A 69,333-nucleotide genomic window follows, 5' to 3' on the forward strand; every position below is an offset into this window, starting at 1 on the left:
TCTCCTTGCGTCCTCTCCTCAAGCACTCGGCTTGCGATTAGATTGTTGGTCTTGTTGCGTGATGCCAATGAAGCAGCGAACGGACCTTCCATCCTGCCGGGTGACCGGGGGCCGTTTTCGATAAGATCACTATTTATTAGCCCTGCAATCACAAAAAGATGACGAAGAAGAAGTCAAAGAAGTGAGCGCAGTAAAAGGGGTGACATCTTGACTTTTATGCGGCGCCCGGAGCATCTCTCTGGGGGCCGAACATTCCGCGAAGAACATTCCAACTCGTGATCTGATTGGCCTCCGAGCTCAGCACTTTCACGGTTTCACGGTGGACTTCCGCGAGTCTTACCCGTGTCCATGTAAGAGCGTTTTTGAGGACCACTCTTGAGGACTTGCCAAAGGCCCTCCCTCTCCTTGCCAACCTTTCGACAGGCTCCTATATTGTGTGTGTGAATGTATAGTTTATCCAGCATGCAAAATGTCCAAGTGACACCAACAGCTGCAAGCAAATTCCTTCAGTGTTTTAACATACTCGTTTTGTGAGGTCGGGGGGGTTACGACCCCCATATGGGTGTGTGTGTGTGTGTGTGTGTGTGTGTGTGTGTGTGTGTGTGTGTGTGTGTGTGTGTGTGTGGAGGGGGCCAGTAACTTAAAGCACCAGATGTTTTTTGGGGCTAAATAAGAGCATTGTTAGGAGAGGGAAAACATTTTTCAACATTTTCGAAAAGGTTTTGTCTTGCAGATTTTGTAGGGGCTGTTTTGTATACATGTTCATAAAATAGGTTGAAAATCAAAGTATGAATAAAAGGAAAAAAATGGCACTGGCCGGGTTGAATAAATGTGAACAGTGGGAATATAAAAGGTCTCCTCTCACATTTGTCCGCCCATCTGTCCAATGCGTCAAGGGGCAACTTGGCCTGTGCCCTTTCCTAACCAGCAGATGGCAGTGTGGTTGACAAAAGAAAAACTTTTTTTGTTTGCGTTGTTTTTTTTTTTTTATTGTTAATGTTGAAAAAATTAAATGACACACAAAAATATTTTTCTTATGTTTAAAGTAAAGGAAATTTTAAAAAAAAAACTGTTTAGTTGACTATTTAATTGGGCGTACAACATTTTTTGCCAAGCAACAAATATCTGTGTTTTTGTCTTAAAATCAACATTGTATTTTCTCCCATGGGAGTCACGCCCACTCAGATGGGGAGTTTCCTTTTCTCCAATTGGAAAAAAAAAAGTCCATATTTTGATTTGTGTGAAAGTATCACACACACACACACACACACACACACACACACACACACACACACACACACACACACACACACACACACACACTGCCACATCTCTCTGTCCTTTCTCTGTTGTCTGGGGGCAGTAAAGCCCTCTCCCAGAAGTTACAGAGGAAACCGCCTCGTGGCTTTGTAACCGGCCAGTGTCAAATTCTTTTCTTGTGCTTTCCAATTCTGCCTCGCAACAAGTAGCAATGTTGATCGTTGAATGTGAACAATGAAATGTTTTGAGCAGGTCAGTCAGTTGGACTGATCGCAGGGCTCGTGGCAAAATTGGAACCCTGACCCTGAGAACGGCGAGGCAGACGTGCTAACCGCTAGGCCCACTGTAACTGCCGTGCGCGAAATCCTTTTCTTGTGCTTTCCTAGCAAGGAGCAGCCTCTTACCAAATGTGGTTTTGTGTATTGTCTTTTGCGGTTTGGGACCCTTAAATTTTATTGAAAGTGGAAGTAAGTTGAGTTTGCTCGCTTTTCACTTGAACTGCCATTTGCAATGCACAGATTTTGGTGCGAGGCTCTCTTTCGAAAGGCGTACGCACATTCCCTGGAAAGTTGTCGTGAGGACATGTGTGTTCCTCGACTGTTCAGTACAGTACATTACGTAACGGCTTCAGGGCGGCGCGGGCAGCTGCTTTGCCTCGTGTGTGTGTGTGTGTGTGTGTGTGTGTGTGTGTGTGTGTAGGGACTTTTAATGAGGGGGGAAAAATAGGGACCGGGAGGCTTTAGCGCGACATTGTGTGAACGTGAAATTGTGCGTAGGATTTGTACGAATGATATTCCAACGATTTCCATATCCTCGTGACCTCATTGAAACGTGACTGGTTTGTACGAGTTTGTTTTTTTTTTTTTTTTGCATGAGACTGTAACTTCAAACTCTAATCTTTGAAAACTTTTCACCTCAACTTTCGTCCGGCAGTGCCTTGAGACGCACAATTTTTAGCTTCCAAGCCGCAACGAGTTTCAGGGCAGACACCGAACGTTCTGCCCGTTAAATTCCAGCTAATTCCGCCGCATTGAATTGAGTCACGGCCCGAGGGTCAATATTTGACTGAGATTTGCATGTGTGGGTGAGGCAACATTCCTGTCGGTGCAACGCTTATCTGACATCTGCTACCTGCTGTGGGGGAAGGACCTGAGAAACGGCAGCTCGCCAAGGGAAGCGCCCTGCTAACGTCTTAGCATCGACGATAACAGAGCGCTGCCTTGACTAGCCAGCTGAATTCCATCCTCAACTCATCTGTATCTCAATTCAACTTTCCCCATGAAAATGAACTGAAATGGGTTCAAGCCGTTCCAGCCCCCCCCCCAACCCCCAATTTACTTTTTTTTGCAGCAGCAGCACTCTATATAGTCCTCAATTTCAACGTACAGCAATACCTTGATAACATAGAATGTAAAGATTGAACCAATTTGCATCATCATCATCCTCATCATGATTTCATGCTTGAATTCAATGGGCCTGCGCCGCTCCTTCCGGTGTGTGCGCCTGTGCTACAAAGGCGCACTAGAACACAAACATGCGGAGGAAAGAAGTAGATCTGATGCGGGAACGCAGTCATTTGCTCCGATGCTCAGCATGTTCAAATATGTCTTGTTAAAAGGTCGACTACTGCACTAGCAATGCCAGCGTCATTAGCTCGTCTATGACATTTCACATTGCGCGTTATCATTTAGCTAACAGGGTTAGGGAGTGCGCAAAAAATTATTATTCCCTCCCCCCCCGGACACTTGTGTGGTCCGGTCCTAGCAGGGGTATCGCGAAGCGTTCCGAGATCGGCCGGGAGAGCAGATCGCTCGAACGCGTCTCGCGTCCTCCTCCAGGTGAGACGTGACCGACTACACTTGACATTGAACCGAAATATAAAGCTCAAGATCGCTTTGCGGGCTGCGGCGGCCACAGGAGGGGAAAATGAAAGTGTGCGTTGAGTCATCAACGTGTATGTACTGTGTGCATGTGTTTAGCAGCGTAAAAGGAAGTATTGACACCTTCGATGGAGCGGTTAGGGGCCTCCCGGCCACCTCGCTGCAACGGAAGCATCTGTCACTCGCTCGGTACAATCACGACAGAATGCGCATTGAAATGAGCGCAGGAGGGATTTCAAATGACTGCATGTGTTCATGCCGTTGGTGTTTGTCGACGATAAGTCGTAAAAGGAAAGGTCACCATCTGCACAGAGAATCAAAGTGAAGTGTCAGCAGCCTACCTCATCTGTTCATCTTTATTACCTCCGCCAAGGAGATTAGAGAGGATTTTAGTTCGTGTCAGGTTTGGTCATTTATCTGTTCTTTTGCAACGATCTGTCTGGATTCTTTTGTATAGTTGCTGCCTATATAAAGTAAGAAAGGCTACGATTATACATTATCATATACAATTATTCTTATTCTTAGATTATGTTAGCGTTATAATATTTTCATTTGGATGTTATATGACACTTAAACGAGATAGGATGCACAGACTGAAACCGTTTTTGCATCACTTCAATGGACATTGCGCTATTTTGTTTGGTGTGCATGCTTTAGCCCCTTGGGGGCAGTATAAGAAATGTAGAGACACACACACACACACACACACACACACACACACACACACACACACAGAAAGGTTTCACAGCTGACTCAATCAACTGTAATAATTTATTTGTCCTTCTTTGTCAAGGATAAATGTTATATGGCTGTATTGTCTGTCTCCATGTTTTGCACCACCATTTGTATGTGTTTACCTGTTGCTTAAAAGGTTACAATACCACCACACTGATGCTCTTTGTTAACACGCCGATGGCATTTTGCATCATCTGTTTTGGCAACAGCCTTCAACCGGGAGTGACCATAAAAAGCTTGCTGCCCCTTTTTTTTTTTTTTGTGGGGGGGGGGGGGGGGGGTGTTGTGCCTGAGAGGCGAGTCTTTCCCTATTCACACGGAACACAGTTGACATTTGTGTTTGTCATCAACCAAATGCGACGGAGCAGCTCGAGCAGGGCAATAAACTCCACTTCTTGTCGGATGGTTGTCATGGCGCGTTCTCTCTCCGACTGTAGTTTTTCTTTTCCTCTTCTTTTTCTTTGATGTTGTTTACAAAAACTCAAGCATCACCGTTTCCTGCTACAGCTTTTGTCCGCTTTACAGCTGTCACTCCAACGACCTGAGTGACGCCCACGTGTCGCGGTTAACCGGCAAACGTCCTCGCGCTTCCTGCACTGTGTCAATATTAACACACGCACGCACATATACAAAGTTTACACACCAAGACAAAGCGTACATTTGCCTTCTTTTGCCAAAGATGGAAACAGTTTTGAGTGTGTAGAAAATGCGCTATATAAAACAAGAGTGGTAATGCATGGTGACCTAGTGGTTAGCGTGTCACAGTGGAGAGGTTCTCGGTTCGAATCCGATTTGTTGTCTGTGCTCGTTTTCCTCCAGTTTCCTTCAACAATGTGCATGTGTGCTTCATCTGAAAACGGATGGACCAAGCGGCTTTTGAGCCATTGGTGACGAGCCTGACGACCACACAGCCTGACGTTCTTGGTTCAAATCTCAACTGGACTTGTCTTGGTGTACCTTGGACTCCTCTGACGTTTCCAATACATGTATGCTAGCTTTGCGGAAAACTCAAAGTTGAACGTCGGTGTCAATGTTTGTACAGTAGTGGCTGTTGTTCTTTGCAGATGATAAAGAATAGATCCCTGTCAGTATTATTGTATTCTCTTACTTCACGTGTTGCTCCAATGTTTGCGTTCAGATACCCGTTGCCGGTTGTAACACTGCGACGTTGATGCGATTCGTCAACCTACCGATGGCATTTTGCATCGTTTGTTAGCATTAAGCAAAGCGACCTTTACGAAGGCAAAGCTGTCACTGCCGACATACAGTGCCCGCATCTCAACATTTTAGTCCGATGACAGCTTGCATTTGGAAAAAACTTCTTTTAGCATATAGTCCACAGTAGCTCTCCTTACTTTTTACGAATAAAATTAGTTTCTCCCATTTGGAGTTTCATCTGCCTATTCCTTGAGTGGCCTTTGTTTCCTTTATTTTCCTCCTCCTTCAGACAGAGCCGCAAGCTGCGTTCCCGATTGGCTAAGAGCAGAGCTTCCTTTCAGGCCATTGGCCAGCGGGGCAAACAGTCAAACACGGCCCCTCACGTGCTGCGGCATGCATACGTTGCCAACATACAGATGCACACATGCTCTACTATATGTGTATGCACTGCATGAACTCTCTTTCAATACGTGTGTGTGTGTGTATGAGTGTGAGATTCCTGGAAATGGGGAGTTCACTAAGATGTGAGACTGACGGACTGACAGCTGTTTTGCATTGGTTGTGATAATTTGCTTGCAACTGCATCACATTTTATTCCAACTGTCGACGCCTTGCCAAGAGCATCTTTTTAGCCAAAACGTTTTTTTTTCTCATGTTCTTTTCGCTTAAAGTTTCTTTCCGGCTTTTTCATGATCAAGAGTCTTGTATTTTTTTTTTTTTTTTGCATTCAATTTTATTCCATTTTCCCTTAAAAGCAGTCAATTGAAATGTACTTTTTATTTGTAATCCTTTCGATTCGTCTTTTTTAATTAATTGCTAAAAATAAAAAATGTCGACATAATTGGTTAGATAACAGTTGCGTTTGAGAGTATTTTCTATTAACAAGTAATGCAATTTGAAAATGACATAACGTACAATACAATGTTAAAAATGAGAATGAACACAATTGCAATTATTTTAAAATAATTATATATTTTATATAAATTTAAACTTTGGTTAATTTTTTTTTCTTTCATTTGACATCGTCGCTGAAATGTCAAATTTTGAGGAAAATGATCCATTTACTCCACTATGTGAAATGCAAACAAAAACAAAAACCTGAAGCACTGAATGTTTTACGAAGGAGGTGTGTATGCAAAAAAAAGCGATTTGTACTTTTTTTTTTTTAAGTATTTTTAACTGTGCAAGTTTTGAGGGAAATTAAAAAAAAAAATCTCTTCCCTTTCAGAATAAAGCTTACTTTTTGGGTTAGATTGTATGAGCGTATAGGTTGACATTCTGCCGTGCGAATGCCTTGTGATTAGTGAAGTCGGGCTCCCCAAAAGGAGGTGATGGGCGGGGGGCGGGGGTTGACTGGGACAAACCTATTATGATCTTCTTGTGTGGAAGACCCCCACCACCTTCACCTCTGCTGTCATGGCTCATTGTGGCCCCCAAAATAATGGCCGGCGTTTGATCATGTGTGCAAGCGGCGATTACCAGTCAGGACACTTTCAAGGTCCCCGCTCAAAACAAGTCGGGATGATAATCAAGAGTGAGCGCAGTTCCTCGCAGCACTTTGGGGGCCCCCCTCTCATATTATACAGGCTGTAAAGACCACCCTACCCGAACCCCCAGCCACTCTTTTTCTATAGCACACTTTTTGAAAGGCGCTGGTGGGTATGAGTGGCAGTTGGATGCATTCGGGGAAAAAAAATATGGCTGTTTCTTGGTCAATTATTGAGTATGAGTGCATGTGGCCCACATGTATTAAGTTTGATCCCAGGAGCTCCATCTGTCCATTGTTCTCAGATTCTCGCGTTCTTCTTCAGTTACAATGGAACGATGCGCCACGACATTGATCGCCACCGCATCTGGATTCCTTTTCAAGTCTGAGAAGGTCCACCCTGTTCACATGTGTGGGGAAGTATCCAAGTACAAATACTTTGTCACTGTAAATCAGGCGCCACCGAGCCCACACAAATGTGAGAAACGTGCTAACCAGTCAGCCGCCGTGCCGCCTCCGAGTTTTTTTTTTTTTTTTTAAACATCTAAAGTTTGATGCTGTTTGTATTCATTTCAGTGGGAAAAGCTGTTCTGAGATTCGAGCCGCTTGAGTGGTCACAGAACAAATGGATCTTGAATCTCAGTGTAATTGTAATGGAGTAAATGTAGCTTGTTACGAGCCACCTCGATGGTGCGCCGCTTTGCATTTTACACAGTAAACGTTTTCCAAAATGGTCTCTTTAAGCCCCCCGTTTCACATGTTTGTTGTCATGTAAATGCTAGTGGTTGAAAATGCTAAGCGGCCACTAGAACATTCAAAACTCTGACTCCACACCGCCTCTTTCCGATTGGCTGAAGCTAATGACATTTAACGCATGACGCCGAAGATTAGTGCCACAATTCCGCATTGAATTCCAAACGGGGTCCCGGCAGGAGGTAACGGGGCTCTCAAAGTACAAGACTCCTTTGTTTCTTGGAAGTGGAACCTTCAAAGACCTTTGACCCGCTGAGGATTTCGGGATCATTAATTGGTGACCCCCACTCCACTGTCCACCCCCGCAACGGCCAAGTCACCTTTGTGCTCCCTCATTTGCAACCCCCGAAACCCCCTGGAGGGGGGGATTAAGGCAGGACAGTGAACTGGCTCAGGATGGTGTCCCCACTAGATTAGGAGTCACTCCGGTTTCATCCATGAATGGTTGCACTTCGGGGGGTTGTCATCAATACCTGTACTCCACCGCTGTGGAGCCGCATTCAAGCTGCTTGGACTTCCTGCCCCCACCCGACCCCACCTTTCACACCTCCATTTCTCAACGCCGTGTCTGACCCGATCTTTGTCACTGTGGTGGCCGGTGAGGGACCCGCAAGAGATCACCAGGAGGAACTTTTTTAAAGGGGAGCACATTTGCAAGTCACATGCATTGATAATTGCGCCTTCTCGCTATCTGTCTGTCTGTCGATTCTAATAAGAAATTTCAGTCAGCAATTTTCATGAGATACAGATGCAAAAGTGAGAATCCCCCGACACATTCTAACCTTTCTGTTGCTGCGACTGTGGAGTAAAATATGTGTTGGCGAAGCTTATACAGTTGTTTTTCTGCTTTGCTGTCTTGAGCTTCTTTCACACAGAGATGCCACCAAATTTACCGCAGTTACAGTATGCTGTTTCAACATCTGCCTTTCATACAGAAGTGGATCATTTAATGACGTCAAGTTCATTCACTTTGTTAAATATCAAACCTTTACACTTGAACTGGCAGCCTGAAAGGCGGTGAGGGCATTAGCATCTTTTGCATGGAGATGCCACAAAATTGACAAAGAATTTATCCACCAGTGCCTTTCATACACAACCCAACAAGGGCAGGATGTCAAATCAGAGCGATAAGAGAAAATCCGGAATTTAGCCATGCTTCCACTACCATTTAATAATCTGCTCTGAAATACACTTGTCACGTATCCATTTGCCTATATTTGTCCAAAGAAATGCCATACATGTGTTACGGAGGTCATAAAAAAATTTACTGTCAAGCCTTTCACGTCTATATGAGACAGCTGCAACGTGTGTGGTTGTGTCCAATCATTTAAAAGCAAAGTAACACATCTTGTCTTCGCCAGTTCATCTGTCGCCACCACTCGCCTCGACATGAAGGAGTCCTCTGTCCACACACACATGCTCACTATCTATCTATCTCGAATCTAGCTAGCTAGCTAGATTCGAGATAGCTAGATTATACAAAGGCTAGATTCTAGCGAGCTAGCTCGCTTGATTCGAATTAGCTAGCTAGATGTGAGCTAGCTAGCTAGATAAATCACTTTAGCCTTTGTATAATCTGTCTATTTTTCTATACATGCAATCAGAACTCAAAAAGTCATTTTTATGCTAATTCGGTAATGTGTCACCTCAGTGTGTGTGTGTTTTTTATGCGTTTGCGTCGTGTGCGCACAGTTGCGCACTGTTATTTGTGTGTACATGAGTGTCATGTCGCACATGAATAGACTTGATTCATTAGGAGAGTCCACTGTCAAATGTTTCAAACTTTTGTTCATACTTTTAACGTGTGTGTCGCAGCTGTGCGCTCATCAGCAGCTCACCATTGTGGCTGTTCCCATTTGTTGCTGTCATAAGATAGCGTACTAGAGACCATGTTTGATTTTACATTGTCCAAATTTCCGCTTTTCTGCAGGAAATCTCCCACTTATGTAGTCCACCATGAAAGGAGACTTTGTGTTTTTCAAAATAAAACATTTACAAAACTCGACATTTTTCGCTGATTTTCTCACGAACAAACCCGTGAGTGACTGAATCATAATTAACATGTTTCTGCACTGTCTATTTGGAATAATGTGCTGTTTTTGAGTATAGCAATGGAAATCAAAATATGTTTTTTTTAAAGCCAGATTGCCAGTTTTTTACAGACAAATAATTGATCTTAAAATAATCATTGGTTGTAGCCCTAGTGTCATTTAAAAACTGATTAAACACACACCCACACACACACACACACACACACACACACACACACACACACACACACACACACACACACACACACACACACACACACACGCACACACACTGTAGTTAGCAGTACAGCATATTGAAACGTGCCGAAATCATGTACATCCATTATTTTTGTTTCAGTACCAAATTAACTAAGAGTAGTAGCGTTACTCAAGCCGTTTGTAACTTTCAATTCCACAGAAAAGAAGGCGACTTTCACATACATCAGCCCCCGACCACACTGTCAAAGGTGACGTTGTTTTTCCAATAAGTGCAATTTCAGACGCCTTTTCAGCCATTTGCGTTTTTCAAGCGTCACTTTGAATTCGGAAAGCAAGCAAACACGAAGCCGTTGGGAGGCTGCCGGCGTGTTTGTTGCCGCCGACGTGTGAATGGTCACGGCGTGGACGCAGGGGCCAGGCGCGACTTTGCTTTGATATGCAACAACCACTTCAACATCAACAAAGGCGCACGTGTGGAGTCGAGACATTCAAGCGAGCCTTCAACGACGCTTTTCACAAAAGCCAACAATTTATAAATGGAGGTTATGATTTACAGCGTAAAGCAAAAGTCTACACACCCCTGTTGAAAAGGGATTTTTTTTTAAAAAGACATATAAAAGTCACAGTGCATTTGAAAACTCCATCGATGTGACCTATAACCTTGACAAGTCGATTGATCCCCAAAAAGTTACAAAGTTAAACAAATACTAAAGGAAAAAAAGTATCACAAAACAGTCAAAAGTGTTCCCTGCTTTTGTAAGTGTTAAATATAAATTAGGTCCAAATATCAGTTTAACCACTGAATTGGTTATTGGAATTGGAATTTGGGCGGCACGGTACGCGACTGATCACCACGTCCGCCTCACTGATCATCACTCATAGTGAAGAGGTCCGGGGTTTGATTCCGGCTCTCCTTACCCACATGCGAGGGCATCAGTACTATGACCGCCATTATTTTTTTTCCACTTTACTCAAGCTCGTCTTCACGGAGATGTGCTCGACCCCATTTTGTCACGCACACACTTTCACTTGTGGCTCTGCGTTCCCATCGACACGCTGGCACAGAAGACGGGGGCGGGGTCTTTTCGGGGGGAGCTTTCTTTCAAACTGTATGAAGACAACAGCAAACACAGCTGGTAAGGTTTTCCCCCAAACAAGATGGCCCATCGTCATGGGGGAGGGATGACAAGTTTTCATGCAGGGGGTAGGGCGAAGGTAGTGAGGGTTGAAGGCGCCCGGGGTGGTTGGGGGTTTAATGACTTTTACAGCCATCTCGGTGGAGGAGGAGGTGGAAGAAGAGCAGGGCGGGGGTTGGGGGGGGGGCAAATCCAGACAGTGGCTCACAGCAGTGACACAATCATTGCAAATTTGATTCACCAACTTGAAAGACGAACCCGAGGTTAAAACCCTACTTTTAAAACCTAACCCTCGTTTAAAACTCCACTTTTAAACCTAATTGTGGTTCCTTTGAAAGCCTAAACCTAAATGTAAACCCCACTTTGAAAGCTATTTGGAAACTCAAATTGAAAAACCTAACCTTAGTTTGAAAGCCCAAGCCTAGTTTTTAATCCTACTTTGATAAGATAAGATAAGAAAACCTTTATTAGTCTCGCAATGGAGAAATTGAAACCCTAAACCTAGTTGAAAGCTGGAGTGTGAAACTCTAATCCTAGTTTTAAGACCATACTTGAAACCTTAACCCTGGTTAGAAACTCAAATATAGCACAATAACCCTGGTTGGAAACCCTAACCCTAGTTTGAACCCCTAATTTGGAGCCCCAACCCTAATTTCAAACCTTACTTTGAAACCCTAATCCGAATTTGAAACCCTGTTTCAAAACCTCAACCCTAGTTTCAAACCTTAGTTTGAAATCATAACCCAAATCTGAAACTGTTTTAAAACCCCAACCTGAGTTTAAATTCCTACTTTGAAACCATAACACTTGTTTAAAACCCTAACCCTATTTGAAAACCCTCCTTTGAAACCCAAACCCTTGTTTGAAACTCAAATTTAGAACCTAAACCATAGTTGGAAACTCGAATTTAGAACCCTAACCCTAGTTTGAACCCTACCTTGAAATTGTAACGCTATTTTAAAACCCTACTTTGAAACCCAAACCCGAGTTGGAAATTCAAATTTAGAACACTAATCCTAGTTTAAAACCCTACTTAGAAACCCTGACACAGGTTTAAACCCATACTTTGAAACCTTAACCCTATTTTGAAACCATAGCTGAGTTTAAAACCTTACTTTAAAAGCATAACCGTAGTTTAAAACCTTAATTTGAAACCCTAACCTAGTTTAAAAATCTAATTTAGAACCCTAACTTTAGATTTAAAACCTACTTTAAACCCGAAATAGTTTAAAGCTGGACTGTGAAACCCTAACCCTAGTGTTAAAACTTTACTTGAAACCCTAACCCCAGTTAGAAACTCAAATATAAAACCCTAACTCAAATTTGAAACCCTGTTTTAAAACCCCAACTCTAGTTTAAAACCCTACTTTGGAACTCTAACCTTAGTTTCAAACCTTATTTTAAAACCCCAACACTAATTGAAAACCATCCTTTGAAACCCTAACCCATGTCTAAAATCCTAATTTAAAAGCCTTTCCCACTCTTGGAACCTTAACCTTTTTTTTAAATCCCTAATTTAAAACCTCAACCCTGTCTTAAAGCCCTAACCTTGGCTTGAAACGTCACTTCGAAACCCGAGCCATGGCTTCTTGTTTTCATTCAGGTGAGTTTCACTTGTTTGATGACGCGAGCAAGTGGAAAGGCGGCGGCCGTCAGTTGGCGGTGAGTGTGAGCAATTTGCTCATTCATTCAGTCCTTGCCCGCTCAGATGAGAGGTGAAACGGCGCCGTCCGTTCAACGGATGCAAATGAGGGGCAGCACCTGACGGGCAAAGTGGGGAACTTCGGAGGCAGCAAAATTCCCCTCTCATGTCACTCTTATTTTCAAGAGACGAATCAAGACGGCTCACTTTCAGCATTTGATCAAAACAACCAAAAAAAAAGAAGAAACCACCTCCCCCCAACAAACAAAAAATAAATCAAACAGCCAACTTTGTTTGTTAGTTTTGTTCAAAGTGTGTTTTCAAAGGTCAAAGTCTGCCCCCATGTTCAAAGTGTGTTTGTGGTGTTTTGCTGACTCCGAGTTATCAGTGACCGCCTGCAAAAAAGACCCCTCCCCCCCTTTTTTTACAGCATTTGATCCGTTCACTTGCTTGTTATCTTAACACACCTGACGCTCACCTTGACCTACATTACAACGCAGGCAAACATGTCCATAGCGACACGTTTGCACAACACGATTGTCATGGCAGCAGGCGGGACCTTCACTCCACCCCCAACCTGAGACAAAGCTGGCAAATCTTACGCGTGAGTTTTTTTATGTGCAACTGAGAGAGGAAAAAGGTAACGAGCGCTGATTGAATTGATGGGGAACATTTTAACGATGATAGTTTTCCTCTCCAGAAATCTTTTGTCCTGCGCACTTCATGAACAAGCTTACAGTGAACAGATTTTGCTGTACTACTGTCAAGAAGGTGCGTTATGTCAAATAAATAAATAAAACCACAAAAGTATGCTTGAAATAGTTTTAGCCCAAAGTATTACTCAAAAGATGCTAGGCCAAGTTTACTTTTTGACCTTTTTTACGATGACATCATTCTAAAATAAGTCAGGATGTGATGGAAATGAAATCTTTTTAAGCCAAATTTTCACCAAATAAGGTCGTCATAGTGAAAATGTTTTGACCTTTTTGAGAATCGTCAAACATGTTGCAGTCAAGCGTTACCTCCACAATAAATGGATTAAAAAAAAAATCCAAAATTGTGAGACTCGAGTGAAAAATAGGGGAATCGAGTCTTCATTTTATGATGAACGGATCAAAATGTAGAATAAAGTTAAAATTCTATCGCGATAAATTTTCAAAACTAGGTGAAAAAACATCGAGAATCACGAGCCCATTTTATGACGAAAAACCTGAAGGGTGGGCGGGGGTAATAAAACAAAAAAAGTCAAAATGTGACAAAAAAAAAAGGCAGAAGAATGTCATTTTGCAAGACTTTTTTAAAAAATGAGAACAAAGGCGAAACACTACAAAAAATTGCAATGTGGTACCACAAAACATGACGGCCTTAAGTCATAAGTCAACTCGTTTTACGTCAACGTGTAATAATAAAATCTTTAAAAAAATAAAAAAATCTGGGTACACCACAACAGCCTTACTTTTGAGAATTCCTTTATCATATTCATACATTCCTGAGGGAAAAAAATGCACAATACAATTTAAAAAAAATAATAATCATATTTGTGTGTAGACACTCCAAGCGGACATTTCCCCAACTCTCGTTCTTGAATTTCATGAATATTAAAAAAAAAAAAAAAAGTGCTGGTGAAAAAAAAAAAGAACATCTTTCAATACTCAAAAAATTCAAAACGGAAAAACAAACCCCCAGAGGGAGGGGGAAAAAAACCCCTAAAATAATTTAGGATAGAACAACAAAATGTACATAAAAAAAGCCCAAAATCTGTACAGTATTTTAGACACCGACAATGAGGAGGAGCTCGACACGGGCTGGGAAGGGGTTGAGGCGGAGGTAGCTTTTCAAACTCATCCCTGCCGTCCTTTTTTTTTTCTTTTTCTCCAACGACTAACTTCATGGGAAGATGACGCTGCTGTAGTCCCGACCAAAAGTCGTCCTGCGCATTGAGGATGCGCCAATCAACCAGAGAGGGCAAAAGCTGCTACTTCCTGTTGCTGCAACAGGTCACCAACACCCAGACAAAGGGGCAGGTGGGGGGCGGGCGGCGGGGCAGTGGTCCTGGCAACATCTCAGCGAGCAGAACGTGCCGTTTCAACAAAGATGATGGAAGCTTGAGCATCAGTGTTGTTGTCAGAAAGCCCTCCCCCCCCCAAAAAAAAAAATCAAAAACTTTGGTGACGTTATGGCACTGGTGTCAAACTTGAGGCCACGGGGCCCCACCCAAACAAAAAGTACCGACATATGGCTTTCTTTCTTCAAAATTGCCATTTTTTTAGAAGATTTGTGGCAAAACGGTTATTTTTCAACACTTTAACAGATAGCACAAGCATTTTTTCGCTCCACCATATACGGTACGTTCTTAACAAATTGAAAAATTGTTGTACAGTGGACCCCCCCCCAAATTTATTATATTACAATGGTTTGATAAAAAATGAATAAAACGGTGATCGTCTTAACAAAAAAAGTGAGCATGCTCAGGTAAAAAAAAAAAAAAAAAAAAAAGGGATGCAAAGAATAGGAGCATGGGGTAAGAATGCAAACGAGAGGGGGATTTTGCGAATAACAAATGGTGCCTTTGCATTTACCAAACGGCGACTATGTGGGTCCACTGTGAACTTCCCAGATTTGGCTGTTGTCACTATTTCCCCACTCTGAAACATTGATCAATCAAAAATGAGTTTGACATACTCAAAAGGCATCAGATGCTGATTTAAAACTACAACAACAAAAAACACATTAAAAAGGAAGAAGTTCTGGGAACCTGCAAAAAGACCTAAAGGCCATCAAAATGCCGATCGGCGGAGGGATTGCTGGTTGCTATGGCTACAAGACATCCTGAATACACAACTCGCAACAAGCACGCAATTTTGGCCTTTACAGCTGAAAGTTTAGGATGAAGACAAAATGGGAAATGGGAGGGGGGCGGGGGGTAGAAGCCCCCACCTCCCTCCCCTTTGCACCCAACAGTATTTTCTCCGCCTTTCTGTGACCCCCCCAGCCTCACTCTTTTTATTTTGCTTCACTCTGACATCTCACGGCCAAAATTGCGACTTTTTGTGAGTCGTGCATGTTCAAGTTTCATCAACAAGAACTGACCTCGCTTGCGTGTGCGTGTATTCAAACAGTCAGCAGTCAAGGCATCGCAATGTGTGTGTGTGTGTGTGTGTGTGTGTGTGTATATATGTGCGTGCGTGTGTGTGTGTGTGTGTGTGTGTGTGTGTGTGCGAGCGCCCGTGAGCATAAAGTCTACTGAGAAGTCCATCTTTGTGCGTACTTGTCAAAACGTCCTCCTGGTTCCTGAAAGCAAAATGTCATTTCTTTTGTACCAAAAAAAAAAAAATCTCTCCTTGCCTTTTTGTGTTTTTTTTTTTCTCTTTTCACGAGCGTGCAGGCGTCCGCAGGTGCTGCAGTCGCGCTTTGAGCTCCCCCTGCTTGGCGCGCAATTTGTCCCGGCGGACCTGCAGCCGGCTGGCGGCGTCCTCCAGGCCGTGGATGCAGTCTCGGGCCTTTTTCAGGATGACCACCTTGGACGCCTTGTCGTTGCGCGACAGCTCGGGGATGTTGTCGCGGAGGCGCATGAAGCAGTTCTTCAGCTCGTTGCGCCGCTGCCGCTCCATCACGTTGTGTGTGCGCCGCCGCTCCTCCTCGTCCTCCGTCTCGGCCGGGTGCCGCCACGACGCTTGCTGGTGGCGAGCGGACGACGAGGACCAGGCGTGATGGGCGCCGCCGCGGGAGCGCTTGGTGGACGAGGAAGGAGGCGGGGAGGCCGGGCGCGGCGCGGCGTAGTTATGCTGCAGCTGGATCTCAAAGTGGTGGCGCCGGAGAGCGCGACGCTCCTCATCTTCGTCTTCGTCGCACCGCTTCTGCCGGCAGGAAGACGGCGGGCTGGAGGGGCAGCGCCCCACCGTCACCACGTCGATCTCTTCCTCTGTCAGACCACAAGCGCAGACTATTAGCGCACCATTTCGGCGTGACCGACTGCAAGCGGGGCGAGTGGCCCAGAAATGTGTTGTATTATCACACACACACACATATATATATATATATATATATATATATATATACACACACACACACACACACACACACACACACACACACACACACACACGTACATATATCCACATACACACCATACATTTGCAGTAGCTTTGAGGTAAAAACTAGTTTTGTCTTCATTTTATTGTTTTACATCTGTACTTTTTAAAATTAAGTTAATTAAAACATTTAAAAACAATGGCATGAATCAAAATGATTTAAAAAGTATTATTTTAGGACCCCCCCCCCATGCATAGTCATGAGTCAAATGGATATCGAACAAAACAGTTCACCACTTCCTGTGTGGTTAACGGTCAGCAATGCCAAGACTGCATGAGTCATTACGCGCATGCATGTACGAGCGCGCACACATACGCGCGTGCACACAGAGCTGTCAGTGAGCAAGCAAGACCCCGCCCACACCGCCTTTTAAAAAAAACAATTATGCTGGCAAGCGCGCACGTGTGTGTGTGTGTGCGCGCGCAGACTTGAAAGAGTTGAGAGAGACGTTTGGTCTCACCGGAGTCGCTGGACGAGTACACGGACACGTCGCCTCCGGCGGAATAGTAGTCGGACGTGGCCTCGGCCGTCTCGCGGCCCTCCATCAGGTTCTGGCAGTCCAGCGTGGAGCCGGCGAGCCCCTCGAAGATGCTGGTGTCCATGTCAGACAGGAGCGGGCTGGAGCCCAGGACGGACGGCGCCAGCTTCTCCACCGGGCTCTTGTCCGACGCCAGGCAGCGCCACAGGCCGTCCTCGTCGCTTTCCTCCTCCAACGCGGGGGAGCCGGGCCGCCCCCCTCCCCCTCCGTCGCTCCCGCCGCCACCCTCCTTGTCATGGATGAAGTTCCAGTTCCAGTTGAGGTGCATGTCGTAGTCCTCCAGCAGGATGTCCGACACGTAGCTCAGCTGGTCGCCGCTGGAGAGGGGCTTGGCCCCACCGGTGGCGCCTGCCTTCATGGGGGGTGACTGTGGGGGAGTGGGCAGTGACTGGAGGTCCTTCATCAATATTTGGCAGAACTCTTCATCGAAAAGCAGTGGCTCTGAATAGAGCCAGTCCTGTGACTGGGCAAAGCTTTGCAACATCTTCCAACTGCAGACAAAAGAAAAAAGAAAAATCACGGTTACAATCTTCAAATCCAGACAAGCAGGTTACTCCCAGAGTGAAAGTGAACTCGCCCAATAAAAGTGAGTTCCACTCTAAGTGGGCTGCCTTTTATCCATGTTTACATCACTGGGGCTCCACCCACTCCTTTCAAGGCTGCTAAACCCCGAAAAAAAAAGCCCACACCCTTTTCGCCCCACGTCACTGCAACAGCTGGAGGAGATGTGCAAAGGGGGGAGGGGGGGTCAACAGCAACACCTCCTTTGTACAATTTCCAAATAATAGCTTCAAGGAGGTTAACAAATCACAACTCTCACTTTACACAGTACAAACACGCGTGATGTAGAGGACACAGACGCACTGAAGCCACCGGCGTGCGTCTGCAGGGCGTGGAGGTCATAGTCACAGTCACATACTGCGTGGATGTGTTGCATGCTCGCCGTGGACAACAAAGCCATACCGTTTGCTGCATGCATTTTACACACAAACACACACCCACACAGTATGGATAAGCATCCGGGCGAATGGAGGTTAGGGAATTCTTTTAACGCCCTTGTGCGCGCAGGGTGGAAACAGACTCCACGCGTGGAATTCCTTTTTTTTTTCCAGTTTCAACAAAAACACACCCACGCCGATTTACCCTCCAAGACGTACCACGAAGACATACCACGCATATTTAGCACAGAGTGAGGCAGTTTCTGAGCAATGAAAAAGCTCGTGAAAAACATGCGCATTTCCTAATGGGGGTTCGGCTCCTCCGCAGTAAGCTAACGAACGCCCTAGTGCAGCGTCAAATGAGAGCCACGTGTGCGAGTCTTGAGCAATTTAAAAGAGTTTTTACCACAAACATTGACGCCGAATTTCTTTCACACACATTATACAAACAAGGACGGTGAAAAAAATGCCCAAAATAGTGTGGTTTTTGAGACACCGAGTAGCTTGTGAAAATGTGCGCATTTCCAAATGACGGTTTTGGTTACCGACGACACCCAGCGGCGTCTTTACGCGACGCATCTCTGAAAGCAACCCGGTGACTGCAACCATTTAAAAGCCACGCTCGGCACACGCCGAAGCGTGGGAACTCTACCTCCGCAGCTTTTCCCTCGAGCTATGGCGGTTGTCGTCGGTTACACTTCAAGCCTAGTCGTCATAAAGACACGAAAGAGGCGTTCTTACCGGCAGTTGGGATTTCAAAGAAAATGTTGGATTTGAACTAAGTGGAAGAACCACATCCACGGAGGTCAAAGTCCACCCACGTAAAGCAAGTAGCCGACGGGGACGACGACTCCTTAGCGGCGAAGAGAAACTGCTGTCTTGTTAAGTTGGACGGCAAACAGGGCAGCATGGTGTGCCGTGACCTTTTTCGGTCGACCGGCTGGATGCGAGCACACTGAGTGGGTGTGGCCGGCGCGGCAGCAGAGTTTTTATCGGCGCGGCTCGCCGGTGTCCCTCCGCGATAAAAAAAACGCGCCAAAACGTCACCTAATGCGTACCGGCCCGGGACCGATTTTTGAATCATTGATGTGAATCGGCCTTTACATCGGTTCCGGACGGGAAATTGGCGGTTGGAGGCGGCACCGTGAAATCTCTTGCGCGAAGGGGGTCTAGATCACCATTCCGGCGTAGGGATACTGGCGCAAGCTGTGATTCAAGGAAAAGGATGGCGGTAAAGTGAGCACATTCACACACGTGGACCGACTTGAGAAGCCGGCTGTCTGTCTGCCTGTCTGCCTCCCTGCCTGTCTGTCTCTTTAATCGTTGTTTAAAGTGGCAGTACTTGAATCCTAATTGCGACACTGCATGGAAATATTCAAAGTACATTTGACTTAAAAAAATAAATAAATAAATAAATAAATAAATAAATAAATAAAGGATTGTTTTTATTTTCAATTGGAAAAAGTTACAAATGTCATAGGTTTCAAAAATATTTCTGTATATTAAAAACTAAACTCTAAAATGAAAATGTCTGTAACGTATCACACAAAGTACATTTAATATGTGTGTGTGTGTGTGGGAGTGTGTGTGTACACTGTATATATGTGCATATATATATATATATATATATATGGTATATACAGTAAACTTCCTTATAGTCAGTGTGAAATCTGGTCCTGTTTATTTGAGCACCACTTGCAGGTATTGAAAAAAACCACACACACAGATATTAATCATTTTTCTCTTTGGGGTGACAGGTGAGCTGCAAGCCCATCCCAGTGAGCTACACTCTGGACTGGTCGCCAGCCAAGCAAACATTCACACTCATAATCACATTTATGGCCAATTTAGAGTCTTCAATTTAGAGTCTTGCTACATTGGCTTTGTCATTTGTCAATGAACTGATCAAAACTGTAATTCAATGACCACTTTTATCGGAGTATTACACTAGGTTAGAAGTCAAAGTAGGTTGCACGATTTTGTCCAAAATGATGATGACGATTATTAAATCACAATTATTCATCATGTTAGGGAAAAGATTTATTTTGACTGCACTTCATTCCAACATACAACGTGTGTCAACAGTTTTCAGTGCAAAATGAAAGTTTAATCTTCATCTGTTGTCATTTTAGAATATTTTTTTGTGGGGGAAAAATAAAATGTATCCAAGAATGTGAGAAAGTGCTTGATAAGATGCCAGCCACATTTTATTCTCATTCACTGCCATCCCTCCGAGCGAGTTTGCATTTTGGGACGTCTGCAGTCGTCAATGGCAGCGAATGTTAAACGAACAGACAGTATCACAATCAGGGGTGATTTAATCGGACCAGACAAAATTGCGACCGTGTTGCAAGTCAATTAATTGTGTAGTCCTACATCAACTTACAAAGTAGTCTTTTTCTTGACTTTTATTCAATCATTGCACCGTCTCTTGAACTCTTTGTCATTCCTGACGAGCACCTGTTCAAATTATTAGTATTATTTTTTTTTTTGGGGTGATGTGACTTTATTCTGGTTCCGTCCTCCTGAATGACTGAAAATAAGTCCACCTTTGTCCTGATTTTCTCCACTTTGCTCTACTTTTTTCTCTCTCTCTCCGCAGTGCCCCGCAGCAACACGTTACAGCAGCATGGGATGTGTGAAAGAGGTGAAGTGTGTCCGAGTTGGCATGGATCAAGCTCGCGGACCGCAGCCCTCCTTCTTGGTCCTCTTCCTCCGCCTCCTTACATAACTGATGGGGTTGGGGGCGGGGCTAGGGGGGTGTGGTGTGGGGGGGGGGAACTCTGTCGTACACGTGTGGCCCGTCCAGCCAATCGGGGCTGGCGCGGCACAGCGGCACGTGAGTACTCGGCATGCTCCGAGGAATGCTGCAAGGAGGCGCCAAGGCTTCCGTTTCCAGTAGCTGAGACCCTAAATACTGTATACTCAAATACATATTTTGACTTTTGCTGCACAGAAACACATCTCCAAACTAACATGTAAAAAAAAAAAAAAGTAAAACCCTGTTATGGGTAAAAAACATGAATAAATAATGCTTTTTTTTTTAGTAGGAAAAATAATTATTAACATCAAACATTCAGTGTATTATAAGATTGTCCTGTATTCCTTTTTTTAGGAAATAGATCATTAAAAAAATAAAAAATAAGGACAAATAAAAGTTGTGCATGTTTTCCCGCATGCAAAATTATTTGATTTAATGTAAAAAAAAAAAAATCATGATAATTTATATTTAGTTATAATTTAAAGTTATTTCAAGTACATGTGGCCAGTTTTCTATTTGCTGGGGTTGCCTCATATAAAATTGCTTTTCTTCTTCATTTGTTATCATGGAGCTTATTTTTAAAGATGATTTATGTTAGTTGAAATGTAACTTCATCTTTTAAAAAAAAATTTAGTTTCTTCAGTTTTATTTCAAGATACATTTATCTGAATGTATTTTTAACATTGACGTTTAGTTAGAACTGTATGTCATTTGATTGCTATTAAAATCAAAGACACTGCCCGTTGTGTTTCATCTTCTAATTTTAATATGATGCATTCCGAAGAGTGTTGAGTTATACTTGGTATTTTTACTATACATTTTTCAAATAAAAGACTTTTTTATTTTTTAAAAGATGCTTTTAAACTTTGCATGTGTGTCCTCGCCCGCACACAACGTGCTCATTTCATCGTGTACTCCATGCGTGTGCTTTGTGTGTTGCATGCAAAGCTCACAACAGACATAATCGGAGAAGATAAGTATATCGACGCCGTAATTGCAGCCTTGCAGGGAGTCTGGCGCATGGAAGCTAATTCTGAAGGGGTTGCAAAAGCATTTTTTACATCTCCCTAAATGGCAGCAAATTGCAACGTGATCATTCCAATTAAAGATGGTGCTCCAGATTTGTGATGTGGGAGGGGCTTACAGAAGAGGGGGCGGGGGGACGGGGCATTCTGGAACACAAAGAAGGGAGGCGTCCCAGTGCAGAAGTGGGTTAATGTGCCACCTACAGGACAATGGCAGATTGACTGAGTGGCTTGCTGATTCATTCATTCGGGGACAGCTGCCGTAATGCGCCGGCTTGTTCCGAGTCAGTTGCGCCTCCGATGAATCTGCGCTCACACATGAAATCCATTTGCTTTCGACTCAACATAACTCCGCATGACACAACGCGTCCTTTGTTCACGACAGATTGTGCTGGGAGGTCACCGAGTTTAAGTACAAGACTGGGTTGACCCTAGACTTGGGGTAAGGGTTAGAATTTGCAGTTCGTGCTCCAGGTGGAGTTAAAATTCAGTTCGTTGTCGTTGGTGCCGGAGGTCGCTTACAATGATTAGGGGGTTAAGGGTCAGATCCATGTCATTTTAGGTTGTTTTGACATGGGTTAGCGTTCAAGTCCCTGTAAAGTGAAAAGAAATGTCTTCAAAAGTTGACCCAGCCCCATCAAGTGTTAACAAGCCTGCAAAATTTGAATGACCCCCCCCCCACCCCCAAAAAAGAAATGAGGTGCCTGCCCCGTGCCACGCAGGAACGCCTAGCTCACCGGTCCGCTAAATTGGCAAAACACGCACGAAGAACCTTACGTTTGCATTACCACCAAAATCTGACGGCATTCGCGCTTCGCCGCAGATGTGCTGTCAACGAAAATAAAGCCCATTATCTGTAAAATTCTGAACTACATTATTAACTGCCAGTCCCTGCACATATTTTCTGCAATTATCTTCAAACATCTGGAATGTATTTTGAAAAAAAAAAAAATCTCAGGCTTTCTGTTATCAGATTTTTAACGCTGGGGTTTTGGCCGTGGTGTGAGGGAGCGTGAGGGGTTCGTCTTCGACCCAGATCATAAACAGCAGAGTTGAGGTCAGATTCAGAGTTAGTTTTGGGGTCAGAGATGTGGTTAGGGTTACACCCAGGTCATAAATCTTTATTATTGGGGTCAGGTTTTGGGTTGGCATTCTTAGTTAGGCAAAGGGGCGTGGCTCCGCCCACGTCGTCCGAATGCGGAGCTGGCAAAGTCACAGGTCAGCTTTCTTTTTTTTTTCTTCCTTGTTTAAAACACAGTCTGTGTTACGGTCAGGATGAATTCGTTAGGATCGGGTTTGGACCCAGTTCACAGTAGGTCGGATTAAGTTTAGAGTGAGTACCAGGTAATGGTCGGTCCAGCTTCATCCTTCACTCACATTACAGATCCCATTGAAGGAGTTCCGGGAACTGGCCTGATGAACTCTGTGTAACAGGACACAGAAGTGAGTAGGGTGGGATTACAGCCATAAAGCATGTATGTATGTATGTATGTATGTCGAACCGGTGGCTTTCCTCTGCCTTGTGTTCATATATGATTCCACTGGAGTCAATTTGGGTCACCGAATGTTTTTTTTTTTTAATTTTCCGACCCCTGTGCATAAAATGACAAGAGACTGGTGATTTACTCAGACGGTCTCGCTGGCTTTCCTGGGATCCTAAACAATATAAATAGTTTGCGTGCTAGTCGACGTTAGCAACATTAGCTTAATCCGACAAAGGACAGCGGTTTCAAACGTCACCCGGTGAGTGCAACCCTTGCCCCAAATCACCCAGGCGATCTTCCTGCAAACCATTCGTAACCATAGCGCCACACATCTGCCGTAACGCGGAGTTTTACGTGTGACGTCACCACGCAATCACTCTCCACAGTACGCACAGCAGCACGTCATAAATGCGCGCAAACAATGACAAAATAAAAGAAAATATACGTGAAACCACGGCAGCATTATTTGAAGTGTTTTGGTGATATGAACAGTGTTTTGTAACCTGTTACGTCTGCATATGTGCGACCGTTACTCGGGCCAACGGTGATCTCGACCTTATTAGGATTTTCCCGTCTGCCTGCTTCATGCTTTAATTAGACCGCAGGCTCGCACTTGGCTCGCGAGCAGAAACTTAAGAGCAGGAGAATGACTGGTCAACTACGCCAGTGGGAATAGATGGACTTCAATTGAATGAAAAGGAGGCTAGTTTTTGGCTAGCGGATGGAGTTCGGATTAAAGTTAAAGGATAGTTCACGTGTGAGTTTATGGTGACAGTCCAAAGTGGTTCTATTTCATCTGGTCCAATGATCAACTCTCACTGTTGGCAAGCTTCAGTGGAAGAAAAAGCAAACATTTCCTGAGAGTTTTCCTTGAAATTCTCAGCACATTCCAACTTGTTTGACCACCAATCTGTTCACGATTCAGATATTTGCCCCACTTCGCACTACAGTAAATCCAAGCCGACAACACATGGCCGACAAGTGTTGCTGACTTGGATTTTTTTTTCCCTCCTCCCTCAATGACAAACTAGAACTGGACTGAACATACAACTTCCTGTCGGGACGTCTTCGTGCCAAGGAGATGCCGACGGACGCCGCTTTTATTTCGAGACAAGCAGACACTTTTGAACTTGACTCATGACTGAAGCTGCCTGCCTCACTTCCCTCTCAGAAAAAAAAAAATGGAAAATATCAAACACGATCCAAAATAAAGCTATTTGAGAATGTGACTCACGCCAGTGGTTCTTCACAGACCATGAATAAGGAGAAGCCCATCCAGGGTGCATTCCGACATTTCTACATTGAGTCATATTTGAGGAGGTTGTTTATTGACAGGCTCCGAGAGGGAATACACCTGTAGAGAGATGAGCGCCGCTGACACGTGCAATCGTCTGCCTGAAAGAGCAGGGGCTTCTGGTTGGGGGAATAACGAGAAGGGGCTAAGGTTGGGGTTGACAGTGGGGGTGGGCAATTCCGGTTCGGCTCCAAAACACCCCTGAGTCAAATGATCCTCCGCTCATCGGCAAACTCTGCAGAAGCTGGATAAGGATGCTCATCATTTGAGTCAGCTGTGTTGGAGCGGGGACACATCCAGGGGAGAAGCTTGCGTCATGACGCTCATTTTATTGACTTTGACCAGTTTGCTTGCTGCGTCCAAGCTATTGAACGGGCTTTGCGAGATGGGGGTTCCGCATGAATATCAGACTCACACTCAGATTTTATTGGCCGAGTATGCGGCGCACGACACGATGTACCGTCAACGCGGCCCTTTTGCCGTTTTTGCCGTTGATGAGGAGAAGGTAACGTGACGCATGTGGTAGAGTACTGAAAAAAAACAAACCAAAAAGAAAACAGCACAAACTACCAAAAAAAAAAAAAACCCCGGTGAGAGTCATGTCATTTCAACGATACGGAACGGTGAGTCAAATACCAGCCGAGACTTTGGGTGGGTGTCGGCACAGATTTTTGCTGGGTAAAACGGTGGATTGTTTTCGGAAAAATGGATAGAACTTCAAGTCAATAGTAAAACCCGTGAAGGAAGATGACTCCGTTCGAGATAAAGAGGCCTGAATGACAATTAAAATGAAAGCTCAACGTTAAAGGGGTCCTGGTAGGGACTTGGGTCGAGTTGGCCTGGGTTGGAGTCATGGTTTCGGGTTAAGACTATGTTTAGGATGATGGTTTGGTTTGGGGTTGAGGATATATGTTTAAGGTTGGAGCTGGGGGATATGGTTGTGGTTCGAGCTACAGTCGACGTTGACTACTTTGCCTCCTTGGCCCAACCAGTGCTTGCTCATTTGGGATGTAGTTGGGCTTCATTTGGGGCTCAGTTCATCTTTTCATCGGTGAGGAGTGTGGTCTTTGAGCTGCTCCGTGTGTCAAGAGCCCCCAAGACAACATCTGTTGTGACGTGAGGCACAATAAATAAAACTGAAGAGAACTGGATCGTCAGACTTCGAAGCAAGCGGCCCCTTTGCACACTGGCCATCAGAGGCAATTTTTCTCCCCTCTGTGTGAAACGTATCCACATTAAAATGTTGGGCTTCTCCGTTAGTATCAGGAGCGTACCAGAAGCCAGGTAAGGCAATAGTGGTAAGCCGGGTCCTGGGTGTCGGGTTTTCACCCCCCGCATCTCCCGCCCTGTTACAGTAAACGCGACTGCTGCCGTCTATGTTGGTGTGAGCGCATACCGGGAGTGAAGCTGCAGATGTTGCGCAGCATGGCTCGCTGTGGAACATCCACAGCTTTACTCCACATCTTTCCAAGAACAGGAAGGAGGCGTGCACCCCCTTTCACGCTCGTGTTGTGTTCGGGGCAGGGAAACGCGGAGGCTGCCCCGAATGGCTTCGTTCATCACGTGCTGAGCTTGACGCCACGTCAGCCCCTTCGGCGTGAGTGAAGGAAGGTCCCGATTTCATCATCGGAGTGTCACATTTCATTGCAGGTGGAGCTTCGCAGCTCCCGTATTGCCTCTCTGCTCCCCGGGATTGACTGGCAAACAGTCAAACTGTTCGCCGAGGTGTGCCCCGACATTGACTGACGACTACTCCAGGGCCTCGTGCCCTAAGTCGTCCATCTAAAACGGGATGAAGGGGCGTTTGGGTGTCGGGAGGGTGTCCGCCAACACATTAAATTTACAAGCGGTGTCGCCTTGCGTCCACCCAATCGCTGGTGACATGGTAGCACATTTTCTCTCAGCCAGGCCTGTGGGGGTGCAGGGAGAAGTGGTGCAAAAGGTCACCTCTCACTGTCTCAGCGGTGCATCCATGGTTAGCATGGCAACTGTTATCATTTGGTCAAGTTTAATTTGAGAGAGTGGCCAACAACCGCTTGTCCTGTGAAATCTCAATCGAGCCACCGTGTAGCGCTTTTTCTCCAATTGCTGTTTTGCTACGTGTTAGCGTAGCAACTCTGACCTTGTTAGCGTTTTATCAATTTATTTTCATGTTGCAGAAACGGTATCAATAATATCCAATATTCCGTAGCGTTTTGCGTGTCGCTCTAAGTTAGCATGTGTCATACAGAAGCTTTTCATCCATTCTCATTTAGTAAATAATACCTTACAAATGTTTTTCTTTCCAAAGGGGAAGAAGAAGGAAGGGGGTGTGTTCTTGGCTTCGAGCCCAGTCGCGGGGAGAGGGAACCACATCGGAATGTGTGTGTGTAAAAGTGTGCGTGTGTGCACATCTGCCAAGTAGGGGAAGAGTCAAAATGTGTCTACAGTGTCTGAATTTGGCGGCTAATTTAACACTGAAACCGAGCGGGACATAAAATGCTGAGACGGGCACGGAGGGACGTCCCCGTAGGTTTCACTTGCTCATTTCAAATCGTTACCGTCTGTCAAAACAAATTGGGAAGCGACTTCTTTCGAGGACCAGGAAGGCTAATGCTAAAAGCAATGCTAACGAAGTTCGCTAACCTCCCTGCGTCGTTCATTCGCGAGTGTCTTTATTAGCGCAGAGGAAAGTCGTTTACGGCAAGGAATTGCCAACTTCCAATGGGTTCTCCGGTTACATTTCTTATAAGAGCAATTGACGGAAGTAGTTACTACTCATTGATCGAATGAAAGGGAGGCATTTAATGAGTTGTTTTAGCTTAAATGAAGTCGAAATAGTTTGTTCTTAATTAGCTGCTGCCGAATTGGTTGAAATGGGTTCTCCAGTTAAAATCCATGTGAGGAATTGAGAAAATTAGTTCGCACTCATTTGGTTTTCTTAATGGGGGGTGGGGGGGAGGTGTTTACTGTTGGTACTTACACCATGTAGAAAAACTGTTCATGTTTTCTCGACACATGCTGCCATTTGTTTCGCGACAAAGTTGAAATGGCTTCTGCCATTAAATATCCTCCATGTGAACAAGTGACAATTATTTACTAGTTAATTAGTTTAGCTTGATGGGGGGGGCAATCAGTTAGTTGTTGTAGTGGCTGTATTGTTTCACAATAAAGTTCAAATGGGCTCTCGAGAGACCAACTGTTGTTAGTTACACCCAATTGGTTTTCCTTTATGGGAAAGGCAATCGTGATGTCAGTTTTCAATTATCGTACAATGAACGGAGACCGTCTACATGCCTCATTAGGTGCTGCTGTTCCAGTTAGCAAACAGAGTTGGCGTTTCGTGCTTTTGAAGAAGCCCAGCAAAAAAAAAAAAAAAACAAGGACACGATGCAGAGTGAGGCAAAAAACTCGAGCGCGTACCGTCGGCTAGCTTTAACTTTGTCCCATTTTTCTTCTGGTTACCCTAAAAATAACCTGGGCTGGTAACACCACTCCACCGCACAAACCTCGCTCTCCCACTCCAGCCCGCCTCTGCCTCCTCCTCCTCCTCCTCCTCCTCCTCCTCCCGGTTGTTCCTCAAGTTCCTTGAATCTCGCTGCGGTTGTTCTGGGACGCCATCCTTGGCCGTCTGCGGCTTCACATGGCGCTCACATGTGCGTCGTCCAATTGGCCCGATGAGCACAAGTTGGCCTTCCTCATTGGGCCGCGAGTTGTCTGTTGCTTTGCTACTTTCCCTCCCGCAGCTCTCGTACCGTAAATCTGCACGTAAACTCTTGATTGTCACCACATCATTTCTTTTGTTACAGCGCTTTTCACAGGTTAAGGTTTTCAAGGTGGAATGCAAAGTGCAAGGTCACAGAAAGGTCAAACGAATACAATGCAAAAAGAGAGACATTACCCTTGACTGATCTGATCCTCTTAAAAACTGAGTGGCCATATTGGAGGGAGCCGGCCACTCAGCTGATCCGTTTTTGCTGATGACTAAGCATGATCTCAGGGCCATCGCCTGAGGTCCAAGTTCACAAGTAACGAGGTGAAAAATGTGCTTGCGACAAACCTCATTGAAGTCATACCGCAAATTCAAGGACACGATTGGGAGTAACAATATGTGGCACTATCAGAGGCGTCAAATCCAGGTCCAGAAAGTAAAAACGCTGCCGCTGTAGCCACAAGTGCTTGTACTCAACCGACAAGTAAACATTTGCCTGTGGCTAAAGACAAATTCTGGGAGAGTTTTTATTTTTTTGGGACCTGGATTTGACCCCCCCTGGGCATTATCTTGTTCATGCGCCCTCATAGGCATGATGTCATATTGACCAAAAATATGTCGACAATCGAAAAACATTTGCCATTACAGTCAACAAAAATGTGATAGGTGGCAATCCCTGATATCGAGTCGATATATAAAAAAAATATTTATTGTCCTCGTGCTTCTAGTCATGTGCGACAGGAAAATTTGCTAGATTTGTAAATCAGGCGGCTTTTACTGTGAAGCGAATTGTATTTGATTAAATGGCACGCTTAAACAATTTCCCTCCATTCTTCATGCTCCGCGCTTGACAATGTCACACCCTCGCTAATGTGGTTAGGAAGTAAGCCATGTGACGAGACATTCAGGAATTGCAGGGTGCGTGTGTGTGTTTACCTTCATTTTAATGATACAGTATGCCGTGCTGTTGTGCGACAATAGCGGCAGCGTGTTGCACTAACACGATAAGTGTGGCTGGCGGGTGATTGGAAGAATTGCCTTCTGGGCTCAAATATACGATCACAAAAAGTTGAGGATTTTTTGTGTTGGGATGAACCTCAAAATCCCCTCTAACCTTGACAGGTGAACTTAAGGAGAAAGGAGAAGTGGCTGTAAAACAGGCCAAACTCCAGTAGTCACGGGTTAAGGGATTCATATCATCTTTCACTGTTAAGCAATGGAAAAGCCATTAATCTGTGCTGGCCACCCTCAATAAAAATCTTTAAGGAAAGTAACATTTAATAATATTTTAATTTCATCATGCAATACAATGAATTCATTGCGACTCCTTCTGGTGTGTGCGACTCCGCCACCGGGGGCAGTATATATAGACATTAGGGAAAAGACTTTCACAACTCTTAATATTAGATGTTTGTCACAGAGGACGAAGAATATATGTCTTTGAATATTGTTGTAGTGTTTGTCTATAGGCTTGGGCTGGGCTAGCAGGCCATTCGAAATGTAATCGCGGGGGGGAGGAGGTGTTGGGGTCCTGGGGGCATCCGCGATGCCCAAGATCAGCCCGGAAATACAGCGGCTGTTTGGGAAAACAAAGATATTTTCTCAAAATTACAGATGGCAACCCGCCCCTGCTTAAAGGACTAAAAGCACCTCCACAACGATGCTATTTATTCGCCAGTCTGTGGTGTTTCGGTGTTTGCTTCAAGCTAGCGGAATTTATCCAAGCACCCATTACTGCTCGTTTATTGAGCAATGGTAACGAGAATGGACGGACGGACGGACGGACACCACACGTTTGCAGTCATGAACGTTGATGTGAAGTGGTATGGCGCAACAACGCCGCGGTCCTTGATCCCACTTGCGACACGGGCGGCGTAACGTTCAAGATAGGACCAGCTATCACTGAGTGGCAGAAAGAGGAAGAGCGAGAGAGCTAGCGAGCGGTCGAGAGCGTTCTACTAAGCCGTGAGGCCCCTTCCTCTTCCTCCCTCCCCACTTCCGAGTCATGAATGAAGCGGCAAGCCAGAGGCTTCCGAGCACACTGAATGGAGAAGTGATGCCTTTGCAGACTGCGGGAACATTTTGTATCCTGCAGCCTTCCTGTTGATTCACTCTTCAGTGTGTGTGTGTGTGTGTGTGTGTGTGTGTGTGTGTGTGTGTGTGTGTGTGTGCGCTTGTTGGGAATATTCCCTCCAAAATATGATAAAGAAGGCTTTTAAATTAGGGCTCTGAGCCTGGGTCGGGGTTCTGAATGATGGCTCGGGTTTCAGTCCAAGGTTAGGGTTCTGAAATTGGGTTTCAGGGAAAACCTGACGCATTCAAATGAGGATTTTTAAGGCTGGTGTGTGTGTGTGTGTGTGTGTGTGTGTGTGTGTGTGTGTGTGTGTGGGGGGGGGTGTGTGGTGTGTGTGTGTGTGTGTGTGTGTGTGCTTGTTGCTGCTGATAGCACTCTAGTGATGAACTGTGTGTTTTCTGTTTACTGCTGATAGTCTGATCATCACTCAGGATTCACTTATCTGCCGTAACACAACCAACTACTGATTAACGCGTGTGCGCACACACACACACACACACACACACACACACACACACACACACACACACACACACACACACACACAGTGCAACTGATTTCCTCTGTAATCCAGCCCAGTTTTTTGGTTACATTATCTTAACTGCCACATGCCCCCCCTCCCTACCCCCCGGCCCAAAAAATACAAAGACAGGTAAAGAAAAACTAAAAGGAAATCGTCAAATTCGTGGCGCAAGATTTCTTGAAATTTCACGAGGCCCCGCACATGACAATAGTTTCACGTGCGAATCGTTTGACTTTTGGGCCGTTTGATGAAGACAGAAGACATGATTGTTAGTGATTAGTGGACTTTGACTTACTTTGACGTGCTTAATTATTAAGAGATCCAAGAAGGATTTTCAAAGATGGAAAGTATTGGCTCAATTCTATCAAAATAGTTCAAACCAGGGTTGGGGTTTGGATTTCAACAACAGAGATTTCGGGTTTGGCTATCAAAAGTAGGGTTTCAAGGCAGCCTTATTTTTTTTAAATGGGATTTCAAAACTGGAGAAGAATTCTCATCAAGATGTAGGGTTCCAAGCCAAGGTTGGGGTTTCAAATTGGGGTTTCATGTGAGTTTGAGGGTTTCAAATTACAGTTCCAAGACAGGGTTGTTTCATAGTAGGGTTTCAACTAGCCTGGATTAGAGTTTCCAAAAAGATTCAGGCCCTAAATCTGATTCTGCTGGAAAGCCCTAAATTTTAGGGCTTTCCAGCAGAATCAGGATTTCAAAGTACGGGTTCAAGCCAGCATTAGTGTCTCAAAGTAAGTTTAAAACCAGAATTGGGGTTTGAAAGTATGGTTTTAACCCTGAGGTAAGGTCAAACACAAGGGTTAGGGTTTCAATCCAAGATTAGGGTTTCAAAGTAGGGTTTCAATGCAGAATTTGGGTTTCAAAGAAAGGCTTCAAGACAGATTTGGGGTTTCAAAGCAAGATTACAATTTCAAATTAGGGTTTAAAGGCTGGATTATTGTTTTAAACAAGCTTTAGGTCTTTTCTGCATGTTCAGGATTTTAAAGTAGAGTTTGAAGCCACAGTTAGTCTCAAAGTATTCAAGCCAGGGTTGGGGTTCAAATGTGGGGTTACGGCCACAGTTGAAGTTTCAAGATTTAGTTAGGGTTTCAGGCCATATTTCAAATTAGGGTTTCAAACCTCTTAAATAGAAGTGGGGATTTCAAAAGTAGTGGTGGTTATGAGCTGACTTTGAAATAATGATTCTCACTGTAATGTCAACCGCATGGAGTTCTTTCTCGTGCCTCCCGAGGTAAGACAGACAGACGCTCACGATCCTGTCAAGAATTCCTCATCAAGCTCCACCCAAACCACTGGAACCCGTCACAGAAGCTAACCCTGCATGGTGGTCTCTGCGGCCCCACGGTGGGAATATTCAAGTGCTGGGGGTAACAATAGTTAGAGGCCTGTCGAATTCCGCGCAACCTTGGGAAATAGCCAAACCAAATGCAGCTTCTCATTGCGGTCCACTTTGGAATTTGATGAATCAATTGTGTGTAAGACTTTGAGTGTGACATTAGACGACTGGTTTGTACACAAACATAGCAACAGCTGACCATGAAGAGACCCAAAATGGAGCCCTGTGACCAACTGCGGGATTCCTAAACCTGTTCTCTTATCTTAAATAGCTTTCTGGGCAGGAGAAGTCCAAGGAAAAAGGTTAGATCTGACATTTAAATGAAGAGACAAATACAAGTTCAAAAACAGCAGGGGCTCTAAAATGGAGCTCTGTGGAACTCCTTCGCCACACATAGGAAGGGGCAATAAGAAACCATATTGAATGTGTTCATATTTTCTATTTAAAATTTCAAGTCTGTGTTGCAAAACAAAGGTGAATGTTTTCAATAAGTGTTTAGAATTTTAAACAAGGTTAAGACTGCAAATTAGACTTTCAGGGTAGGATTTGAAAACAAAACTTTTGTAAACAAATTAGGTTTTGAGCCATCTAAAGAGTGACAAAGTAGTTTCAAGCAGAGATGAGGTTTTCTGAATCACAGTTTTACACAAGGTTCAGGGTTTTAACAAGGTGTAGGGTTTCGAGACAAGGTTAGGGGTTTTAAACAAATGTTTCAAATTGCAATTTCCAACCAGGGTTAAAATATATAGTAAAAGGAGTGCATTTCAGTCGTACGTTATATAGGCGTTATGAGTTCAAATTGGTATTAAATAGGTTTTGGAAACCAGGGTTAGTCTTGGATTGGGATTAAGCCTTAATGGGGAAATCAACCCCCAAATTTTCTTTACAATAGTATGTTCTATGCGCCTTTGCAAGTCTAAACACGGCATTCTGATTCATATTGCGTTTGCGGACTATGAGTTAAGCAGCAAAATCCACCTGTTTTTAGCCATCTCAGGGGGCGGTCATTTTGCCATTTTCTGTTGCGTGAAAATGATATCACAGTTGCTCAGGGCTCAGGTAAGGACCAATCATGGCTTAGCTGTTTTTTTAAAGATGAGCCATAATTGGTTGGACCAATTGCAGCTCATCTGCTTTTTTATTATTATTTTTTTTTAAAGATGGTCTATGATTGGTTGTTACCTGAGCCCTGAGCAACTGTCGTATCATTTTCAATCGATAGCATGTTGCAAAATGGCCGCCCCCTGACATGGACAAAAAAAAAAAGTTGATTTTATTGCTTTACTCATATTCAAGAGCAACTCAGTTTTCAACTGAAAGTCATATTCTTGTTTTTTGGGTAGACGTGGACACGGACTCCTTCTCAAGATGCGCTCATATTGACTTCCCGGGAATGTAGGAAGTCTGTCATTACGCTTTGGCAACAAGGAAACTCGTAATTTCAGGGGGAAGAATGGGAAGACCGCGACCAGTCCGTTCTCGCTGTGTGTGTGTGTGTGTGTGTGTGTGTGTGTGTGTGTGTGTGTGTGTGTGTGTGTGTGTGTGTGTGTGTGTGTGTGTGTGTTTAGGGGGGTTATGGGCATGTGAGATTTGTGTAGTGCGTCTTCACTGCTGTCACTGACTACTACACTCTTATTTGTAATGCGGTCTTACGACTGACTCAGTAGCACCCCCTGGACAGTTAGAAAAATTCAGCCCTCTGGAAGAGTTTAACAGACGGACACAAAACTCAGCAAATGCCTCCATCATGACAAGATGCACCAAAAAGTCTCAAGAACCCAGACGGTATGTGAAATTGAACAGCAAGTTGTGCATTTCAGTTCAAAGCAACTTTTGCTCTATCGGCCAATCAACCATTTCCAAATATTTCTGTTCATAGAGTAAGAAACGGCAATGGCCTGCTTGACAGCATTCACCAGCATGGTGGAACACTGAGGTCCAACAGGCCCTCTAAAATGCTTTTGGTATTAAAACGTTAGCTCTTTTGAATTAAACAAAATCATAATATTATGAGAAAGAAGAAGTGACGTTCCGTTTGCGTTTGAAGTAATATTTTCAATATACTTTTTTCGATGTTTATAACAAACGAATCCGTGCCAAAACCGTCAAAGAATTCGACGAGTTGATCCATTTATCGGAGCCAAACACAGAGTAGCTCAATACAAGTGAATGGAAACGAAGGCCGGGGACTCCCGGTTAATGATGGCGGCTAGGTCTTCAAGTCCTCAACCGGACAAGGCTCCCTCTAGTGTTGTTTTTCTTTATGACAGCCGGCTTCTCGTCTCAATGCACGTGCGTCAGTATTCTCATTTTACCGCCATTCATTTCCTGGAATTCCAACCCATCGTACGTATCCCTGCGCCGTATTGGAGAAGCTAGACCCGACATGTGTGATAAATTACACTCAAAAACCTTCGTTGTCGGTTTTCTCGCCAGAACTAAATAGAAAGGGCGATTTATGACGTATCTGAATCAATACGTCGCGTGGACATTTAACGCTTGGTGGCCTGTTCGATTATTTTGGCGCGGTTTTTGGTCGCGCAGGGATACCGGCGAGTCGCGTTGATGAATTAGGACTGCGCCTCCCTCAGCCACGCCCACTCAGAGAAGTAGTAGCCGGCTTGTAAGGACTTTCTAACCACGCCGCCTCATTCCCGGTCTCTGCAAGTTGTCGTGTGCCTTTCCTTCCCTTGGACTTTTACACGGACATTTTGTTGAACCTCCACGCTCTCCGTCCGTTTGAAAGAGCCGGGTAAGAACTCCTTTTTGTTTTATTGACAAGACCGGAATATTTTCTTTTTCAAAACCTCATTACAAAACGCTCATATTATAAATGATATGCTAAAGTGCTGAAAAACCATGTCAATGCCAGATGATTGTGGGCCATCTCTGTATGGATCGTGTGTTAGAGGATAGATCGGCGCGGAAGTGTTTAAATTTTAAAAACGTGAATTTATTTTGTCTAACTCTCGGATCTGTGTGCAACCACCATTGATTGGTAAACGCCTACAGTTCTAACAAGCTACTAAATTGCTCAACAACACGTCACCCTTCGCTAAATATATGATATCGACGCTTGTGACATGCGTTAGGCGTGTGTGTATGTTCGTTTAAAAAGACAATTTAGTTTTCTTTCAACGCTGACCTGTGTGAAACACGCACAATTTGTCACCCTTATGGCATTTCAGCCATTCAGCTGAGGCGTGCGTAACCATCCAAAGGTACCCTCTCGCATTTTAAAAATGCTGCTCGTTTGCACCAAAAACACGCAACGCTGTGCTAATTGTAAGCAAACAATGTTGGCGTAATATGTTCGAGAGTAGATCGGCGTCGTTGCATTGTGTTAAAAACGCAGTTTTAAATCCAAAATAAATCGCATAGATTTGCTCCATAAGGGTGTTCAACTCCCTGTGCAAAACCCTCATTAGGAAATACCCACATTTTAAGCAATCTGCTTCCTTGGACACGAACCCGATCATTCCCCGCTAATTGTTTGCCACTACCGTGTTCGTAATGGGTTTAAGACTAGATCGGCGTCGGTGTCTTTTTTTTAAAGACCTTAAGATGAAAAAAAATGCCACACGTCATGTTTCCACACTGCACAAGGGCGTTCTTTAACTGCGGGACATCTATGCCGACAGCACACAGTGTGGCTTTGTTGTGCATCGCAAGCATGCTACACATCCGAGCGCCATGTGATTGTGACATGCCCTCCACGCCCTGCAGACAAGCCGAGTGGCTTGCTTGTCAATGGGTGCAAACGTTCTGTCGAGCTTGCGTGGTGTTTGCTCACTAAAGTGTGAAATTACTTACCGCCAGACATGAAATGGGGGGGGGATTCAATTAGTGGCCACAATATAGGTAACATGCACATAAAATGCTAATTTGTGGCCATGAGATGCTACTCGACTCACTTCGATACTACGATAAAAAAAAAAAGTTTCAAGCTGTTTTTGTAAGTGTGATTATACATATTTTGTCTGCACTTTATATCGATGGTGACGACTATTAAAAATTGTCCCATGTGATGTCTGGGACTTGGAATGACGTAGCAGCTGAGACAAGTTGTTGTCATTCTCTGCAGGAGACCATGTATATTTTGGAAAGAGGCATGGAGTGCTTGCCACAAGTCTTGTCCTACTTGGATGATGAGTTCTGCCAAAGTTTGAAGGATCTCCATTCGCTGCCCGCGCCACCCGTGAAGGCAGACTTCTCTAAGGGTGATCAGCTGAGCTTCGTCTCAGACATGCTCCTGGAGGACCACGACATGCAGCTCAACTGGAACTGCGCCCTCTTCCGCTCGGATGATGATGATGATGATGATGGCGGCGGCGGGGGGCATCCGGATTCCCCCATCATGGAGAGCGGCGAGGATGGCCTGTGGCGATGCCTGCCGTCTGACAAAAGCCTGGAGGAAATGCTGTCGGACATGGACACAAGCATCTTTGAGGGGCTGGTCGGCTCCCCGCTGGACTGCCACAACCTGATGGAGAGCCAGGAGACGGGCGAGGCCACGTCTGACTACTGTTCCAATGGAGGAGATGTGTCCGCGTACACATCCAGCGACTCCGGTGAGACTAAATGTTTCTTTGCTCTTTCGAGTCCGCACACACTCGCATGCGCTCACGAGCATAATTGTTTTTTAAAATCAGTGGGCGGGGTCTGGGCTGGTGACTGACTGCGTGCGCGTGCGTTTTAGCGCTCTGTTCTTAAGCTCCTAATGACTCATTTCCCAGCGCAGACCCCTGGGGCAATGCTGACTATTCACTACACAGGATGTGGTGACCTTGTTTGTTCAGTGGTTTCTTGTTCGACTGATTGCTGTTTATTTTGTTTCAAAAATTCAACAAAAAAAAAAACCCTCAATACTTGATTAAGTAAAATGTAATTTTAAAATTCAGAACATTTTGAAATAAATGTACTTCGTGACTTCAGGGAAAAAAACTGAAGAAAATATTCTTGACATTCAGAAAATACATATTAGCTCTTAAAATGTATATAATTCACAATTTTTGGTGCAATTTTTACAACTTTATACATTAGGAGAGACAAGTTTTTTATGAGCAAACACTTATTTCATGTGTATGTGTGATCAGAGTCTTACTTGTTGCTGTCCTGCAGAGGAAGAGATCGACGTGGTGACGGTGGGACGCTGCCCCTCCAGACAGCAGCAGGAAGAGGAGGAGCGGCAGCGTCGTGCTCTCCAGCGCCGCCTCCACTTTGACATCCAGCTGCAGCACAACTACGCCGCACCCCCTCCGGCTTCCCCGCCGCCACCTTCGTCCAACAGGCACTCCCGCCGCCATTACGAGCACCACTCGGCGGAAACGGAGGACGAGGAGGAGCGGCGTCGGACTCACAACGTGATGGAACGGCAGCGGCGCAACGAGCTCAAGAACTGTTTTGTGCGCCTTCGCGACAACGTACCCGAGTTGTCCCGCAACGACAAGGCCTCCAAGGTGGTGATCTTGAAGAAGGCCAGAGACTGCATCCACGGTCTGGAGAACAACAACTACCGGCTGCAGGCCAAGCGGGACAAACTGCGAGCCAAGCAGGAGGAGCTCAAAGCGCGACTGCGGCACCTGCGCTCGCCGGTTCGCTCCTGAAAAGGGACCTGGACAGTTTTTACTATGCCGTATGACACGAGGACTGTTTACATGGACAAGAGACATGTTTGAATTCTTGTCGTTCAGGTCTTGAAATGTTGGCGAAACATTTTCCGTAATAGCTACCCAACATCCAAGCTCGCAACATTCGGACGTGTGAACAGATTGCCGTGTTAGGTTAAAAAAATTGTTGGCAATACTACTGCAGGTCAGAATTGTTTGTTTTGTTTTTTTTTTTGTTCTCCTCCCCAGAGAAAGGTCTCAACGTTGGGGAGAGGTTTTCGTACCCCCCGTAAAGAGTACTAGATCTCGTCCCAGATACAGAAGGGTTATTCGTCCCAAGAGAGAGAAGGTTTCTTGTCTTGAGAGAATAGCACATAACCCCCAATGAGGTGGGTACTTCTCCTGAGGGAAGGGTCTCATTGCGAGAACGTTTCCAGTTCTAACAGAGGTTTCTTGTCCAGAGGAAAGGTTTCTCATCTCAAGAAAGACAAAGGTTCCACATCCCGAGATAAGTGGGTACTCGTCAAGGGGGAAGGTTCTCCTCTTGAGAAGGTTTCTTTTCCTCCCGTCCAAAGGTTACTCCGATGCCAAAATTGGTTTCCTGTTCCTCATCCAGAGGAAAAGTTCTCATTGCGAGAAGATTTCTAGTCCAGGAAGAGAGTTTCTCATCCAAAGAGAGAGAAGTGTTCACCGTCCCAGAAGAGGGAAAAGTCTCATCTCCATTGATAGAAAGAGAGGTTCCTTGTTCCAAGAGAGCCGAGTACTAGTCCCGAGGAGAAGGTTCTTGTTGATTTCTAGTCCTGAGCAGGGTTTCTGTCTCCCCATGGGAAAAAGAGGTTGCTTGACCCCGCCCCCTCCGAGAAAGAAGGGTTCTCATTGCAAGACTATTTCTTGGCCAGAGAGAGCGTTTCTCATCTCCAGAGAAAGTGTGTGAGAGGTGTGTGTTTTTTTTTTAACAGAGCCGAATACTAGTCCAGAGGTGAGGTTCTTGTCGAGATTTCGAGCCCAAGGAGAGCATTGTGCCTGTCTCCCTTCGGGAGAAGTGTTTCTGGTCACCAGATCAGGTTCCAGACCCAGACAGAATAGTCTAGTCCAGGGAGGTTTCTCAGCAAGAGCGTTCCCCCCTCCCTCCCTCAGAGTAGGGTTCGAGGCAATTCAGTCAAAAGACAGCAATAGAAAAGCTGAGACACGCTTTGGGAAATAATGGTGAAGGAAGGCTACAATAGGAAAAAAAAAATGGCCAAATAACTTGCAATCGATATTCAAGATCCAAAGAGTCTTACGGATTATAACTAGTAGCATCTATTCAGGATGGCTTGTGGCCATAGCAACCAATGATTTTTTTTTATCTTTTTAAACCGTTTCAAGGCGTTCTTTATCATTGGCGTTTCGGTTCAAGTGTGCTTCAAGCTCAAAGGTGGCCATAATGAATTTGATTCACACAGGGAGGCTCCCCGTGGTGCCCAAGTTGCTGTTTTTCCTGTTCAAAAGGATTGTTTGTTCCCAAAGCAAATGTGAGGGGGGCAATTATCGGAGGACCACAGACGGCTGTACTTTTTTATTTAAAGAAGACATATCGTGCGGTCTTCCGCACAGTTGAAAGCAGGTCCGTAGCGTGTTAGCATACGAGTAGCATGCAGACAGCACAATTTACACCCAATTTTGTTCTTGTGTCCAGCCGTCATCCTTGTGTCTTAATTTTCTTCATGTGCTCGTCTTCTTGAAATAAATGTTTTATAAGATACTTAGTGAAGACTTTTTTTCTTTTCTTTGTCATTCCTACAATTGAGTCAGTGTTCGTCATACTCCGAATAAATGACCGGCCGATTTATCACGCGCAAGGGCGGTTTAGATATAAAGCCAAGAAAACACGCTCACACAACTGATAAATACTGTAATCACACTTACAGTACGAAAGAATCCCTGGAGGAATCTGCAGACGTCACAGCGACTGGAAGTTACTCACCCAGCGTGCGTTGCCTGGAAAAAAGTAAGGGTCAAGGACAACATCGCCATCTTGTGGCCGACAAATGTCACTGCAAAACAATCAATCCGATGTGTTTTAACTCGAGAATTATCAATTTATTAAGCGCATTAAAGGCACAAAGTGAACTCGTTGTGCTTTACAATGATTTAAAAAATGTCAGTCAGCAATATTATCCAATTATTTCTTCAAAATAAATATCTATGTGACGCATGGGTAGGAATTAGTGTTCGAGAGCCACTTTTGATGTAAAAGTCTATATGCGGTTTGTAATTTGCTGGCGATCAGGTCCGCTGGGATGCACTGGAGCTTATGCGCAAGCCTAAACAGGATACGAGATTGTTAGTCGTCATTCAAAAGGTTCAATAGCATTCATGCGAATGTGCACAGTGGGGGCTGGTGTCTTTCACATTTATTGTGTCATTTAAAAAACAGTTTTGAGGACAATCAAAATATAAATACATTTTACCCTCGCACACTCACACACATACAGTACATACGCCGTACCCCGGATTTGAATGTTAACGCGCCTCCCACTGCCTGCACTGTTCACACTTAAGAGTTCTTGGAGGCCTTCACTGACTGAATGGACCACCAAACTCCAGGCAAACCCCGCAGGACTGTCTCAGATTCACTAAAATGAAGACAAATGTTGGGCAATGTTGACAACTCCAAATAATCAGCAAGAACCCTTTAAAAAAAATGAAGCAGCCCTTTGCCCAGATTATTAAACAATCAACATAATTCATTGACTCGCCTTGTTCTTTTTGTATGATTCAGACTCAACCTTATTTTTTTTTCCCTTTCACACTTGTGATACTTTTGTGGCCAAAGGAAATCTATTCATGTGCAATTCCTACTTGGTGATCTCAAGACCCACACAGGTCCTGTTGAGATGACGTAGTAAATATTGACAAAACCGAGTTATTAAAGTAACAGGGAAAAGAACTTGCAATGAATTGCAAAAACAATGCAGGACAAAAAGACATATGACGCACACAGAATGTAAACAAAAAAAAACGGGGTCAAAGGACACAACCAAGGGTGCTAACCAAAGCAACGACGCAAAGTACTAAAAGAGGGGGTGCAGATGGACAAAAACAAGGGACCAAGTGAAAGAAGTTGAGTGAAGAAAAAGAAAAAAAGAAGCCGACATACAGAATGCAAACAAGGCACCGAGGCAAAGGGTGCCTACAAAAAAATGTAGGCACTTGCAAAAGACAAAAACAACACAAGGAACCCAACCAAAAGGATACAATCAAGGGATCGCTATAGCGGACACAACAAGGCAAATAAGTGAAGGACCAAAACAGACACAACCAAGGAGGAGAAAAACAAGGGAGTTTGGCAAAGGACCAAAACAAGGGACCTAAGACACAAGGGTGTAAAGAAGGAGCGGAGCCATTGGCCATATTGTTGTTTCCAGGACAACCCACAGGTGGTATGGAGCGGCCCGGCTGTGCTCATTTGACTGACAGTATGACCGTCCCGGCGGGATTGGGCCAGCAGGGGGAGTCATTGCGCTCGTAGGAAACCGACAAAAAAGGGAGACGGGGACCCGGCTGATGTTCAACGTCCTTCTCTGCCTTTCCATCTGAACATCCGTCCATCTGGCTGGCAGGACGACGCAAAGATGCTCGGTCCTCTGCCTGCCTCTTGTCCTGCCGTCCGTCCGTCGTGCTCAGGGGGCCACACGGAGACCAGCGGGAGGCGCAGTGGTTAGGAGGCTTTGCCCAGTTCTATCTTCTTCTGAATAACGCGAGCCGAGTGGTAGATGAAAGAGTCGATGAGGCCGGCAACTGCGATAAGACGACACGAGGGAATAAAAAGAGACGGCTTGAGAATTCATCCCAAAACGCACAAGCGCTGGAGTTTGAGACAGACCTGTGAAGACGCCCCCGATGATGGCGCACACTCCGGTCAGGAAGTGAGTGAAGGATCTGAAGGACAACAACATTTCATGTAGAAAGCAGTACTTGCATTCCGAGAATCTGAAAAAGGAAACATTTGCAGTTCGGGTGTGCGTCCTACCTGTGTTTCTCAGTGAATTTCACCATCATGGGTGAGAGCTCGTATAAAACAAAGACCCCGGGCAGGCCCTGGTCACCTATCAAGCCGTTGGCCACTTTTTCATGCCTGGTGACTGAGAACTGGTTGGTTTTTACAACCTGCCGACAAGTCCAAAAAAAGAGCTCGTCTGCCTTGCGGCTCAAGGTGTTGGGACAGTATTCGAGTATTGTCGCACTCACCTCTCCATCAGTTTTCATGTAAATGGTTGGGACAATTTTGACAAAATACTGGTACATCATTGAGGCTGAGGGAAAGGAAAAACAAGAAGACCACAAGAGAAACAAATTTACTTTCACCTAAAATTGATTTTGTATTACAGTAGTTCTCTAACTTTGTACACCAAGTACAAAAAAAAAAAAAAAACACTCAAAAAATATTCAACACTCCAGGGACTATCAGGACCAAAATTAAAATTCATTCATGTGAAAAATACTATTTAATCTTCTTGTAAACCAATGTGATATTAGGCAGTTTAAACAGTAATAGGGCAAAATAAATGACTGAACCTAAACAATGAAGTTTAACTGTATGATGCACAAAAGTAAAAAATTGCGTCAAAACAAAAGTTCAAACATTTAAAGAGCAACTCCAAATGTATTCAAAAGTAGTAAACGCACGAAAAAGTGTCCAACTGAATTGTGCTCACTAAAGGTAGCCCTGCTAACCACACTTTAGATTCACCGCAGTAACGTGTTTGGATTAAACAAACACATGTGCTAGTGACGGAAGCGAATTGGTTAGTGGAGGACACAAACTGGGGCCTGAGATAAAGGACACAAAGGATCAAGACGGAAGCCACTAATTCGAGGAGACACAAAAAATATCCTGAGACAAAGGGACACCAGCGAAAGACGTGATTAATTGGAGGTTGCACTACCGAAAGGCGCCACACAGTGACGCTGTATTATGCGTCCCTTCGACGCTTGTGCTTGTCGTCATGTTGGCTCACTTCCTGTCTTATTTTAGTCTTCTTCCTACATCCGGCTATGGAGGTCTGACAGAAAGACATTTAAACGCTGCTGCGCTCAAGTACGCCTGAAATCGAAAATCCAGGAGAGTCTAAAGAAGCTAACTTTAGAAAGAGCTGAATCAAGGTAACGAACATGTTTAGCTCTTAAAAAAATCGTGTCCCGTTTTCCTCACAAAGTCCCAACACAAGTGTCGTTATCCTGCTAATGCTATGCGTTAGCACGCAAATGCTATTACATTGGCACGCAAGCAGGGAGACAGGCGGGTCCAATTCAAGTATCGACGAGCAAGAAACTACCGTACAATCAACTGGCTGTCAAATGTTATTTTTTTTAAAGCGTTTCATAATGTGATTTGTGTGTCGTCTTGCCGATCCAGATGCCCGTGGCTGTTGCACCCTACGGCCAGGGCCAGGCCCAGCCCAGCTGTTTCGACCGGGTCAAGATGGGATTTATGATGGGTTTCGCCGTGGGCATGGCCGCCGGGGCCATGTTCGGTACTTTCTCCTGTCTCAGGTACCCCCCCCCCCAAAAAAAAACAACCAAAAAAAAAAAAGCCTCAGAAGGACTGCCCCAAACATAATCGTAATTTACATTTCTATTCTCGTTGCCATAATTATTTTATGGCTTATTTTTGTACAGTACAGCACTTTGTTTCAGCTGTGGTTATGTAGAGTGCTCTGTAAATGAAGTTGTTTTAAGAATACTTAAGTACATAAGGACGTGTGCTTATTTAAGTACTTAAAATGTTTATGCATTTACAGTTTTCCCGTTCCTGCTGTTTTATTAGAGCACACTTCCTTCCTGCATTCCTCTCCTACGATCCTTCCCCTTTTCTATATTTGCCAAACTGCACTCGTCTTTTGTGTGTGTCCCCCCCGCTATGTATTGTCCGATCGTGACTGTTAAGCCTCCTGGAAATGACTAAATAAAAGACTATTGGCTTTTCACTCGTCTACAGAATTGGCATGAGAGGCCGGGAGCTGATGGGAGGAGTGGGCAAGACCATGATGCAGAGCGGTGGAACGTTTGGCACCTTCATGGCTATTGGGATGGGCATCCGCTGCTGAGGACGACGACAATCTTACGACATCTAAGGGACATTTGCAATGGCAGCCGCATCTTTCTGTCCGCTGGGCCATGTCATCGCTTCCATTAAAAACAAACTAAACATTGCAGAGTGCTATTTAGAGTTTTTCCCTTTTCACTGAACTGACCTTGTGGTGCCGTCACATGCGTGCCGTCCAGGGGGTTCACGATGCCGGGGTAATCCTCCCCAAATGACAGGTGTTTGATCAAATGGGTCATGTTGATCTAAATCACAGGGTATCCGTTTTTAGCAATGAGAAAACCAATTCAAATATGTCACAAAGGACAGAGTGTTATGCAGCAGGTTCAGTTTTCATTTTTTTTGTACAACTATCCTCTGTTATTCGCAAAAAAAAAAAAAGTTTATTAATTGTAGGCCAAGCTATAAATATCGCTTTGGTGCCGTCTTGGGGCCCAAGAGCTTCATTGAGACCAGTGGCTCTTAAACTATATGTACAACAGGTATCAAAAGTCTTTGGGATTTATTTTTTGGGGTCACACACAATCAGTTACTTACGTTGTCCAAGCCAAAACTCTGCAAGTCGTGAACTGCAAAAGACCAAAACAAATCACATTTGAAAATGGCAGACTTGAGAAACTTTTTGTACAGTTCTACCTGCGTGACAAATTTCAAGCCGATGGGACTTTGACTCTAGATAATGTTGCAGTGAGGTGCTTATTAGAGGAATAGCACAGCACATGCGGTGGGCATGCGAGCTTTACTTTTCTTGCAGTGGTACAGCCAGAGGGGAAAAAATGGCGGAAGCAGAATAGGCCGCTACAATAATACGTGTTGTATACAGGCACATAAGACATTTGTACTGCTGTTGCTATCAGACTGAAGACTTTTGTGTATGCTGTGAGTCACAGTTTTAGTTATACATTCTGTACTAAGAGCACCAAAGAGTCAAAGTGGTTTAAATGAGCGGCAAACTTCCAAGAAGGAAGAAAATAGACAGCATTAGTAGTACTTTAAAATAAACGACCATCTTGTGACTGAATGACAATTTTTTTCTTTTAAGTCTGTAAAGGGAAGATGGACTTACTTTCCACAGAGTGCACTGCAGAAAGAAGAGAGAAGAAACACCATATGATGATTTTTGGGCAGACAACACAACGTTAAGTCATGCGCGTGCCGGGGCTGCACCGCACTTAATGCACGCATGGGCGTCTGATTGTGATGAAAAGAACCAAGACATTTCCATAATGTTGACCCAAATCGATTTTGTAATGTGACCGTGCAGCCTCAGACACAAAAGATTTGAAAGGGAACATGGAAGGCAGATGTTAACTCTGTGCTTCTCGTCTCTCCGCTGCAGAGCACCGAGATGTCGCAAACAAAATGCGTCAGCGTGTTCAGTGCATTAAAATAAGAACACAAAGGCACCATTTTGTCAACTCAAAGAGCTTCGAGAATGCTCAGTTTTACAATTAAGTGGCATATGCTTGCTTTCTCAAAGCCTTGAGCTTTTTCTTACTTTTGTGCACAAATGAAATGAGATGACGGGGAAGACTTTCAAATGTGAGCCAAGAGGTTTTTGTTGACTGCGGGAGGAAAGTGTTTGCACTTCATTCATCATGAATTCACCTATATGTCATTTTCTTTTTGTGGAGCCTGTCCCTCGGACATTTTTGTGCTCTTTTGGTGGCGCCAAACCCCCCGGCTAATAGGAAAGTAGTGGAAAATGAAGGATTGCTGAAGCAAAATGTCTCACTGTCGGGAAGGAGCTAAATTTACTCTGTGTGGTGAGAAGTTACTCAGTGTCCGATTTCTAGTTCATTTCTTTTTTTAAGGGTTTGTGCTGATTTACGTATGAATGAACAGGTTATGGAGTGGCCTCGTGTTTACCACATCTGCCCCACATTTCTGAGATTCCTTTTCAATGTGGATCTGGCTGTTGTCCGAATGCCTCCACTCACATTCCCAGAACACGCATGTCAGCTTGAGTGATGGCTCGAAAGTGTCCACAGGTGCGGAGGTGAGCGTGCATGTTTTTTTTGTTTTTTTTTTTTGTCTATATGCGCCCTGTGATTGGCTGGGGAGCGCTCCAGGGTGTACCCCGCCTCGAGCGCAATTATGTTAGCTAGGTTCGACTCCATTTTGAGCGCTAAAGGAAATGGATAAGATAGATGAAAGTTGCAGAATGGTGTGTGGTAGAGCTTGGAGAGGAGATGCATAAAAGTTAAAAGTTTCTGAACGGATGTGAGCTTTTTTTTTTTGGGGGGGGGGGGGTTGTTACATTTTAACTTCTCTGACACAGAAATCCTGTCAAATTGCCCAAAAAAAATGCATCTTTGTTCATCTATCTATTCCAGCGACGCCTATTGGCAGGCCAAGAATTAAAATCTGCTCCCCTTGATGTCACAAGGTACAATACTAAGCTGCTCCCATTCAATGTTCAGAAACCCTTGAGGTGTCATTGGGGAGGGGTGGGGAGGGATCAGAGAAGGCGAACCGCTGTCTTACCGTGCACGTGCGACTGCTGAAAACTTTTTCCGGGAGCAAAGTGGAAGTTTCCCGCTACCTGAAAGTCAAAGTTTAGCAGCGCGTGAATCGAAATGAGCATCGTCAAAGGTCCCGCCACAAACAAAACAGTGCGAGGATTCTTCTCATGTAGGGGGAATATCATTTTGCTTTACGTAGGTAGGTACCTACTGTCCTAAGTTTTGGAGGTTGGTGCAAAAGAAAGCAAGTGAGTGGATCTATGGGTAGTAAGCAGGCAGATCGGTGCTTGGATAAATAAGGATTGTAAAGAGGTAAGTAACAAGGTTGATAAGTACTGGAGGTGAGCAAGAGCATGGGAGAATACGGAGAAAAGTAGGCACGCAAGAACGTAGGCAGAGAGGTAAATGCGTTTGGTAGGTAGGTATATCTGTAAGTAAGCAGGCAGATAGCTGCATAAATAAGCAAATAGGTACGGAACTGAATGGGTGGCGAGGTAAACACGTGACGAAGACTCTTGCTGGTACCTAATGAAACCCGAGCACTCTTTATTTTTGTATTGAATCTCATTCGAGTGTGCACGTGTACCTGAAGGTGTGTGTGTGTGTACGCCGCAGCAGAAATTGCGACGATAACCATGCCGTTACCTTGTTGACCTCCAGAATGCCGTACACTTGGCAGCCTTCGTTTTTCTGCTCCTGCATCTTCTGCGTGAAGCCTTCTCGCTTGCACTGCTCGATGGTGTCGGCGCTCTTGAAGGCCCAACCTCGACGCCGATATGCCTCGCGCACATCGTCGCAGGTATTGCAGCATCTGTCCACCATTATTATGGTTTTTTTTTCCCCCCCATATAGGTGAGCGTGGAAGGTGGCGAAATGCCGGCGTTACGTTAAATCTTCCTTACTTGAGTTCGTCTGTCTCCGCACCGTAGCAGCTCTCGCACCGATTTGGGTCTAGCGTGGTGGGATCAAAGGCTTGTCCGTCATCAGCTTTCCCGAGTTCTGCAAAGAAATCATCACCGTGTCACCAACTTCACCGTTACTACAAAAAAAAAAAAAAAAAAAAAAAAAAAAAAAAAGTAAAATAAAACAAAGCTATTGTGTTGTATTTGGCAAGATATTTGCACATTCTGAGTATTTTATAGCTTTTATATCTTCAATTCTTTCGGAAATTGATACCAGATCAGTTGAAAAATCACGTGATCGACGCCGATTTCCGATCATGTGATTGGGCCATCCCTAGGTTTGCTCTAACCCTTCCAGTAACGTCTACTTCCAAAACTCACATGCAGATTTTCTTTATCTTCAACAAAAATGGCGAATGTTACTGCAGCTTATTAATGAGTTGTGACAGTCTTGTTCATGCATATACATATGCTTGCAAACCACAAATTTCCACTAGATAGATAAAAAAAAAAAAAAAAAGGCACGATAGTGGCGGCGCTACTGTATGTTTTTGTACTATTTCCGATGTTGGTTCAGCACATGGCGGAGAGCATCTTACCGTGTTTCTCTGCTTCTTGCGTGACAGCTTGGAGGTCTTTGTCCAGTCGCTGCTTGAAGAGGTTGTGCTCCACATCCAACTGCTGCTCGCCGGCCACGTCCATGGCGTCGATGCTGAGATCTGACAGGAAGTGGGGAACTTTGTGTCATCGCTGAGCACGGTGGATACATAAATACGCTCACCAAAAGTCGCGGTTATTGGATGTGTGGGTGAAGTATCGGGATCAATCTAAAATGCATAAGTCAAATCACGTTGGCTCGTAGAGGCTAAAGTGGAATTTAGATCCCGGCGAGTTACTCACAGGCACAGGGCATGTGAGGGAAGACCACGTCGATGTTGATCTTCAGCTTGTCTCCTCGGGACGTGTCCACGTATAGTTCGGGATGCACCTGCGGGGAAACAGAAACGCGCAGGCGTCCGTAATGGTGCGGCCCCTTGACCGATTAATACGTCATCCGTTTCCACCTTTCCTCATTCGGGTTTGCGTTAGCCGGAGTCGGGTGACACTGTGAAACAAACTGATTCTTTCGATTTCCATTATTTCCCGTGGAAAAAAACTTTCAAGCTTTCAACTTTTCAGGTTTCGCTGTACGTGCAATCAATCAATAAATAATTGAAACTAATTGGAGGTGTCAACATGTAATTACCTGCCTTGTATTTCTGGCATGTACTTGTCGCTGAATATGATCGAGTCAAACCGGTCTTTCAAAAAGGAATCCTGAGCGTGTTCAATTGCAACTTGTTCTCCCACGACTCTGAGCACGACAATCTAACCACGACAGCGTTCATATTTCTGAATGATGATACATGAAAATGCGAATACACACCTCTTTAGTGAGATAGTACTGCAGCTCAGAAATGAAGAGGATTAACATGATGATGCCGCTGATGATTGTCACTGTGGAGAGAGAAACAGAATCTAATTCAAGAAAGTCTACTTTTAAATCTGCATTCAATGTCAAGAAAGCGCACGTCACGTTATAGTTACAGGGGATGTGTTTATTTTTTTTTTTACATTGAAATGCACAATTGCTGGTCAACTTATTGACAGAGAACAGCAAGAAAGTGGGAAAACACTGGCTTCAAAAAGGCACTCACTCCTTTTCACACTGCCATTTAGTACAAACCCCATTCCAGTGAAGTTGGGAGTCCAAAGATTTGCAAATTTTGTTTCACTCTATATTTAATTAAATCCACTAGAAATGGGGACTCGTCACACCGCAGAACACTTTTCCACTTTGCATCAGTCTATCTTAGATGAGCTTGAGGCTCAGAGAAGCGCGTGCTGTGTATTGGTGTTAATGTATGGCTTTTGCTCTGCATAGTCGAGTTTTAAGTTGCACGTACAGAGGTAGCGCCAAACTGTATTTACTGACGTTGGTTTTCTGAAATGTTCCTGAGCCCATGTGATGATATCCTTTGCACATGAATGTTGGTTTTTTGATGCAGTGCTGCCTGACAGATGAAAGGTCACGGGCTTTCAATGTTTGATGAGCGTTAGTCAACTGTCTTGTCTTTTTTTTTTTTTTTTTTGCCACCTGTCCCAGCTTTTTTGAAACGTGTTGCCATCTAAATTTCTTTGAATATGATTTGCAAATCACTGTATTCTGTTTTTATTTTTGTTTAAGACAACATCCCAACTTAATTGGAATTGGCCCCTGTCACATTGTCGACTGAACAGATTCAGAGCGACATGAGAAAAAGAAGGCTTTGATACTGTTTGACGGTAGCGCCTTTTATACAGAGCAGAAAAGAATGCCATGAGAAAAAGACGTCTTAAATCGGCAGTTGACATTTTAGTATCTTTCATGTAGAACAGACTGACAAGTAGGGGAAAAGCCACAAAACCCGACATTTCATCGGAGCTTCGGCACCATTCACACCGAACATAAGAAAGAGCTGTGGAAAACACAGACTGATATATCAGCAGCCCCTTTCATACGGCTGCGTCGGTAACTTTCGCACAATGTGAACACACGCCTGTAACGTGGTCCTTCAATTTTGACCCCTGCTGTGTGTGCGTTTCGACACGCAGGTTGACGTTGAAAACAATAACTTAAAACCAGTTTTAATTTGCTCTACATTCAGGGGTTAAACGTAACTGGCTAGCCTTGTTATTAGCCGAGCCAGCTAGCGGCGCCGACTGACTGCTTCTCTGTCCGACAAGCCGAAGCCTCTCACCGGTCGCGCCGCCCCACGTCTTCACCCGGAAATCCTCCAGAGTTTTGGGGTAAGCGTCAAACTGTTTGAGCTTGTTGAGCGTGTCCATTTTCCGCAGCGGTCGCCACACGCCACCGACACCGACACAATCGCTGGAATCCGAACACACACATCAAGTCTTGGGGCTTTGACTTCCGGGATTGAAGGCGGGGTCTGTGTGCGTGGACCAATCAGCGAAGGACGCGTTAACCGTAAACACACCTCCGAAGTTTGGCTGCAGTGCAGTGTCTGCCGGGATTTAAATGACTGGATTTAAATATGCTAGTATGAATTTAAAATATTTATCAATTTTAAAATACGTATGAAATTTGAAAACATGAAAAAATAATCCAACATTTGTGAAAAGATAAAAAATAAATCAAGGAGAAACACGTAAAATTAATTAAAAGATCAAATCATGTAGAAATTATTGAGTACAACTTTTCATAAACATACGTTTTGGAAAAAGAGCACTTCACAGCTCAATTCATATCAAATTAAAGTATATATATATTGTTAAGCCAATTCTACCCAGCCCCCCATTAAATTCAACCTCAACAAATTAATTTCAGCGAGTGGTGAAATGGACAACACTGTGGTTGACTGGTTAGCTCAGTGCAGAGGTCGTGTTCTCTCGTGCCCGTGTGGGTTTTCTCCAGGTGCTCCGGTTTCCTCCCAAATTCCAAAAACATTCACGCCAGGTTGACAACACACTGTCAATTCTTCCTAGATGTGATTTTGTTCGCGAATTGTTGTTTGTCTATGTGTGCCCTGTGACTGTCTGGCAACCAGTTCAGGGTGCACTCCACTTTGTGACCGAAGACAGCTGGGATAGGCTGGGGCATGCCCACGACCCCACTGAGGAGAAGCAGGTCAGATAATGGATGGATAGATGTGGTGAAATTTGAATGAATCCATTTAACTAGGTAAATTCAGCTATTTTTAACGATTATTTTCTCTGAATACACAAAAATGATGAATCCATTTATGCCAAAGTATCATGATGCCAATTGTTTTGCTTTCACACTTTCGACTTTTAAAAATATGCATTGGATTGTATTGATCTTTATACATGACTGCTTTCTTTAAATTCAGTTTGCTATAGCTCTGAAAGCAGAATCACAATATTCACACATGTACACACACTGATCTAGTGCAGAGAAATAGACCCCAAAATGATCAGATGTAAACATTTTAATCATGCTGATCACACAACAGTTAGAAAAGGCTAAACTTATGTATTACTGTATTACTAATTGGGAGCTATATGGTGGTTTGTATGTGGATGGATGGATGGATGGGTGGATGGATGGATGGAAAAATGTTATTCCTCAATCTCGGCGTGCAGGTCATCTCCCCCGAGCTGACCAGCGACTTTCATCCCAAGATGAGCCACGGTGGACTGAAACATTCTCAGTCGGCTTTCCCTGAGGGCTCGTCTTAGTTTGGCCCGTCGGTTCTGAAACCAAATCTCCAATATAAAAGAACAAAAATAAGGGGTATTTTTAAAGATTGTGTGTGTGTGTGTGTGTGTGTGTGTGTGTGTGTGTGTGTGTGTGTGTGTGGTCCAAACCTGTATGCGGTCCTCATCCAGTTCCAAGCTCCCGGCCAAATGTTCCCTCAGTTGGATGCCTGGATAACAGTTGACCTGAAACAACGCTTCCAGAACATTCACCTACCACCCCACCCCCCAAAAGAAACATGATTAAGACAATCCATGATCAATACTCTTAGGTTACTTCTGGATGCATTGATTACTTGGCTGTTGGTGAAGGCAGTTCGAGGTCGGCGTCCGACGTACCAGCTGAACGTCGGATTCTGAAAGCTGAAGCGGGAAGGATGGTGATCATGTTGTTGATGGCAAGCATTGTTCTCATCTGACTCCACCTCTGCAAAAAAACAACCCCCCCCCCCCCCCCCCCATGGCCACCCCAACAGCCATAAGGACCCAAGCACGCACATAGACAAAAGGTAAAAGAGGAGTAACTGACGACGAAAAAGAAGAATTACATTCGGCCAAGTCATTTTATTTTTTTTCGTAGTTTATAGATTGACTGAGCATTTGTTTTACATGGCCCAGCACCTCTGATCCTGAAAGCTGCGGCCGGATTAGAATCACATGGCGAAACGTAAAGGTTGAAATCTGATTGGACAAAAATGTAACATCCACACATGTACTGGAAGCAAGAGAAATGCTACTCGATGAACAGTATACGGGAATAAATTCATAAAATTGAACGACTTCTCGCCATTGTTGCTGTCAGAGTAGTATATTTGAATGCCGTGTTGCTAAAGTAATAACGCACTTTGCAGGGTTCTGTGTGAAGTATTCCAGGTTTGCTGGAGATCAGTGAAAGACGCTTCACCCACCTGCTGTCTGGTCCCAAGGTCGGTGGAGTTTCATGCATCTTCCAGCTTGTTTGCCTTCCAAACCCAAAATACGCTCAATGGAAAAGACCGACAGGTTTTCTGTGACAGGAACCACAGCTGAGGCCATGACAATACAGTTGATTCTTAGTAAGACTAGTCAGGCTATTACCCACCCCAATGCTATTCTGACTTCATTGTAAATTAAAAAAAAAAAAGTACACAATGTTCTCCAAATAACAAACTCCCGGCGTCGTGAGGATGAGGAATGTGTGAGGAAGCCCTGATGACATGCCTCACGTTTAAATGGAAAGGGAAGGATTCAATGACATTGGCTACCAATGAGAATGAAGACGTGTTGGTTTCCATGTGAATGAGATTTCCTGAGGTTCTGGCTAATCTGGTGAGTGTGTGCGTGTGTGATTGAAAAGACAACATTTTCCTATTCTTAGTGGGCTTAGTTCAACAAATTCATGTTGTGACTCCACGGGGGGCCCGCTGATCCGCTTTTGTTCCCTTTTTACGCAATATGAAAAGTACAGTAGTTGTGTTGGTGAGGTCGCTTTCTCGCTATTTTGTGTAGCAGAACAAACAGTATTTCGCAATTTTTTTGAGCTACTGCACATAATTGATTTTCATTTTGAAAAATCTCACAGAACATCACCGACAAGTTTTGCAAAAAGTCTAAATACTGAAGAAATAAATTTGGCTCAATTTATTCACAAATTCTTATTCTGTATTGTTCGAATGGCAACGGGTGGCTACACAGGTTCAAGGGATCTTCTGTCTTCGAGTGGAAGCGCATTCGATTGTCATGCCTGTCAAGAAACATCACTAGCATAGATAGACAAGCAGTAATTACATACTTTTCACACCACTTACAGTGAGTAAAATTTTCCATAACACACATGAGCTGTCAGAGTATTGTCAGTGTATTTGCATTGTCACAAAATGACCAATAGATGTAAACAAGATACTCATTGTTGACATGTACAATAAGTTCTACATTTCGATTCAAAGTGACAGGCTAGCAAAGCTAATGTAGCAGTCTACCTAATTTAATGATTGTCTCTTCTTGTCAGACAGCACAAACATGCACCACAGATCCAAGTCAAAGTCCTTCATCCACAAAAAGTCGCTCAATAAATACCAACTTCCAAGAGTCCCATTTAGCCAATGGGAAGTAAACAAAAACTGGGGGGAGAATTTACAAAATAAAGCAGTAGGAGCGTTAAATACGGCTTATCATAAGCAACACTCCTGTGCAATTAAAAGCAGCTAATCAATTCAGTGTTAATGATGGCCAACACGAACGATCCAGTGGAACGCGCTAATGCTATTAGGCTAATCTCCACCATGTTGTCATGCTGATGAAGCCCTGCAGCATGTGAATGCAGTGTGAAGCAGTGGGGAGGAAAAAAAATCTTTTCAGGGGAAGATTAGTTCCTAATGAAGGCCCGGAGTGGATTCAAATCACCAAGCAGACTTGTTTATTTAATCCCCATCGCCAGTAACAGGAATGAAAGCCGGGATGAATGAGCAGAGGAGTAGGGAAGTCCCATTGGGTGACTTTTGATGAATTTTGGAACAAAAATACTGTTAATTGCAACACTGGAACGTATATTAAGCATTTTGAGTTTCCAAGAAAGGTTTCAAAACAGGTTAAGAGTTCAGATGAGGGGTTTCTAACCAGAGTTTGGGTCTAAAACTGGAATTAAGGTTTATAGCCATGGTCAAGATTTCAAAATATGGTTTGTAACCAGAATCCATGTTTGAAGTTAGGGTTTATAGTCGGGGTTCACCTTACAAGTTCAGTTTCAATTTTGAGGTTCAGGTTAGTGTTTGAAAATTTGGCTTCCAGCCAGGAAGATAAGGTTTTAAGGATTTCGAGGTATGTGTCAGATCAGGATTTTAAGTCAAGGTTTCTAGACTAGGTTCAGGTTTCAAGTTAGGGCCTAGGGCTTGGGTTCAGGTGTTAAGTCAGGGTTTCCAGCCTGGGTTCAGGTTTCAAGTTTGGGTTGATAGCCTGGGTTCAAGTTCCAAGGTCAACGTTGACGTAAAGTCCAGGCAAGGTTTTGTCAGTGCATTGACCCTAAATGTAGAAGTGAAACCATTCATGCATTTTTATTTCCTTCCTGAATTACATACGGTTGTGAAAAAAGTGTACTGTATACGAGACCTCCTTTTGACCCAACCTGTATTTTAGCACTTGGGGGCGATTGCTTGTGAAAACGTGCATATATTTCCTTTTTATTTTACTGAACAGTAGATAGGAAGGCCCAAAGGAGCAGCGGCCAAATTCATGTATTTTAATTTAATCACAAAATAAGTAGAAAACTTTTGAGTCGAAGTACAAAAATGTAGAAGCGTACATCCCCGATCAATTTAGTCCAAGCTCCTTTTCTTGCTAACTATCCACTCCATATTTGTCAAAGTTTCTCAAAATGACGGCAAGTTCCAACTGCACGGTCCCCATGGCCTCGGTGTGCAGCCTGTATCGATCCGCCCCGCTGTAGATGATGTCCGGGCTGCGGAGTTGCGGCCCACCGCCGACGAACATTTGTGAGAGCTGCTCACGCCACGAGCCGAGCGGCCTCCAGGTGGCACAGCTGATTCGGTGGTGCCCGGGGCTGGAGGGGACGTGACAATAGCCGTAGCCGAGCAGCTGGCAGCGGCCGAACGAGTCCTGGTGCCACACCTGAAGATGAAGCTTGGGCCAGCCTTGGAGCCCCTTGGTGGCGTAATGGACATCGATGGGGTGGCTCCAGTACGCCGTGTCTCCCGTCTGGGGATTGTCCACCTGAGTCTGGCCCTGCTTGGAGCCCGAGAGGAGACGCCACGCTCCTCCCGCGTTGAGTCCCCACTTGCAAAAGAGGCTGTTGTGGGGGAAACCGGTGGCCCCGACGAGCTGGCCGATAATATGAAGCTCCGCCATTTCACGAATAAGACTCAAAGGCGCTAGTACCCATTAGCTTAGCATCACAATTTACGTCTCCACGGGAGCTATTACAGTACTTAGCCCTTAGTCTTTTCTGACAGGCGATTATTGCAACATCAACACTGAGATCAAGCCGTCAAGCGCGCAAAAAAGGCCAATGCAAGTACCACATCACGTTGCTATGAATTGACATTTCGTGGTTACAGCTGAGAAATTTGCAGTAGACTTGTGCAGAGAAATAATAGCTTGCCTATAAGAGATAAAACAGGACATACACGATATATTCCGCCACACTATCTTCTTCGGCCCAATGTTAAATCCGTATGAACTGCAGCGCCACGTCTAGCTGGGAGTGTGCAACGGCATACTCAGCACCGAGGACCATCTTTATTTTTATTCTTTTCTTTCATTTTAAATACATTTATGTACACCCTGTATGTCTATCCTTTTGTTTTTCTGACAGACTCCATGAAGGGTTGTGTGTATTTTAACTCTATATTGTTTGTGGGGCAATTTATGAGCCTTGTCTGAAAAGGGCTAAATAAATAAAATGTACAGGTATTTACTTTTCCACAGTTAGCTACAGTTTTTTTTCTTTGTAAAAACTCGTCTGTAAAGTGTCCTTGGGTGTTGTGAAAGGCGCTTCAAATAAAATGTATTATTAAAATACACACACTGTAACGCAGACAGAAGCAGTATAGGTGGCTTGGAAGTGTGTTTTAATTCGATTATGAAGCAGATCAGAAAGGGAACAAGTCATATATACAAAAAAATAAAACAAACGTAGAACACCACTATTTAAGTTTACTACAATTATACAAATTGGATGGCTGGATAATAATACACCTTTACTGAATTCATAGAAGTTATATATAAATATTTTTGTTCAAATAACAGTGGTTGATTATAAAAAGAAGTTAGCTGTAACGTGTCCCATCTGTACAAAAAGGAACATGGGGTCTTTGCTCAAAGAGTATTATTCCTGCTGGTGCTGATGTTGTTGTTGTTGTTGATTTCCATCCTGGCGACCAGTTCGGTCACGAGCTGCTGCAGCGTGTGTGAGCGCTGCCGGCCCACCTCCAGAACCCCCTGGTGGTCCACGCTCTCCGGGTCCTCGTAGCTCTTCACCACCTGACGCAAACACACACAGATAAGCGGTTGAGAAAATGGATGGACGGATAATAACAATGCTAATAATAATAATAATAATAATAACAACAATACATGTTATTTGTAATACAGTTTTTATCCCTTAAAAAAGGAATGGGCAACTCCGATCCTCAAGGGCCACTAGCCTGGATATTTTAAATGCTTCCCTCCTCCAGTACACATCAGGATCGTTATCAGGCTTCAGGCAGATCATTTGACTTGTGTGTGTTGGAAGAGGGGAAACATCCAAAACATGAAGTTGAAAAACTGGAGTTGCCCATCCCTGCCTTAGAATCTCAAAGTGCTGCAGGCAGCAAATCTACTGTACAGACATACATTAAAAAAAAAAGAAAAAAACAAATCGAAGAATGGAGGTGTAACCGAAAAGCCTACTTAGTTGTGTGTGCGCATGTGCGTTTACCTTGTTGGTGATGAGAGATAGGCCAAAGACTCTCAAGCCGCAGTGGGTCGCTATCACAACCTCAGGGGCAGTACTCATGCCTGGAAAGTGATGACACCATGCGTGTAGAGGTGCACATGGCGTTAAATGGGATGTAACTATGACCATGAAAGATGCAAATATGGCACCCTTGACTAGATTTTAAAGGCGCGCAGATAATTCAGTACGGAAGGTGAAAATATATGCCATACCGACAGCATCCACGCCCAGTCGATGCAGCAGTCTGGCCTCAGCGATGGATTCAAAAGTTGGCCCCCCCACCATGGCGTACACCCCCTCCTGCGTCAGGTTGGCCACGCCCATCTGCTTTGCAATCTCCATAGCCAGGGCGCGCAGACCTTTGTCATAGCATCCCGACATGGCCGGGAAACGCGGCCCGAACCTGCCGAAAGAGCAAAAGCGTCAGTGAGAAAACAACCAGGACCGAGATCAGCCCGCCTGTTCCACATCCGCCTCACTTGTCATCGTTGGGTCCGTTCAGAGGGTTCAGACCCACCAAGCCGGGGAAGTTGACGTGGTCCTTGATGATCATGATGTCGCCGGGGCGCAGGCCGTCAGCCAGTGAGCCGGCGGCGTTGGTCACAATCAAGGTCTCCACGCCCAGCAGCTTGAATACGCGCACCGGAAACGTGGTCTGAAGGCGGCAAAAGTGGTGCATCAGAGGGGCGTAGATATTTTGATAGAGTGAATTGAAACCCTGACCCTGTCTTGAAACCTCAACCCAAGCTTGAGCACCATTGAGAAACCCTAACGCTGTCTTAAAACCATCATATGAAATCCGCACCCTTGTTTCAAACCCTAACTCTGTCTTTTAGGCCTAATTTGAAACCCTACATCGAATCCTTAACTCGAGCAAGGAGGCTTGAAACAATTAAACTTTGAAACCCTTATCTTCGTTTGAAACCTTAACCCTGGAATGGAAAATTTGTTGAAAAAACAAAAACACAATCGTCCTTCAAGACATGTTAAGGGCAACCTCTCTCTTGTATTGGGAGTGGGAGCGCGGGGTACGCGAGGCAGTAAAACAGGCCCCAATTCTCAGCAAAGCATAGCAAGGGACGCAGGTTGTCGTGCGGTGAGTGCATGACGTTACCTTACAGAGTGAGTGTCCTTCATACATATGGAATCGACCCTGCATGCACACGCACGTTTTCCCCTTCAGCTCCCCGAAAACCAGCCGGCCGGCGTGACCTTGAACTGCGAGGCGACATCATCAAAACACAACCACTGAAAATTGAAGGACCCATTTTTGATCCGTGTTTACCGGTGCTCTGCGGGAAACCCGGGATGTCGGCGTAGGGGAAGGAATCCTGGCACTTGAGGGCGTCAGCCAGAATGCCCAAGCCCGAACCGCAGATGATGGCCACTTGGGGGCGATGTTTGGTCTGAGACTTTAGCCAATCCGCCGATTTCTGGTATTCATCGTGGCTGACATGGACACCAGGGTTTAATTATTTTTTTTTTGAACATGATGAAAAAAAATCCCGACAAATAGAGACATTTAAATCAAAATACTTGAACCAATTTTATCTTTCAAGGATGAATATTTGATTTTCTGACAGATTGTTTCATTTTACATTCTACCTTTGAAAACTGTACTTGCACTCCTTTGCTTTGTCAAAGTAAGCGCAAACCCAATTTGAAATCCTAATACTATCTTAAAACCCTAGTATCAAATTCTAATAAATTCGCTTAGCTTGAAAATATTCTTTGAAACCCTAACCCTTGTTTGAAACTGACATCCTGACTCAAAACCTTACTTTGAAACAGTAACCCTGACTTGAAAAACACTGCTTGAAACCCTAACTCTGTCTTTTCTCAATATTTCCTACTCATGTTCACAAACGTTGAACAATGGCAACACTTGACATGGCACAACATAATTCCCAACAGAACCCAATGGTGAAAATGATCAGGAATGATTAAAAAAAAATACAAAATCAAATTTCTCTTACCTGATCAGCTCTTTGCTGTGCATGATGAATGATGCTTGAGGGTCTATGTGTGTGCGCACATGTGCGTGCGTGAGTGTGTGAGGCTGGTTCCCATCAGCCTCCATATAAACGGGTCACATGCATCTGATTGGCCCAACAAGCTGTTCATTCATCAGCAGAAACCAATGAATGAAGGCTCTTTGTGTGTGTGTGTGTGTGTGTGTGTGTGTGCGTGTGTGTGTGTGTGTGTGTGTGTGTCCATATCCACATAAGAGTGTGGGAGTGTGTTGTGGTTTTACTACCGACTTAATCCATTTGCTCATCCTGACCCACACAAGGAATCATAAGAATTTTAATGGTGCTTCTCATTTTACCCCAAAATGCGTATAATGCTATGCACGAAGCGATACAGTTCTGGGAAATGTGATTTGTTTCATCGCTTGTGAGTGGAAGTTGAACAATTATCATTCATTCATTCATTCATTTTCTGATCCTCTTATCCTCACAAGTGTCGGGCAGTAGGCAGTGGACACCCTGAACCGGTTGCCAGCCAATCGCAGGGCACACGGAGACGAACAACGATCCGCGCTCACACTCACACCTCGGGACAATTTGGAGCGTTCCGTTAACCTGTCTTGCATGTTTTTGGAACATGGGAGGAAACCGGACTACCCGGAGAAAACCCACGAACATGCAAACTCCAAAAAGAGAGGCCGGAGCTGGAATTGAACCCGGTACCACTGCACTATGAGGTCGATGCGCTAACCACTGGACCACCGGGCCGCCACAATAATCAGCAGGGGAATTTTCTGTAGCTCTTGTCTCTCTCTCTCGGGGTTCAAACCGTAATTCCTAACACTAAATTGAAGCCCTACCCCGTTCTTGAAATCTTGATTTGAAACTCCAGATCTGGTATGCCCTAAGTGAAAACCCCTCACAATAGTTAGAAACCCTAACCCTAACTTGAAAACCTTATTTGAACCCTAAAATGAAGCGCGAATCCTGGCTCAAAACCCTAATATGAAACTCTAACCCTGTTTTAAAACCTTCAAATTTGAAGCCCTCCCTGGTTTGAAGCCCCAATCCACATGAGAACACTTCATTTCAAACAAACTCTTGAAAATCTACCCCTGCCAGTGTTCTTTGAAACCTTCAGCTAGACTTGCAACCCAAATTTGAAAACCTAACACACACATCAAATCCTAATTGGAAACCCTAACCCCGTTTTGGAACTTAATCTGAAAGCACCACCCTGGTTTACTGCACTAACTTTCAACTCAAACCCTCCCTTAAAACCATAACTTGAAATGCTATCGCTGACCCCGGTTTGAAGCCCTTACCCAGATTCGAAACCCTCATTTGAAACCTCAAATCTGGGGCAAAATCCAAGTTTATGCTAACTTCAAACGCTAACCCTGAAATCCTAATTTAAAGCCCTGTCTTGAAAACCTATCCCGAGGTTGAAACCCTCCCTCGAAAAACAGGTAGTCCGGCTCCCTCCCCCAAAACCCGTTGGCATGTTAGCCTTCACTTGCTAATCTTGCGGCGTGAGGATCAGCTGCCATTGGCACCACGTGCCAACGCCGGGCTAACGAGAGGCAGCTGGGAAGGGATTGCTACCGTCTCATGACCGCTAACGCGCTAACGCACTGCACATGCTGCTGTGATCAGCTGACCCGGCGCCGAGCTGATCTCTAGCGTCTCACGCATGAACGATATAGAAAGCACTGCAAGTCATTTCCATTTAACTCACGCTAACATTAAATTGGGTGTTAATTTCCGCAAGCGTATGCGCGTGGGTGTTATTCTAACAATGCGTCAATACGGTTTGGATGGATTTGAAGGAGTGTCGTTTAGTACTCGGCCCACAAGGAAGCTGATTAGCGGCTTAATGAGCAGAGCGCTGCAGGCGGTTACGTGGAAATTGAAAGCATCGCCTCGGGGAGAAAAAAAAAAGAACAAAAGATGAAAGGGAAGCACATGTTTGACATTTAAGCAAAACGGCCGACGTTTATGTCATGTCAATGGCAAGATTGAGGCTTCCCAGTGAGCATCCTTGTTCATAATGTCACTGATACATTTCAACCTTGACCTTTGCTTTAACCCCTAACCACTGCTTGAAATCCTACTTTGAAAAATCACAGACCCCTAAATTTGAAACCCTAACTCTTGTTGAAAACACTACTTTGAAACCCTAACCTAGCCTTGAAACTCCAACTGTGAAAGTGTAAGCCTTTTTTTTTCAAACCCCAACATGGGCTTGAAACCCTACTTTGAAACATAACTTGAACTTGATACGGGGTATGGGGCCATCTGTTTCCAAACCACACCCCCTGGGCGCTGTGGTTTGATGCTGCGGCTTCTCAGTAATAGTCTGGTCTCCAGTAGCCGTGGAAACCCAAACTGTCTTGAAACCCTCATTTGAAAACCCGGGCTTTGATTTCACCCCTAACATAGGCTTTCACACCATAACCCTTATTTTTAAACCCCAATGCCATGTGTTGCATCTGTTGATGCTTGTCTGTGCTTCTTCCATAGTGAGAAAATGTTGACACTCCCTTGATATTCACACTTGCATGTGAACGTTATGGATTTTCCCAGCCACACAATTGTGGTCAGAAAAAAAAAAAAAAAAAACAAGATCCCTGACCTTTAAATGTTGCCGTCACATGATGGCATTCTTCTTATTTGGGCCTCATGTCTATCACAATGTGTACAATGCAAACTATGTGTGCCGGTCGGTGAGGCATTTGGGATTGCTGGACGTGTTGTCAGCATTCAGTTTTTAGTGGACAAGCATGTCGAAGCCTCACGTCGTCCTCATGTTCTCCTTCGATATGCATTCAAATAGAACGGCACCATTTCTTGTTTGTCAAGGAAAAAAAACAGAAAGAAAAAAATAACACAATCAGTTGAAACACTGAAACGAAACAATAATTTGAAATGGAAAAAGTCTTTCAGCCATAATGTACCACGCGAGTCGGAGATCTGAAGTGTTCTCGCGTAAATACAACCCGCAAGGGTTATAAAGATTTATTGTGCAAAACCTGATTAATTTATCACATGAAAACTGCTATTGAGTGCACGGAGACGTGAGCAAAGTAAAATACGGATTTGTCGCCTTCTAGTGGCTATAAATAATATTGCTTTACCAAAAAAAAAAAAACACGGCATCTTGGCAGCCATTACGCGGTATTGAACAAACAATAATTCATATTAAACCTTGTGTATATCATCGACGGGTTTCTTTTTTAGTGTTCATAATTGATGGAAAAATAAATACAAATAAAGGAATACAGATTATTTTCCTCCCTAATTTGTATGTAAAATATGCAAATCATTTTATTTAGACAAAATTATAGATTGCATTGTTCTTATTTTAATAGAATTTCAAAAAAATACTTTTAAGTAATTAACAGATTCATATGATAACATTTAATATAAACAGTTACTATTTCGGTTAATGTATTTTTTATTTATGTATTATTTTAATTGGTTGACAAAAATTCAGTAACAATTTCAAAAGAATAAATAAAACATGACATGCATTCAAAATGTAACATTTCTGATAACACAAAACAAGTTAAATAATTTACAATTTTACAATGGATTTATTTACAATAAATTAACCAACCAATTACTTACTAAAATAAATAAGAAATGTGAAATCCTTTACAATTATTGATTCCATAAATACAATCAATTTAATTTATATATAAATTAACCAATCCAGGTGAATAAAAATGTGAAATGCATTTGTAAAATCGTTCAACAACGATTTTTTTTCCCATTTTGTTTTCCCTTTTTCCATGAAATATGTCCAACTGATCGAAAAATGACACAATAACTATTTCTGAACATGCATCAGCACTGCTGCTGCAATGATTAACATGTCCGGCCATCCAGTGGCTGCGTGAGCGTCACCTTTGACATTTTGGGCTCACATCTTTGTATTATTTTGCTCAAACTCCACATCTTAGAGCGACATTTGCAATGCTCGAGGTCCACATGGCCAGTCATGCTACTTTCCTCACAATTTTCTTCCTGTCAGTGCATCCGCAAAGTATTCCCAGCTCTTCAAAGTCTCCACATTTCGCAGTCAATTGATTTTCTCCCTCAAAAATTCTAAAAGTAAAGCCCCGCGACAGAAAAAGTCTTCATGGCGCTTCACTTTTAATCATGCAAGAAAAAGAACAAACCAAGCCACTTATGCGCATGCGTTGTTGTGTGGATGAATATAGCCTGATTGGTGAAATGAAATAACAGATCTTGTGCCATCTTAGCATATGACAAATTGCAGCCTGGGCTGCTAATGAAGTAGTGCACACACACATGCACACACACGTACACACGTACACACGTACACACACACACACACACACACACACACACACACACACAAACACACGCACACGAATGGAATGAGTCGATACTGTAACTCTTCTGCAATCACAGGCTGACTTCATCCTTCAACCAGCCCCGCGTGCGCGCGTGTGCGCGTGTGGGTGGGTGTGTGTGTACGTGTTGGTCAGCGTTGCGCGTTGATTGCACATCGTTACGACAGAAAGCAGCCTGATGGTGATGGAAGGCGCCAGTGTGTGTTTTATTTTGTTTTGTTTGTTTCAGTGGGAGATGAAGCGTGTGTGTGTGTGTGTGTGTGTGTGTGTGTGTGTGTGTGTGTGTGTGTGCGTGTGTGTGTGTGTGTGTGTGTGTGTGTGTGAGTGATGGGTATTGCCCAAAGTTGCATTTGATGGGTGCATATAGCAGGAGAGCAGTCCAAGCACGGAAATACACACACACACACACACACACACACACACACACACACACACACACACACACACACACACACACACACACACACACAAACAAACACTCACGCGTTACATTTGCTAATTGTACGTATTTACTATTTTATGTTCCTGTGTTGATGAACATTTGGAAAGTTGGAACTTCTGCTGTGTTTTTGACTTCAAGCTCAGCCTTGTGCGTTTCCATGGCGACAACAAATTCCCCATTTTACCTCAAAATGGTAAAAGTCTCGAAAAGCGAAGCACTGGGAATACTTTTAGGTCATCCAGAAAGTTTCAGTGTCACAACACTTCACTTTTTCTTGCTTGGTTCCAAATTGGATTGGATTGATTTTTTTCACCTCAAAATTCTAAAAGTCTCGAAAAGTGCATGTCACCTTTTCAACACGTTCTTCATCTGCAGACATATTCCAATTGTTGGTCCTCAAAATGATTCAAAACCAAAACCCATAATGCTAACATTAAAAATGTGCTTTTGAAATTTTTGCAAACTGGTTAAAATCGAAAATGAATCAACCACATTTTGAGAAGTACCAATTCCCAGTTGTCGCGAACCCTCTCGTGCAGTATTGTCTGTGAACAGCGAATTTAAGAAACAAGTTTATTTGATTCATTCAGAACAGGTAACATTCATTTAAAGAATTTATAGACAAGTGTAAAACGATAGCTTGTCTATGTTGAGTGACTTTTTCGGTTGAAAGCACCACATTTTTTACAATTCTTCAAGTACAGAAGCAGGAATTTGTGAGCTAGACATATTCCAATTGTTGGTCCTCAAAATGATTCAAAACCAAAACCCATAATGCTAACATTAAAAATGTGCTTTTGAAATTTTTGCAAACTGGTTAAAATCGAAAATGAATCAACCACATTTTGAGAAGTACCAATTCCCAGTTGTCGCGAACCCTCTCGTGCAGTATTGTCTGTGAACAGCGAATTTAAGAAACAAGTTTATTTGATTCATTCAGAACAGGTAACATTCATTTAAAGAATTTATAGACAAGTGTAAAACGATAGCTTGTCTATGTTGAGTGACTTTTTCGGTTGAAAGCACCACATTTTTTACAATTCTTCAAGTACAGAAGCAGGAATTTGTGAGCTAGCTAGTGTGACGTCTTTGATGTACTTCCACCTTGCTTGGAATTTCTTCATTCATAGCATTTGCTCATTTTTTTTTCTTTTTTGTTAAAAAGTGCTGGTGGTTCCAAAGTTGTAGAGTGTATAGAATTTTCATGGAAAAAAAAAAAGACTGGAATCCGTTTTTGATAAGACTAATTGTCTCAAAATGTGGATAAACTGACCGCTGTGAATAATTTCTGCATCCACTTTAAAGGACTTGTGATTTTTTATTATTTTTGCATTTGTAATAAATGTCCAAGATTTTGAAGGAGAATTTTTTTTCCCCCATGTTATCGTAATGAGTCGCTGTTTATAGAATTGAATTAATGCATTCATCCAGCGGAAATGCATCAAAGAGAAAAGCTGAAACTATAATTCGAGCGAGCCACTTAACGTGAGACTGATTTCTCGATTCCTCTCCAAGTCAACAAACGTCTGATGATCAGCGATCTCCAAATGATTTTCTTGGAGCCTGTTGAGAGCACTTTTTCCTTCTTGATCCGCTTGCGAAAACACAAACCGCCAAAAAGTCGTAAATGTTCGATAGTCTATGATCGCAAAGCCTGCTTCACGCGACGACCAAATACACAAAAAGTCAAAGACAAAGCAAATGGCCGTGCAGGAGCCGCTCCTTTCGTGCTCGTTGGACTTCAGCGGCAGATATACTGGAAGAGATCCTTCTTATATCACTTTTACATCATCCACAATGACCTCTGTTTGTGGGTAATAACACACACACACGCACGCACACACACACACACACGCACACGCACACACGGTGGGCTGTCTAGGATTGTCTCTGTGATGAAACCAGCAGTAACTGTTGGCATGTCAACTACATCCTCTGTGACATGGCGCGTGTGTGTGTGTGTGTGTGTGTGTGTGTGTGTGTGTGTGTGTGTGTGTGTGTGTGATTGTGTGTGCGTGCACAACCTTTGACCCTCTGGCGATGTCGACAATTTTGAAGCAGAAGCCGTGGTAGAGAGAGGTTGACATTTTTCGGGATTTCCACGGGAGCAGTTCGGAGCGGTAACTGTGACAACGGGGGTCAAAGGGAGAGGGAAAGTCTGTATGATGCACTTCATTTTTATGTCGCATGAAGATTTAAACATCCCCCCGAGTGTCGAGTTGAAACGTTGCGTAGATAGACAATTAGCGCGGTGTCAGAATTGGGCATTTGTGTGTGTGTGTGTGTGTGTGTAGAGGGAGGGTGTGAGGGGGTGGGGGGAACAATCAGTTCACTGAAATCTTATTTTAAAATTGGATACCTCGACGAACTGCTGTTTGTGCACTGATGCATGGCTAACTTTTCTACTAAAATTATGTGTTGTTTCTTGATCATTTCTGCCATTTGACGTACTTACTGCGGTGAGTGCGACGTGACCCCTGTCATGAATACACTATTTTACATTGAGAAAGGAAAACAGAGCAGGAGTGACGTTTTGGCTCGGCATTGGGAGGGAATGGGATTCGTTTTCTGGGAGTGAGAGGGTGTCTAAAAGACCAAAATGATCCTAAAATGGCCGCTTGAAACCAAAATGGTGGACTTCGTGCGGCTTGAGACTTTTTCTCTTAAGGTGTGGCAGGGTTGGAGAGCCCATTGCAGTAGTGCTCCCAAAATGTATTTTTCAGAGATGTAAAATAGGAAAACAAGGCGCTTTGGAATCATCAAAAATAAATAAAATAAAAAAAACGTCCAAAAAGCAAATACAAAGTAACGAAAAACATGACACCAAATTCACCAGCACACAGGGATGTGACAACTGACAACAAAGTAACGATCTGCCAAAGACTTGACAGGAAGCAGATAACGAAATACCAAGGAACTGACGAGACGATGAGGCACACCTGGACAAGACACGAGTGGCCGAGGGAGCCGGCGGGTCCACACAAGAGACCAGGCAGACGAAAACAAGTGGTCATTAAAAGTACAACGAGAACGACAAGACATGAAAAGGGATACAGGGAATACAGGATAAAACTCAACGCAATCAAAACCCCGTCAACACAACCATAAATCATGGACATGGATTACTGAGACGTTTTTTTTTTTTTTTTTTTGTGCGTCTGCTTATAATCAACACGTCTTCCAACTTCACTGTTGCAAAGTCAAACTGGCTTTGGAGGCGGAATTTTCAAAAACTTTTTCCCTCCTCCCTTTTTTTTTTCAACAACCTCACCTTTTGGGTCGAGATAATTTCATATTTAAAGCCCAGATGGGGAGGCGGGGGGGGGGGGGGGAATAGCATTGACACACGTCCCCCCCCTCCCCCCGCCCTCCACTTCTCCTCTCCGTTGCAAATAACAAACAGCATTTGCAATCATGTGCAATAATTTGAGCCTGATGCTCCAACGGTGGAGTCTTGCAATGTTGCCACTTCGGGCTTTATTGAAAAGAGGCGAGCGAGTGAGCAAGCCGGCGTCAGTCTTGACGCGTCTCCCCAGGTACGTTGCATCAGTCCTTCCGTCGTTGGTTCGTTACGTCCGCCGCCACGAAAGACTCATTAAGGACCCAGCCAGACTCCACGCTTTGTCTTCTCGCCATCCTCGCGGCGGGCTTGGTCAGTCGGCCTCTGACATGCACGAGCGCAGATTGAGTGCACTAGGCTGAGTGAGATGCAAATATGACTTGATGTTTCCCAATTAGCTCAGAACGTGCATCTCCATCATGACTTTGATGTGGCATGAGCGGATTCGTTCTAATTCAGAAACACTTGAATTCAATGACAAGAAAATTGACGCCAATTATGATGTAATTGAATGCACTCCGACGAAAATGCAACATTTTGACCCAGTACTCAGAGTGCTTTGAATCTGAAAATGGATTAGTTGCGTGTGCAACAAGACCCCTCGGGAATTTTTTATTATTTTTTTCTTCCCCTTCCCTTCATCTTTCCGGCGGTCCAGTCGTTAGCGCATCGACCTCACAGTGCAGAGGTACCGGGTTCAATTCCAGCTCCGGCCTCCCTGTGTGGAGTTTGCATGTCCTCCCCGGGCCTGCGTGGGTTTTCTCCGGGTACTCCGCTTTCCTCCCACATTCCAAAAACATGCATGGCAGGCTGATTGAACACTCAAAATTGTCCCGAGATGTGAGTGTGAGCGAAGATGGTTGTGGGCAACCGGTTCAGGGTGTCCCCCGCCTACTGCCCGAAGACGGCTGAGATAGGCTCCGGCACCCCCCGCGATCCTAAAGCGGAACAGAAAATGGATGGATGGAGGGTTCATCTTTCCTTTATTTGGTACAGAAGCATGGAACTGCCAATGAGTTGTCAACATTTTTAGCTTCCAAACTCGTTCGAATATATTTGCAACTACATTCAAATGGACTTGGTGGCTAACTGCTAAAATCATAGCATTTTTTTCCCCATAATGCCGTGGGGTATTGACTTGCGCGAGTGCATACTCTGTGGCATGATAGGAAATGTTTGTATGTTTTAAGCATTTAGCCTGCAAGTATGTTTGCAAGTACGGTGGAATGAATTTGCCAGTCAAATGTTTACTCCACTTTAGCAGTTCCGCCCCTCCCTTAATTTGGCCTGAATGCGCATTATTCATTCTACTTAGCCCGATGAGACGCCCAATGAAAGACACTTTTGTTTGAACGTTTTGGAGGCGCACGCACTTCCTGACATGATCGATTTGCTCACGGGGATGTTTTATCTTGTGCGCAGCCCGAGGCCTCTTTCAAAGATCCCGGCGGGGGTGCGCCAGGGCAGGATGCCCCGGAGCTACGCAGCCTAGAGAGCGCACGGCAGGAAGCAGATTCAAATCACAGGAAGTGGCATCAGGTGGGGATCAAAGCGGCGCAGGTGGCACAGTAATCCAGAGAAATGAGAGAGTGCGTTCATGTGCGTCGCTCAGGCCATAGTTAAGTCAGACACTTGGCCTCTGATTTCATCACGTCGCTTATGAAAAAGAGTCAAGTGTAACACGTGCGCGCGCACACACACACACACACACACACACACACACACACACGCGCGCGCGCACGCAGAGTGCACACTGCTCCTCTGTTTCTTCAATATTTCATCATGTGGCATAAAGACACGCTAACCACGTGAAGATAACCTGCTGTGTGGGTGCGTGAAGAGGGCCAGCAAACTCTGTCTTGATTTACAGTAATCACGCAAATAATAGCAATAAAATATTAAAAACAATAAAAAAGGCAGATTTTTTTTTTTTTGAATTCATTGACAAAAATCCAGAAGGCTAGTTTTGAAGGTCCCATGGAAAGGGCCAAAAGGATCCTAAAATGGAAGCTTCAAAACAAAATGGCAGTCTTCCTGTGTGGCTTCTTAAAACTTAGAAGTCATATTAGAGATGTTTACTCACATAGTGTTGAGTGAAACTGTCTTTGGGGTCTGAATTGACGAAAAGTTGCGAGGACAAGTTCGTCTTGAAGGGCCAATGGAATTGGCTAAAATGACCCTAAAATGGCAGCTTCAAAACATGGAGCGTGGCTTCTTGAGATTTTTTTTTTAGGCACATTTACTCATAGGCATGCCTATCAAACTGTATGTTGCTGAGTAAGGCTTTCAGGACTGACAAGTTCTGTGACTAATGCCTTGAAATGGCAGTAATGAACCTAAAAATAAAATAAGATAAACTTTACATTATTTGTCCCAC

The 69,333-nt window shown here is 44.2% G+C and overlaps 6 protein-coding genes and 1 pseudogene across 9 annotated transcripts; 2 read left to right on the plus strand and 5 right to left on the minus strand.

Annotated features, from left to right (window-relative positions):
• Positions 1-14,165: 14,165 nt before the first annotated feature.
• mych (myelocytomatosis oncogene homolog) lies at positions 14,166-19,103 on the minus strand. The gene is made up of 3 exons (XM_019879577.1): positions 18,609-19,103; positions 16,852-17,420; positions 14,166-16,221 (listed from the first exon to the last, which is right to left on the minus strand). Exons 2-3 carry the CDS (start codon positions 17,411-17,413, stop codon positions 15,671-15,673), a joined length of 1,113 nt encoding a protein of 370 aa, XP_019735136.1. The 5' UTR covers positions 17,414-17,420; positions 18,609-19,103; the 3' UTR covers positions 14,166-15,670.
• Positions 19,104-34,239: 15,136 nt separating this feature from the next.
• Positions 34,240-39,417, plus strand: LOC109521513 (myc proto-oncogene protein-like). Of its 2 annotated transcripts, XR_002169375.1 has the most exons (4): positions 34,240-34,816; positions 36,150-36,635; positions 37,186-37,824; positions 38,226-39,417. XR_002169375.1 is itself a non-coding variant. In XM_019879350.1 (3 exons), the coding sequence occupies exons 2-3, from the start codon at positions 36,155-36,157 to the stop codon at positions 37,668-37,670; spliced, it is 966 nt and encodes a 321-aa protein (XP_019734909.1). In that variant the 5' UTR covers positions 34,246-34,816; positions 36,149-36,154; the 3' UTR covers positions 37,671-39,417. The 2 variants fall into 2 exon arrangements, 1 of the variants encoding a protein (XP_019734909.1); XM_019879350.1 differs by having other exon boundaries at positions 34,246-34,816; positions 36,149-36,635; positions 37,186-39,417.
• A 634-nt stretch (positions 39,418-40,051) lies between these two features.
• Positions 40,052-50,140, minus strand: ergic3 (ERGIC and golgi 3). 2 transcript variants are annotated; one of them, XM_019879344.1, is made up of 14 exons: positions 49,912-50,140; positions 48,558-48,628; positions 48,032-48,119; positions 47,731-47,850; positions 47,132-47,228; positions 46,875-47,040; positions 46,252-46,309; positions 44,831-44,845; positions 44,302-44,333; positions 43,913-44,009; positions 41,907-41,971; positions 41,689-41,825; positions 41,542-41,597; positions 40,052-41,456 (listed from the first exon to the last, which is right to left on the minus strand). In XM_019879344.1, exons 1-14 carry the CDS (start codon positions 49,997-49,999, stop codon positions 41,377-41,379), a joined length of 1,170 nt encoding a protein of 389 aa, XP_019734903.1. In that variant the 5' UTR covers positions 50,000-50,140; the 3' UTR covers positions 40,052-41,376. The 2 variants fall into 2 exon arrangements, with proteins under 2 accessions (XP_019734903.1, XP_019734904.1); XM_019879345.1 differs by lacking the exon at positions 44,831-44,845 and having other exon boundaries at positions 49,912-50,136.
• romo1 (reactive oxygen species modulator 1) lies at positions 42,678-43,871 on the plus strand. Its single transcript, XM_019879351.1, has 3 exons — positions 42,678-42,821; positions 43,075-43,211; positions 43,657-43,871. The coding sequence occupies exons 2-3, from the start codon at positions 43,075-43,077 to the stop codon at positions 43,763-43,765; spliced, it is 246 nt and encodes an 81-aa protein (XP_019734910.1). The 5' UTR covers positions 42,678-42,821; the 3' UTR covers positions 43,766-43,871.
• A 968-nt stretch (positions 50,141-51,108) lies between the features above and the next one.
• hesx1 (HESX homeobox 1) lies at positions 51,109-53,829 on the minus strand. Its single transcript, XM_019879352.1, has 4 exons — positions 52,300-53,829; positions 51,688-51,818; positions 51,503-51,604; positions 51,109-51,400 (listed from the first exon to the last, which is right to left on the minus strand). Exons 1-4 carry the CDS (start codon positions 52,424-52,426, stop codon positions 51,254-51,256), a joined length of 507 nt encoding a protein of 168 aa, XP_019734911.1. The 5' UTR covers positions 52,427-53,829; the 3' UTR covers positions 51,109-51,253.
• A 756-nt stretch (positions 53,830-54,585) lies between these two features.
• Positions 54,586-55,845, minus strand: LOC109521514 (B9 domain-containing protein 2 pseudogene; annotated as a pseudogene).
• A 173-nt stretch (positions 55,846-56,018) lies between these two features.
• Positions 56,019-59,224, minus strand: LOC109521512 (purine nucleoside phosphorylase-like). 2 transcript variants are annotated; one of them, XM_019879347.1, is made up of 7 exons: positions 58,799-59,224; positions 58,108-58,271; positions 57,937-58,040; positions 57,302-57,477; positions 57,035-57,225; positions 56,805-56,941; positions 56,019-56,365 (listed from the first exon to the last, which is right to left on the minus strand). In XM_019879347.1, the coding sequence occupies exons 1-7, from the start codon at positions 58,900-58,902 to the stop codon at positions 56,201-56,203; spliced, it is 1,041 nt and encodes a 346-aa protein (XP_019734906.1). In that variant the 5' UTR covers positions 58,903-59,224; the 3' UTR covers positions 56,019-56,200. The 2 variants fall into 2 exon arrangements, with proteins under 2 accessions (XP_019734906.1, XP_019734907.1); XM_019879348.1 differs by having other exon boundaries at positions 56,805-56,884; positions 58,799-59,223.
• Positions 59,225-69,333: the final 10,109 nt, after the last annotated feature.

This window comes from Hippocampus comes, unplaced genomic scaffold (genome assembly GCF_001891065.2).
Source record: "Hippocampus comes isolate QL1 unplaced genomic scaffold, H_comes_QL1_v1.1 scaffold44, whole genome shotgun sequence".
In the NCBI taxonomy this organism is placed as follows: domain Eukaryota; kingdom Metazoa; phylum Chordata; class Actinopteri; order Syngnathiformes; family Syngnathidae; genus Hippocampus; species Hippocampus comes.

Excerpts from the sequence above, each read along its gene's own strand:
- LOC109521512 (XM_019879347.1), bottom strand. The coding sequence starts at position 58,902 with ATGGAGGCTGATGGGAACCAGCCTCACACACTCACGCACGCACATGTG. Across the intron at positions 57,478-57,936 it reads AAGGACACTCACTCTGTAAG|ACCACGTTTCCGGTGCGCGT; the intron begins GTAACGTCATGC and ends TGCCGCCTTCAG. Across the intron at positions 56,366-56,804 it reads TATCTCTCATCACCAACAAG|GTGGTGAAGAGCTACGAGGA; the intron begins GTAAACGCACAT and ends TGTTTGCGTCAG.
- mych (XM_019879577.1), bottom strand. The coding sequence starts at position 17,413 with ATGTTGCAAAGCTTTGCCCAGTCACAGGACTGGCTCTATTCAGAGCCA. Across the intron at positions 16,222-16,851 it reads GTACTCGTCCAGCGACTCCG|AGGAAGAGATCGACGTGGTG; the intron begins GTGAGACCAAAC and ends GTGGTCTGACAG.
- ergic3 (XM_019879344.1), bottom strand. The coding sequence starts at position 49,999 with ATGGACACGCTCAACAAGCTCAAACAGTTTGACGCTTACCCCAAAACT. Across the intron at positions 48,629-49,911 it reads GACGTGGGGCGGCGCGACCG|TGACAATCATCAGCGGCATC; the intron begins GTGAGAGGCTTC and ends CTCTCTCCACAG. Across the intron at positions 47,041-47,131 it reads GCGGAGACAGACGAACTCAA|ATGCTGCAATACCTGCGACG; the intron begins GTAAGGAAGATT and ends AATGGTGGACAG.
- romo1 (XM_019879351.1), top strand. The coding sequence starts at position 43,075 with ATGCCCGTGGCTGTTGCACCCTACGGCCAGGGCCAGGCCCAGCCCAGC. Across the intron at positions 43,212-43,656 it reads GGTACTTTCTCCTGTCTCAG|AATTGGCATGAGAGGCCGGG; the intron begins GTACCCCCCCCC and ends ACTCGTCTACAG.
- LOC109521513 (XM_019879350.1), top strand. The coding sequence starts at position 36,155 with ATGTATATTTTGGAAAGAGGCATGGAGTGCTTGCCACAAGTCTTGTCC. Across the intron at positions 36,636-37,185 it reads GTACACATCCAGCGACTCCG|AGGAAGAGATCGACGTGGTG; the intron begins GTGAGACTAAAT and ends GCTGTCCTGCAG.
- hesx1 (XM_019879352.1), bottom strand. The coding sequence starts at position 52,426 with ATGGCCTCAGCTGTGGTTCCTGTCACAGAAAACCTGTCGGTCTTTTCC. Across the intron at positions 51,819-52,299 it reads ACCTTGGGACCAGACAGCAG|AGGTGGAGTCAGATGAGAAC; the intron begins GTGGGTGAAGCG and ends GTTTTTTTGCAG. Across the intron at positions 51,401-51,502 it reads TGGATGAGGACCGCATACAG|ATTTGGTTTCAGAACCGACG; the intron begins GTTTGGACCACA and ends TTTATATTGGAG.